Source organism: Populus trichocarpa, chromosome 3, assembly GCF_000002775.5.
Source record: "Populus trichocarpa isolate Nisqually-1 chromosome 3, P.trichocarpa_v4.1, whole genome shotgun sequence".
NCBI lineage: Eukaryota > Viridiplantae > Streptophyta > Magnoliopsida > Malpighiales > Salicaceae > Populus > Populus trichocarpa.
In genome coordinates, this window is record NC_037287.2 from 3,615,214 (window position 1) to 3,677,503 (window position 62,290).

General features: G+C 31.0%; 7 protein-coding genes across 8 annotated transcripts; 4 read left to right on the top strand and 3 right to left on the bottom strand.

Moving 5' to 3' along the window:
* Positions 1–10,738: 10,738 nt before the first annotated feature.
* On the top strand, positions 10,739–14,188 carry LOC18096705 (phosphatidylcholine:diacylglycerol cholinephosphotransferase 1). The gene is made up of 3 exons (XM_006385245.3): positions 10,739–11,221; positions 13,310–13,447; positions 13,692–14,188. The coding sequence occupies exons 1-3, from the start codon at positions 10,823–10,825 to the stop codon at positions 14,013–14,015; spliced, it is 861 nt and encodes a 286-aa protein (XP_006385307.1). The 5' UTR covers positions 10,739–10,822; the 3' UTR covers positions 14,016–14,188.
* A 1,765-nt stretch (positions 14,189–15,953) lies between these two features.
* LOC18096706 (ethylene receptor) lies at positions 15,954–20,472 on the top strand. The gene is made up of 7 exons (XM_006385248.3): positions 15,954–16,155; positions 16,294–17,259; positions 17,691–18,059; positions 18,180–18,446; positions 18,546–18,673; positions 18,834–19,025; positions 19,783–20,472. Exons 2-7 carry the CDS (start codon positions 16,354–16,356, stop codon positions 20,132–20,134), a joined length of 2,214 nt encoding a protein of 737 aa, XP_006385310.2. The 5' UTR covers positions 15,954–16,155; positions 16,294–16,353; the 3' UTR covers positions 20,135–20,472.
* A 2,936-nt stretch (positions 20,473–23,408) lies between these two features.
* Positions 23,409–24,692, top strand: LOC18096707 (pseudo histidine-containing phosphotransfer protein 6). Its single transcript, XM_006385250.3, has 5 exons — positions 23,409–23,692; positions 23,867–23,997; positions 24,109–24,252; positions 24,333–24,405; positions 24,520–24,692. The coding sequence occupies exons 1-5, from the start codon at positions 23,624–23,626 to the stop codon at positions 24,571–24,573; spliced, it is 471 nt and encodes a 156-aa protein (XP_006385312.3). The 5' UTR covers positions 23,409–23,623; the 3' UTR covers positions 24,574–24,692.
* A 9,141-nt stretch (positions 24,693–33,833) lies between these two features.
* On the top strand, positions 33,834–35,581 carry LOC18096708 (protein LURP-one-related 5). The gene is made up of 2 exons (XM_006385251.3): positions 33,834–34,290; positions 34,946–35,581. Exons 1-2 carry the CDS (start codon positions 34,066–34,068, stop codon positions 35,336–35,338), a joined length of 618 nt encoding a protein of 205 aa, XP_006385313.2. The 5' UTR covers positions 33,834–34,065; the 3' UTR covers positions 35,339–35,581.
* A 4,049-nt stretch (positions 35,582–39,630) lies between these two features.
* Positions 39,631–42,097, bottom strand: LOC18096709 (glucan endo-1,3-beta-glucosidase 14). The gene is made up of 3 exons (XM_024597169.2): positions 41,914–42,097; positions 40,070–41,103; positions 39,631–39,899 (listed from the first exon to the last, which is right to left on the bottom strand). The coding sequence occupies exons 1-3, from the start codon at positions 41,972–41,974 to the stop codon at positions 39,825–39,827; spliced, it is 1,170 nt and encodes a 389-aa protein (XP_024452937.1). The 5' UTR covers positions 41,975–42,097; the 3' UTR covers positions 39,631–39,824.
* Positions 42,098–42,447: 350 nt separating this feature from the next.
* LOC127905055 (methyl-CpG-binding domain-containing protein 11-like) lies at positions 42,448–44,225 on the bottom strand. The gene is given in 2 exon segments (XM_052451204.1): positions 42,448–43,284; positions 43,286–44,225. Coding segments are annotated over 2 exon segments (462 nt in total). The 5' UTR covers positions 43,505–44,225; the 3' UTR covers positions 42,448–43,041.
* Positions 44,226–44,481: 256 nt separating this feature from the next.
* LOC18096711 (phospholipase D alpha 1) lies at positions 44,482–51,409 on the bottom strand. Of its 2 annotated transcripts, XM_024597373.2 has the most exons (5): positions 51,251–51,409; positions 51,084–51,138; positions 50,233–50,277; positions 45,634–47,533; positions 44,482–45,161 (listed from the first exon to the last, which is right to left on the bottom strand). In XM_024597373.2, the coding sequence occupies exons 2-5, from the start codon at positions 51,129–51,131 to the stop codon at positions 44,728–44,730; spliced, it is 2,427 nt and encodes an 808-aa protein (XP_024453141.2). In that variant the 5' UTR covers positions 51,132–51,138; positions 51,251–51,409; the 3' UTR covers positions 44,482–44,727. The 2 variants fall into 2 exon arrangements, with proteins under 2 accessions (XP_024453141.2, XP_006385316.3); XM_006385254.3 differs by lacking the exon at positions 50,233–50,277 and having other exon boundaries at positions 51,039–51,138; positions 51,251–51,408.
* Between the last annotated feature and the right edge of the window lie 10,881 nt (positions 51,410–62,290).

The window sequence follows — 62,290 nt, forward strand, 5'->3', positions numbered from 1 at the left end:
TCAAAATTTTCTTGCTCCTTTAAAAATGATATCATCATCTGAGTATTTTTTTATGTTAGAAAAAATTTGACCTGTCTTGCGGCATAACACAAACCTTCTATCTAGTATTTTTCTATAAAATGTACTATTAGTCTCGAATTGCTAAAAAAAATTTTGGTCCTATTATAAGTATAGGAAAAGTATCCTTTTGGTTGATTATTAGATAGTTGGGTCACGCGATCCTTTTTTTTAATGTAAAAACAAAATGTTCAAGCACTCTTAGTGTGGTTTTTGGTAGCAAGAAAAATCTTAATCATTATTTGAACTAAAAAAACGGTGTGATAATTTTAATTCGAGTGTAAAAAACATAAAAATAATACAAAGCTTCCATATTTTAGCAGGGGACTCTTCAGAAGTGCCATCAAATCTGGCTTTATTGGTTTATCTTGAAGCCTTCCAACCTCATAACTTGTCTAACTCGGGTTTCAAATCAAACCTCGTGGGTGTTAACTTGATATGACATGGTAAACTTGACGGGTTAAAAGACAACATAGAAAATCAATAAATTACACGCGTTGACTAAAAATAATCAAGACAACATCTTATTTTTGTAAATATGAAAGTAATGATATTTTGAATCGATTCAGGTCAATTTATTAGACTCACGACTCAGGACATATATCCGAATGAGTTTGATACGTTTGATTTTTCAAAATTAGTTTTTATTTAATTATTTGATAAAAAAAAGAGACAAGTATTTAAGATTATAGAAACTTTTTTTCAGAATATTAGCAATCTTTCTATCTACACAACCCATCATAATAATTTCTTTTTAAATAACATTTTGGTAGTTTTAACGTGAGCATATTAAAAATAATATAAGAACAACACACCACGTGTGCATTGTCATACAAAATTTCTTGTAATATGTTTTTGAAGACACGTGGATGAAAGACAACAATTACTTTTTTTTAAAAAATTAAATAATGAAGGGCTACACAAAAATATAGCTTGTTGAATAAGAAATGTTATAAAAAATAAAATAAAAAGCGAACAATGTGTAATAAAATAATATCATATATGTATATTTTAAATTATTTAATTTTAATGAATCTAAATTGAAAAGGAAAGAAATCAAAGGCCTTTGAAAAAAAAAAAAAAAAAGAGCCCAGACACTTAGGCCTGACCCATAAAAAAAAAAGAGCTAAATGCACATATGCCTTTAAGCATGTTGTTCAACCGTTTTTATTTATATATATAATAAAAAAAGAAATAAAAAAGACAACGTGTTGTGCATAATGAAAAACAACGTATCACTTTCTAGTATGATCACGAGTGACTAGAAAGCCGGGTATCTACCCATTTGATTTAAAAAAACTTTTCTACCATTTGCTCACTTAAAAACATCTAAGAAACCCAAAAGACCTCAATAAAATCGTTAATAACCTAAAATCAGCCTTTACTCACACACAAAAGAAAACGTAGTCCGATTCAAAAATATTCTAGGGCCTCGATCTACCTTTTCCACTAAGATGAAGGGTTAAAAATACTATAATGAAACTCTTCTTACTAAATGAAATTCAATGACATCAAGAAAAACTTTGTTGGTGGCTGAATCATGGGCAACTGACCCACATCCTTTCACCCCCCTCATTTCTCGGCGGCCCTCCCCCCTCTAAAACTCAAAAATTGAAATATAAATAAAATAAAGTTTTGAACTAAAATATAAAATACCTCAAGAAACATGGACAAAAATTAAAAATTAAAAAATTTAAGGACTAAGATAATAAGGGAAAACTAGATTGAGCATCTTCTAATTTAGTCATTATTAAACTTTACTTCTATTCTTTTATAAATTACACCTTACATCATTACATTGGCACACCAAAAAATATTGATTATAAAAAAAAACTTTCACCCATCCTCTCTCTTTCTTATTTTCAATTCTCTCATTGTGGCAGAAGTGTCACATTACTAAGATCCATGCTTATAATTTCACCTCCATCAATGTTCAGCCACAACTTTGACAAGCTCCTGCACTTTTTATCTCATAATAACATTAAAATCATATAATCGATCATTTCTTTATCTTTTTTATTTATTTAAATAGATAGTTAATTTCAAGATAGACTGTACTATTTATTGTTATTTATGTTTTTTTATACAAATATAATCTTTATATTGGTATTGTCATCTAAATAAATACTATATTTTTCTATACAAGCTTTATCTTTAAGTTTCATTATGCTACTCTTTTTTTTTTTTTTTCATAAATGGAAATAGCTTCATCTTAATTTGTTCAGGGACTCTGTATTTTGACCAATAATGTTGGGATCATGAAGAATTAATATTATGTTTTTGACCAATAATATTATATTTTTTTTATATAAATATAATGTTAGGAAGACATTAAAGAATATTTTTTTATTAACATGGATGTTCGAGCCAACTTGCGCACATCTCGACTAATCTCGTAAATTTTAAAATTAAAATTTTTAGTAATAATTATAATCACATGACATTTCAAAAAAAAAATTTATTTCTTTATCAAGAAAGTCATTGCACTTGAATTCCAATTCAAGCCGTCACTATCTGGAGATGTGGACTTGTAGAAAGTAATGGACGGTGATGAAAGTGGAAGGCAGTCCTCCACTTAAGTTTTGTTTTATTCCTTTTACTCTTTCAGCTTGTTTACTCTTTTAAATTTTTAATTCTTGATGATTTAATTAAAAGTATGAAAAAGATATATACTAGCTTGCATTTTAAAAAATATAAAAAAGGTGATCCAAAATTTATTTATTTATTAAAAAAAACAAACTTAAGTACTTTAAAATTAGAAAAATAGCTATAATATAGTTTATCCTAACATACACACCAACACACATTACTATGACGTTTCTATTATTCGATTTATTTAATTTAAATTATGTTCTTAATCATATTTTAAATTTAAATAGTACAACATTAACATTAGATTATCAATAGTACAACACAACCTTTTGATGTATTTAATTTTATAGCACACCACGCCACATCAAAAGCCGGGCAAGCTCTTTATTATACATGAATGGACAATAGTGTTTTATTTCATCCTAGATAATGGTGGAATTATCTAGGTTGATTTTATAGTCAAATTTTAAAATTATAATAATAAATAATAAATATTTATATTTTTATATTAATTTGGATCATTAGTTAACCTAACTCATGACTCGTGTTTTATTTCGAATGATTTCTGAATCGATTTTTAAAATTATAATAATAATTATTTTTATTTTTAAGTTGATCCAGGTCAATTAATAATCAACCTGATTTAGACCTTACCCTGATTTGCCTCCCGAGTTAGATTTTAAAACTATAATAATATTTTTTTTTATCTTTACATTAATTCAGGTTAATGATCAACTCGATCACTGACTCGGGTCTTGTCACGGATCGACTTTTAAATCAGGTTTTAAAACTATGTTAATAATTATTTTTATTTTTTCTTATTCAAATAAAAAAAATATTAGTTAAACCTTTTTTTTATGTCAATGATCAAATAGGCAGTCCTCACTTAAATATTATTTTTTAGGTAATGTTTAGTTATTATTTCAGAATAAAAAATATAAAAATAATAAGTATAAAATTATATTCAGTTAAAAAGATAAAGATAAAAAAAATATAAAATCTCTCACTTATTATTAATTTCTTTTTTCTGAGAGACATATAATAGAGTCATTAATTAATTTTCGTAAAACTTTCATTCCAGTACAAATACTTATATAGGACACAAGAAAAATAAATAATAAAAAAAAGACAAGCAAAAACAATTCTGACAATAAGCAAAATAATAGATTTGGATCAACACCATGAGTTGCTGAGCACCTTCCATCTAGAAATAACATACACCGACATGCCATGCCATGCCATGCCATGCCATAATGAAGTCGCATATTATGACATGGCCACCAATCCAACTTGACATCTACATCTTCCAACCAACAAGCACGGGTCACATTAAATCTAGCTTTTCTTGTGTTGTCAATGCATCATTGGTTCAATCCAAGTTGATGTATTTTTTTTAATTAAATAATGTTATTTTGTTTTGTTTTTTCAAAAAAGATATTTATTTTTAATTTGGATGGTTTTCAACGTTTCAATTGAGTTATAAATCAACTTCTTAGATTATCTAAATTTAATTAGTTAATATTAGAACCAGTTTAAATTGAAACTCATTATGATTTGGGTTCTAGATTGTGAGATTATTATGTTAATCTATCAGATAAGGTTGAGTTTAATAGCTATGATATTTATATAAATAAATTCTTTCTTTTTGACTATTAGGTAATGCTTGATTTTTACCTTAACAAAAGGAACTAAGACAATTAAAACAAGAACTTGTTTGATAGTGAAGGAAAAAAACAACTCCGGATAATTTTCAAGCTAATTTCAAGGTAATTATATTATCTTTTTATCCATAATTATTTTTATAGTGACTATACAATTTGTTTTTCATTAATAGGTGGAGAAGTTGCCTTTTTAAATGACTTAAACTAATTTTTAAGGAAAAAATTATTTTGAATTGTTGTTGTAAATATTTTATGCTTCATGGTAATATATATAAGGGTCAAATATACATTTTTATATTTTGTTTTCCCTTGAACGCCATTAATCAAACAAAATATATAAACAATCATTCTCTACTACACTCCAATATCAAACATGTTTTTATCTCCATATTGTATCTTATCTTATTTTTTCAATCCTAACCATCTTCATCTTTTACATATATGACAAGTAACCAGACACTATTAATCATTATAGAAAAACAGTATTCATACAGACTTAAGGTTATTGTTCACTGGAACAATATAATGATGATTATGTTATTCTCATATAAAACCTCATGAACACAACACACAATCAAGATTGAAATTTGATCCTGGAAAGTTGAAAGAGATATGATAGGAGTGTGACATAATAAAAATTGTCCCAAGACACCAACAATATTGGAATGAAATCGAATGACGTCATAAAGCCAATAAATCTTTGATAAGTCAGATTCAGTTTGTTCAAGAATCAAAGAATGGAAGAATCTCTCTCACATGTTAAACTGAAAAGTTCTAAAGTATCATTCATCAAAAGGTCCTGAAATTTAGGCTTGCATGTGTTTAAATAGTTATGAGAAATCAACCCTAATGGATCTACCATGTGGGCTGAATTGATCCATTTACAAAAATTAACCCAAAACTTTTACTAGTAAGTCCAAACTTTTATTCAAACAAGTTTTGGATCCTAGATAAAAACAAAGTATTAATTAAGTTCAAACAAGCCTTTAGTTATAGCTGAAATAATAAAAATAAAACTTATAAGTTAATCCCCTATGCTGTTGTGAGAAGAGAAGAAAAAAAATACAAGTCTTGTGATATCCCACATCGAAAGCGAGCGTCCAGAGCCAGAGCCTTATAAGTGCATGCTCACCTTGACTAGTAAGACGCGTTTTGGGGCCATGCGTAGCTACCAAGAACAAACCCGTGAGGAGGACTTTGGGTGGAAGCCCTGAAAGTGGGTGGACTGGGAGGCCCAAAGCGGACAATATCTTGCTAGTGGAGTGGGGTGTTACAGGTCTAATATATGTTTATTAATAGCCTACAATGCTGCCCAATGATCCTAAAAACCAATTTGTCATTAAATACTACTAGTTCTTCTTTCCTTGTGTAGCTAGGATGAATAAGGAATCTATGTAAGAAAATGATTTTGGAACATTAATGAATTCTAGTAGATCTAGGAAATCCCCAAAACAAGTTGCCACATCCTTGTAGAAAAAGGATCATTGCCATATAGAAAGCACACAAGTCAAAAGGAAGTAAATAACAAAATTTATATAACCTGTTCTAACCTATATTGCAAGGCATTTTTGAAATTCGATTCCCTTGAAATTTTACCCCAACATAGAAAAATACATCTAAAACCTTCTGATTAAGTTTCAGATCGATCCAACAGTTTGATTTGGAGTTATGCTCAATAGCGTAAAACTGGACGATAAGAAATTTTACGCCAAAAACCGAATTTGATATTGCTTGGATTGTATCAATTATTGAATTGGTAATTAGGGGCATTGAGGTATTTTTCAAAAGGTTCATTATTTATTACTAAATAGATCGAGGACAAATAAGTCTTTTAGCTTCTTAAAAGCACAATGAAACAACAAAAATATCTTTGAAAGAAATTGATATTTAGGGGTTTTTTAGTATTTCAATGGTTTTTCTGTTATTATTAAGTTAGTTGAAGGATGATTTGGTATTTTAATAAATATAAAATATTATTAAAAAAAAAAACGGCTGACACATGTCAGGCATAAGTTTTCACCATGTCATTGAAAGCGTCACGATGCCCTCTTATTTTGGGACAACATGTGGCGATATTAGGGTGGTAATGCGACGTCAATAACTTTTTTTCTTCTCTTCCCACTTTTCTCTTTTATCTCCTTAAAAATCATGCTGGCCATGCAAATTTTAAATTTGTCATTTGCTCTATGGAGATGTCAAATTCAGTTCTTATTCTTTTGATTTCTATTTTTTGTTTGTAACTCTTTTGTGAAATCTTCATTTGTTTTCAATTTCATCATTGAATCTCAATTTGTGATATATTATTTTTCTTTTTAATTTATCCCTCATTCTTTTGACTATTTTTTTGAGTTGTTTTATTAAATTGATTTTTCTTTTTAATTTCACCCTCCAATAAAAAATTAAATTTATTTTTTATTTCAATTTTGATCCTTATTTTTTAATTGCTATTTTTTGTTTTGGACCTTTTTGTGTAATTAAATTTTTGTTTTCAATTTCATCCTTCAAGATTTGATTAGTTGAAAATTTGGTTTTGAGTTTTTTTTAGACAGAGTGATTCCAATCTAATGACTTGGATCATATGTTTGAAAAGTTAATGTGGTCTGACATTGTTTTTTTTTTTTTTTTTTTTTTTACATATTTCTCTTCACCTTTCATAATTTTTTATTTGATTTTGTTCATTTTCTTTTTATCAGGTTATCTCAATCTCATGATCTAGACTGCGGGTTTGACAGATTAACTCGAGATGCTAACTAGGGTTAAAGCAAACCGGTTTGACTCGGTTTTTTTCCGGTTTTTTCCGATTCGGTTCGGTTTTTTCGGTTTCAGACTTATAAAACCGAAACCGAACCGGTCGGTTTTTTCAAAATTTTAATCAGTTTTTTTTTCACGGTTCAGTTTTTTCGGTTATTTTTTTTTTCAATTTTCTCAGTGTAATCGGTTTTTTTGCTCACCCCTACGTGGCGGCCATGCGAGACCCAAGAGCCTTAAGCCTAACCGTAATACCAGACCTAAGTTACTTGGGTTTGTTGGTGCGAGACCCAAATTCTTTGGGTCTAGCGCCCCTGCCAGACACTAGTTCATAGGGTGTGACCTTATTACTATTTTTTTTCAATAGTAATAATATTTTTTAAAAAATTATTAATAATTATATAAATAATATTAATAATAATGAATAATAATAATAATAAATGTTTTTTTAATAATAATTTTTAATTTTACCCTTAAAATTCAATTTATGGTTTTTTTTCAATAGTAATATTTTTTTTCAAATTTATTAATAATTATATTAATAATAATGAAAATAATAATATTTATAATATTAATAATAATATTAAACATGTATGAACCAAGTTCTTATAATTTTTAATTTTACCATTCAAATCAAATTTATGTTTTTTTTTAATAGTAATAACATTTTTTTTTCAAATTTAACAATAACAACAACAACAATAATGATAATAATAACCACGTTCCTGTGGTATGACTTCTCTTTCCAGACCTAAGTAACTTGAGTCTGGCGCCCTTGCCAGACCCTAGCTCCTGAGATTCAGTCGTGCTACATCCAAGTTCCTAGGGTGTGGCCGAGCCAGACTCAAAGTTTCTTGGGTATGACATCATATTCTATACCTAAGTAACTCGGGTCTGGTGCCCCTGCCAGAACCAAGTTACTAGGGTATATTGGCGCCAGACTCTAGTTCCTGGGATGTGGCCGTGCCAAACCTAGGTGTGATCTTATTACTATTTTTTTTTCAATAGTAATAATATTTTTTTAAAATTTATTAATAATTATATAAATAATACTAACAATAATGAAAATAATAATAATAGTTTTTAAAAATAATAATAATCTTTAATTTAACCTTTCAAATCAAATCTATGCTTTTTTTTCAATAGTAATATTTTTTTTCAAATTTATTAATAATTAAATTAATAATGATGAAAATAATTATATTTTTAATATTAATAATAATATTAAATATGCCTGACCCAAGTTCTTATTGTTTTTAATTTTGCCGTTCACATCAAATCTATGGTTTTTCTTCAATAGTAATAATATTTTTTTTCAAATTTAATATAATAATAATAATAATAATAATAATAATAACAACAACAACAACAACAACAACAACAACAATAATAATAAGACTCACGTTTTTTGGGTATTACATCCCCTTCCAGACTCAAGTAACTTGGGTCTACCGTCCCTGCCAGACCCTAGCTCCTGGGTTCGGCCGTGCCACATCCAAGTTCCTGGGATGTGGCCGAGCTAGACCCAAGTTCCTTGGGTATGGCATCACGTTCCAAGTAACTTGGGTCTGTTATCATCTGTCAGACCTAGGTGTGACCTTATTACTATTTTTTTCTAATAGTAATATTTTTTTTTCAAATTTATTATTAATTATATAAATTATATTAACAATAATGAAAAGAATAACAATAACAATAATAATAATATTTTTTTAAAAATAATCTTTAATTTTACCATTTAAATCAAATATATGGGTTTTTTTCAACAGTAATAATATTTTTAAAAACAAATTATTAATAATTGTATTAATAATATTTATAATAATAATATTAATAATATTAAACATGCCTGATCTAAGTTCTTATAGTTTTTAATTTTACCGTTCAAATCAAATCTATAGTTTTTCTTTAATAATAAAAATATATTTTTTTCAAATTTAATAGTAATAATAATAAGACCCACACTCCTTGGGTATGACATCATCTTCTAGACCCAAGTAACTTGGGTCTAACGCCCCTGTCAAATCCAAGTTTCTTGGGTATGACATAACTGACCTAAGTTTCGTGAGTTTGGTGGTGCCAGACCCAAGTTCTTTGGGTATGGCGCCCCTGCCGTTCCCTAGTTTCTAGAGTGTGGCCGTGCCAAATCCAGATGTGACCTTATTATTATTTTTTTCCAATAATAATAATAATATTTTTTAAAATTTATTAATAATTAAATAAATAATAACAATAATGAAAACAACAACAACAACAATTTTTAAATTTACAATTCAAATCAAATCTATGGGTTTTTTCAATAGTAATAATATTTTTTTTCAAATTTATTAATAATTATATTAATAATAATGAAAATAATATTTTTATAATATTAATAATAATATTAAACATGTCTACCCCAAATTCTTATTGTTTTTCATTTTACCATTCAAATCAAATCTATAATTTTTCTTCGATAGTAATAATATTTTTTTAAAATTTAATAATAATAAGAATAATATGACCTACATTCCTTGGGTATGATATCCCTTTCCAGACCCAATTAACTTGGGTCTGGCGCCCCTTCCAAACTTAAGTTTTTGGGGTCTGGTATCACTTTTTAGACTCAAGTTATTTGGGTAATTTTGCCAAACCCTAAGTTCTAGGGTCTAGGTAGCCGTGTCAAACCAAGTGTGACCTTATTACTATTGTCTTCCAATAGTACTAATATTTCTTTTTCAGATTTATTAATAATTATATAAATAATATTAAGAATAATGAAAATAATAATAATAATTTTTAATAATAATTTTTAATTTTACCCTTCAAATCAAATCTATGGTTTTTTTCAACAACAATAATAATTTTTCTTCAAATTTATTAATAATTACATTAATAATAATACTATAATATTAATAATAATATCAAACATACCTAATCCAAGTTTTAATAGTTTTTAATTTTACCTTTCAAATCAAATTTATGATTTTTCTTCAATATTGATATTTTTTTAATTTTTAATAATAATAATAATAATAAGACTCACGTTCCTTGGGTATGATATCTCCAAACCCTAGTAACTTGGATCTGGCGCCATTGCCAGACCCTAGCTCCTGGGGTTTGGCAACCATGCCATGCCCGAGACACGGGTCTGACAGCCTTGCCACGCCACAATGTTTGCTGCTAACCTAAGATGCTTAGATGAGACAACCACATGAAAATGACAAAACACCCTTATATGCATCATTGTTTTTATTGAAAATTCAAAAAAAGCCCCAACCTTTCTTTGTACTATATATTTTTTTTGAAAAGATAAAAGAAGTCTCCAACTCAAAGGTTAAAATTTTATATTTTGAAGGACTAATCAATATTTATACTGTAGTCTAAAAACCTCGAACAAATAATTTTATCTTTAATTATTTTTTTAATGCCAAATATATTTTATGAAAAAATTAATTACACCCTGTATGCTTAACAAGTTTTTTTGGGTAAGAAAAATTACATCATTTTTATACTATTCTAATTCACAAATGATTTATATCTTGATAAACAGTAAAAGAATAAATTTCAAACATTATTCTCCTATTATACTGTATAATCTTAACCTCTCCAAATTTCATAATTTGGACATCGACATGACCGACCCGGCCCCACCCATAAAAAAACACAAATAAATATCACTACTTTCCCACCCGCTATTTCCTTGTAATCTCCGCAACCATAGTCTCCATTCTTTCTTAAGTCATATACTTCCCTCCCATTTATATCATCACCCATCATTAGTCATGAAAACAATCTCCGAAGCCGGCGCCGCCGCAACTATCAGCCCCACGGTTCCCACCTCATATAAGCGCAAACAGATCAACGTTAATGGCGTCGACATGGAGAATAAAAATAAGCAAACTAATGGCATTACCACCGATGGAGCTGCCAACGGTTTCTATGGTGTTGACCCGTCTTTCTTGAAATGGACTTTGCGTGATGTGGTCAATGTGGCTAAGCACCATTGGCTCCCCTGCTTTTTGGGATTCGGGTTGTTGTTTTTCATGGCCGTGGAGTACACGCTCCGCATGGTGCCCTCATCGTCGCCGCCGTTTGACTTGGGGTTTGTTGTCACGCGCCGCCTCCATGGGTTGCTGTCCTCGTGGCCGGAGCTCAATACTTCGCTTGCTGGTCTGAATACGGTATGTATGTCATCGATTATGAACAACACATGCATCAATGAATGGGCCATGGTTGATTTTGAATTATTGTTAATTTTGTTTTTAAGATTTGATGTTTAATTGGTAAGCACATTCAAGGAATAATCCCCCCCCCTCAAATCTGGTGTTCTTGACTGAGTTTTATTTCTTGTTTTAACAAGAAGGGTATCCTATCCTAGGCAAGCCGCCAACATCCAAGGTCAGTTTGAGTGTGGATATAATTGTATTTGTAATGATAACTCATCAAGAAATGTTAGGTGAAAATAATTCGAAGTGGCAAGTAATTAATGCGAGGAAAATTAACAAAAACTAAAGCTAGTTTTAGTGGGTGAAATTATGCAGCAAGTTTTACTGTTCGCGGGTTGTAATATTGTATTTTTTTTTTTAAATCTTCATTTTGTTTCTTAAACTTCTTTTTTTTTTCATGATTGGGCTATTTTGAGTCTAGATTGAAATCCAATTACTTGTTTTTTTTTTTTTAAAGGTTGAATTGTCCGGCCACATCAGTGGCTGGATTCCGGGAGTTTCAGACTATGCGTAATTTTTTTGACAATTAGTGCGGATGAAATGTCGTCTGCCTCGTTGAATTAAAAGAATAAAATAAAGGCCTGCACACCGGCCTTTTCTTGATCGGCCATGCATTTGTCCTGGTTTATCACGCTCAACAATGCCTGATCTCATTTGTTTTTGTTTTTAAATTTTATTTTTTTTAATTAATATCTTTTTTTATATTTAAAAAAAATTAATTTTTTGATTTATGTTTCAGTTAATATTTATTCTGTATGATTTTTTTTAATACTGATTATTTTTTAATTATATTGGGTGTGTTTAATTTTTTAGAATGTTAATATGATTTATTTTTTTTATATAGATTAAATATTTATTTTTTATAATAGTTTTAGCATGTGTAGTCTTGCACAATATTTTTTTCCTTTTATTTTATTCAATAAGTTTTATGTGTGTATCAATTTTTATTATAAATTGACTTTAATAAACATATTCATTGAACAGAACCAAATAAATGAATTGTGTTGCGATATTAAATATTTTGATTTTATATTTGTCTCGTAATTTTTCCAGTCATGTTTTTATTTATCATTAATGATTTTATTTATTTATTTTCACAATGGCTTGTAATTTATTTAATTAGATGGGTTTGTAAGTTTTTTGATATACTTTTTATGATTTTTTATGTAAAAAAACTCGTTTAACAATTCTACATGTTCAATTTTTTTTTTTTATCATGTATTGATGTTTTCAATTTGATCCTTACTCATATGATTTTTTATTTTCAATTTCACACTTCAATCCAAGTTGATAATTTATTATTTTTTTTTCATTTTTGTTCATTTCTTTTTTTTTTCTTAAGTTTTCATTTTTTTTATTAATGCTTTTTTAAAATAATTTATAAATTTATGCTTTAATTAATACTTCTTTGTTATTGTTTTTAGTCTTTTTAATATAACAATTATTTTTTAATTATATTGAGTATGTTTAATTTCTTAAGAGTTTAATATGATTTACTTGTAGATTTTTTTTATATTTTATATAGATTAAATATATATATTTTTTTATATTTATAATATGTGTAGCTTTGCATAATATTTTTTTCTTTTATTCTATTTAATAAATTTTATATGTGTATCGATTTTTATTATAAATTGATATTAATAAACAAATTCATTTATATTTATAACAATTATTTTTTAATTATATCGATTTTTTCGCTTGTAGATAAAGGTTTTTTTTTCCATATTATCTTGATTTTATATATATTTCTATTAGCTATATCTGTTATCTGCTATCATTGTCTTGCTTTTTTTAATATAATTAAGATGAAATTAGTTTATTTAGTTAATAATCCTAGTTATTAGATTTTATTTTAAAATGCGTTTATAACACCTAAATATTTTAATTTCGATACACAGCTTGGCTTTGGAGTTTTAAGCAGTCATATAATAGATAATATATAATATAACATGATGTGTGAAGAGAGGAACAAACCTAATAGCCAATTAGGGTAATAAAGTTTTTAAACCATTCACGATGTTAAGCTAAATACATTTTCAGGTATTTGTGGGTATGCAAACAGCATATATCCTATGGACGTGGCTAGTAGAAGGCAGACCAAGAGCAACAATCTCTGCGTTGTTTATGTTCACTTGCCGTGGGATTCTGGGTTTCTCCACTCAGCTTCCATTGCCGGAGGTTCGTATTGATCATCGACACAACCTCTCCCTCTCCCTCCCTCTCCCTCTCTCCCTTCCCCTCTCTCTCTCTCTCTCTCTAGCTAGTGTTTGGAATATTGACAAGAGAGACTTTAACACCCATGTTGTCGGCGTCCACGCATTCTGTCTCTATTAGCAGTGGGTGTCTTCCCCTATCTGTCACCATTGTTTTGTTCTGTGGAGTATCGCTGATGTGCCATGTTTTTGGATTCATTTGTTGACAGGAATTTCTGGGGTCAGGAGCGGACTTTCCAGTAGGAAATGTGTCGTTTTTCCTGTTTTTCTCAGGCCATGTTGCAGGGTCATTGATTGCATCGCTGGACATGAGAAGGATGCAGAGATGGGAATTGGCTCGGGCATTTGATTTGCTCAATGTTCTGCAAGTTATTAGGCTGCTTGGAACTAGGGGCCATTATACCATAGATTTAGCTGTTGGTGTAGGTGCTGGAGTTCTCTTCGATTCGCTAGCTGGAAAATATGTTGAGTGGAAACAGAGAAAACCAATTGCTAATACTGTCACTGTGAAGGACGGAAGGAGGCTTTTTTAGTTAGAGAATGGCAAAAGGAAATATGAGTGACTGGTACTGGGAGGTAGCCTATATAAAGATACATGACCTTTTCCTTGGAGTAATTTCCAACATCTCAATTCTATGCTATTCTGGGATAAATTAAACAATTAGCAACTCAAATATAATTAAGCAATTAGCAATTATCAACATCATTTTCATTGTAAATAGGCACAGAATAATCAAATCTATGTTGATTAACAAAATGATAATGATTATCAAACATAGTATCATCTATTGTTTGTAACAAATCACTCGATAATAAATTATTTTTACATCAACCAACTGAATTTCAAAGACCACCGGAAGTTAGGACACATACAGGTTTTGATTGACTACTCACATGCAATATCGTCATTTTCAAATCGTTTTGAATGAAAGAATTAATCATTGTCTTAAAATTATCATCACACATAATTAATACATAATAATATTGTTGTTCACTAATTTGGCACCTCTAAGTTATTTCAATATCATTATAATTCCATTCAAGTACATGACAAATAGTTTCTTTCATTTCTGAATATGACATGCTTAAATTACCAGTTAACAACAAATTGCTCACGCCATTGTATGTGGTACTACTGTTCACTCCAAGAACAATATTGTTACCGTAATGACATAACATAAATATGTTATTAGATTTTTGTACAAAAAAATCAGATTTCAGTTAATTTAACATAATTTTAACTAAATTGCGTTACCTCAACCCTAATTGGCAAAATTCATAGCTAATTCTCAAAATTTAATGTTAAAGCAAACTTAATAAAAAATTAAACATAATTCATGATACATTATCAATTAATATTGTTCATGCTCAATTGCATAAATCAAACTCAAATTCATAGCAAATTAATTTAATTTAAAGAAAATACTAAATCCATCAACTTATCAATAATTCAATGAAACATGTAATTTATCATAATCCAACTATATTTATGCTCTATTGCATGAACGTGTGTGCATATTTAACTATATTATTAGCTGATTCTAACAATATACAAACAAATCTCTAATTCAAAAACTTAACCTAAATTAAACGCAACACATAATTAATTGAAATAATTAATTCATCATTAATTCAACTTAATTTTATATTCAATTATATCAAATAAACTCTAATTGAATGTATTTTTAACTAATTTATTATTGATTCAATAAACCCTAAATTCACCATAAATCCTAAATTCAACCTAAATAATCATTGATTTCAACCAAATCAAATAAAAAAAAACCCGGTATATTCAATGAGATCATTGAAAGACGCACAGAATCTAGCATGAGATTTGATGAACCTATGTAAAAGAGCATGAACAAAGAGTTAGAGTTCAAATAAGGAAAAAGATAAAATAAAACGAGGACATCCATTTTTTGTAAGAATAAAAATAAAAATTCGTAGTAATGCACCATGGCCACACTAATTAAACTTGAACTAAGTCATGCACTTGCAATTGTTTAAGCAATTCGGGCAATACTCTATCTATTAAAAATAAAAAAATTAATTTAAAATATTAGGGATTTTTTTTAAATTTCAAGATGTTAATAATAAGATTTGAATATTAATATTATTTCATTAACTAAAAAAATTTTGTTAACTCATCATCGATTGAGATAAACAAAATAAATTATAGTATTGTGGTGTAAAATAATTTTTAAAAGAGTTTTTTATTTAAAAATATATTAAAATAATTTTTTATTTTTAATACTAACACATTAAAATTATCAAAAAATAATTAAAAATATTAATTTAATAATTTTTCAAATAAAACTAACTATTAAAAACACAAAAAAAACATGCTACTAGGATGTCAAAAGAGAACCAAATCCCTTCCGAAATACTCTATCTATTGTCGAGAAAAGCCGGAAACGACGTCGCTCCATTGCAAGTTCCAAGATGCCAAAAATTTCCACTCAAGTCTCAGAAAGTCCACAATTACTTGACACCCACCCACCCATCGCACCACACCACCTTTCCCAAAGAGACCCAAATCCCTCTCACCACTGAAAAGGAAGCGAAGTCGTCGACGATATTCGCGGCAGCGGCGGCCGAAAGCAGAGGCCAAAGCAGCTCTCCCAGCGTCGTACGTAACATTAGAACTTGGATTTCTCAGACTCTGTTCTGGTCAGTTACCCTCAACTTCTGTTCCTTCTAAAAGTTTCGAAGTTAGGGTTTCAGTGTTAAGAAATGGAATCTGAGTTTTGCAATTAGGATTTCAATTATTGTTTTCTTTTGTGTGATTGAGAATTTGCATCATTTCAGGGATGTGAAAAGAGGATTTTTTGCAGTCGAGGGTTCGATTGTTGAATTAAAAAGAGAAAGATGGAGTCTTGCAATTGCATTGAACCGCAATGGCCAGCTGAAGAGCTGTTGATGAAGTATCAATATATATCAGATTTCTTTATTGCACTGGCCTATTTCTCTATTCCTTTAGAGCTCATCTACTTTGTTAAGAAATCTGCCGTGTTTCCGTATAGATGGGTGCTTGTCCAGTTTGGTGCTTTTATAGTTCTTTGTGGTGCAACTCATCTTATTAGCCTTTGGACTTTTAGTATGCATTCACGAACTGTGGCTGTTGTGATGACTATTTCCAAAGTCTTGACTGCGGTTGTGTCTTGTGCCACTGCGCTTATGCTTGTGCATATTATTCCAGATCTTTTGAGTGTTAAGACTAGAGAGTTGTTTCTGAAGAATAAAGCTGCGGAACTAGATAGAGAGATGGGTTTGATACGTACACAAGAGGAGACGGGTAGGCATGTGAGGATGTTGACTCATGAAATCAGAAGCACTCTTGACAGACATACTATATTGAAGACTACTCTTGTTGAGTTGGGTAGGACATTGGTGTTGGAAGAATGTGCATTGTGGATGCCAACTCGTACTGGGTTGGAGCTTCAACTTTCATACACTCTTCGTCAGCAGAACCCAGTTGGATATACTGTACCTATCCAACTTCCGGTGATCAATCAAGTATTCAGTAGTAACCGTGCTATGAAAATTTCACCAAATTCTCCGGTGGCTAGAATACGGCCTTTTGCTGGAAAATACATGCCTGGAGAGGTGGTTGCTGTTCGTGTCCCTCTCCTTCATCTCTCTAATTTCCAAATTAATGACTGGCCTGAACTTTCTACCAGGCGCTATGCTTTGATGGTTTTAATGCTTCCGTCAGATAGTGCAAGGCAGTGGCATGTTCATGAGTTGGAGCTTGTTGAAGTAGTTGCTGATCAGGTTTTAAATTACTTTATTTGTCTAATTTTTCATGGTTACATAATGACTTTTCCATTTTTCTAGGAAATTGCTAAATGAGACCTCAACATCGACATATCCACTTGCATCCACTTTCACTTTTTTATTTTTATTATAGCTGTAGAGGTTTGCATAGATTGAGTTTCCATTTGATGGGTGCTCTCCAAGAAGGATTTTATCGAATATCATTTTAAACTAAGAAGAAATATGCTACATCAGATCAACTTCGCTAACAAGTTTTCCATTAAATGCTGCAAAAGCTTTCACAGCTTGTCATTGAGTGCTTAATTTAAAGAAAGTTGATGAAAAAGACATGCAATGCATGTGCTTGTAATTTTAAGTTTGCTCCATACCATTTAAAGAATGACAGCCTCAATCTGTTTCTGACCTACAAAATTTTGTGGTCAAACCAGGTAGCTGTTGCTCTGTCACATGCTGCTATTCTAGAAGAGTCAATGAGGGCAAGGGACCTTCTTATGGACCAGAATGTTGCGCTTGATCATGCCAGGAGAGAAGCAGAAACAGCAATTCGTGCTCGCAATGATTTCTTGGCTGTTATGAACCATGAGATGAGAACTCCTATGCATGCAATTATTGCACTTTCCTCCTTGCTGCAGGAAACTGAGCTGACACCTGAGCAGCGTCTAATGGTTGAGACAATTCTTAAAAGTAGTAACCTTTTGGCCACTCTTATAAATGATGTATTGGATCTTTCAAGGCTTGAAGATGGCAGCCTTCAACTTGACTTGGGAACTTTTAATCTTCATGCCTTGTTCAGGGAGGTAAGATTTCTTTCATCTTGCCAAGTTGTTTATATTGCACTGCAAATATAGTTATGTAGAATTTGTAAAGCTTTTGTTGGATGTGGGTTGGTGGATGTGATGCTTGTTTCTCCATTGCAGGTTCTTAATTTAATCAAGCCAATCGCATCTGTTAAAAAGTTGCATGTAACCTTAAATTTGGCTCCGGATTTACCAGAATGTGTCGTTGGTGATGAAAAACGACTAATGCAAACTATTTTAAATGTTGTTGGTAATGCTCTGAAGTTTTCCAAAGAGGGAAGCATCTCAATCACTGCATTTGTTGCAAAATCAGAATCTTTAAGAGATAGTCGAGCTCCTGACTTTTTTCCAGTGCCAAGTGATGATCACTTTTATTTGCGTGTACAGGTTAATTTCTCTGATGCGCAATTAATGATCTTTTTCCTAGTGATGATGAGTTTTCTGTTCCAGGGGTTGGTGATGAATATCTTTTATCTTCTGGTGCAGGTAAAAGATGCCGGACAAGGAGTTAATCCTCAGGAAATTCCCAAGTTGTTTACAAAATTTGCACAAACTCAAACTTTGGCAACCAGAAATTCCAGTGGCAGTGGACTTGGCCTTGCAATTTGTAAGAGGTAATTCAATTTGTTGTTTTTATAATGCAATTTTGTATTAGCTCACCGGCACACAGTGATTTTAAATTCCAACTATTTCTTTGGAATATGGTTTGATTTTCTCAGTTCTACTGACATTGAAATTGATTATTACATCTACATCTTGCATGTTTGTGATCAGATTTGTAAATCTTATGGAGGGACATATTTGGATTGAAAGTGAAGGTTTAGGCAAAGGATGTACAGTTATCTTCATTGTAAAGCTTTGCATTCCTGGGCGCTCAAATGAATCTAAGAGTCCATTCCTACCTAAAGCAAATCATGGGCAGGCAGGTTTTCCAGGACTCAAAGTTCTTGTCTTGGATTATAATGGGTCAGTCAAATTTCATTCTCATCATTCTTTATATATCAATTGCATTTGGTACGGGGTTGAAAATTTGAAAGGAAAATGTCAAGGGAGTAAGATTTAAAGATGTAGTGTTAAAGGTGTAAAAATATTCAGGGATGTAGTGTTAAAAGATGTTTGTTAGGAGTTGAAACAAATAGGGGTAAAAGGGGGTCTCAGTATAAACCAAACCAAATTTTAAGCTTAATGAAATTATATAAAAAAAAATTAAATATTACTATACTCGTGGATTAAAATGAGAAGATGATGACAACTTAGTCAGGTGGGACTAGTAGCGGTGTCTAAAATGAGACATCTATATTTTGACTGGAGCCTTTGGAGGATTAATATGATAGCCCCAATTACTTGTACATGGAGCAAGTACATGAAAAGCAGCCTTTTATGCTCTAATGTTTTAGGGCTTGTGTGCTCTTGTTTAACAAGTCTCCATAGCTGCTTTGGCCTGTAATCACGTGGTTGAAATGCTAACTTCTCACATATCTTGTAAAGCATAGAAAGTTTATAATTTCTTTGGTGGATGTAAAATGGCTAATTTTCCCTGGCGCATCAACATAGACATAGGTCAAAATGAAACATTGAAATCCAAGAGTCAATTTGAATTTAAACAAAAATCAACATGAATTTTATGTCTTCATATCTTTTTTTGGACATGGCATTGAGAGTTTAGCAGCACAGACCATGTTTGAAGTATGTAAAGATTGTCAAACTTGTTTGTGGTTTCCAGTGTTAGCAGGATGGTGACCAAAGGACTTCTTGTTCATCTAGGGTGCGACGTGACAACTGTAAGCTCAATTGATGAGTGCCTACATGTGGTATCTCAAGAACACAAGGTGTTGTTTATGGATGTGTGCATGCCTGATGGTTTTGAAGCTGCTGTCCGTTTACATGAAAAATTTACAAAACATCATGAAAGGCCGCTAATAGTGGCACTTACTGGAAACACAGACAAAGTGACCAAGGAGAACTGCATGAGGGTCGGTATGGACGGTGTTATACTGAAACCTGTATCTGTTGACAAGATGAGGAGTGTTTTATCGGACCTCCTCGAACATCGGGTCCTGTTTGAAGCCATGTAAGTGGTAGTGATAGGAAAAGCACTAATTGGAGGGAAGCAAAAACTGCAAGTCATCTTCTGCGCTTTTTTGCCTGTAAATACCGTACAGTATTGGATCAGTACAGTGAAGTGGAGCACTGGAAAGAACAATACGTCCTTGCTTAAAGCTAGTTCTTGTATTGTTTTGTGCAGCTACATGTAAAACCCCAGGCAGCAAAAACAGTCCCGAATTCGGGGAAATCTGTGTCTTTGAAAATTATTATATATATTTTTTGGGGTCATGGAGTGATTTGTAAAACAAGCTGCTGCTATCATATCATAAAATGAACTTCATTCTGAATGCAGAAATATCATTTGATATGTTTGTTCACTTATTTTTTTGGTAAATTGTGTAAATGTTTAAGGCAAAAATATAGGAAAATAACAAACCTATAAATTATTTTATGCAAAATTCTGGTCAGTTAAAAATTGTAGACTGGGTTTGGCTGCACTCTATTTGCTTGGAAGAACAGTCAAACACAGGATATAAATAAAATGAACAGAATTTCTCCAAAAAAAAAAAAAAAGAGGAAAAAGGAAAAATAAAATGAGTACGAAAAGAATGGATGCAAATTAATCTTCCCTTCTCATTTTCTTCAACGACTGTTTTGCCATGGAGGAAAGGCAAACTTTTCTTGTTTGTAATTTTCATGAAAAAGAAACAAGTATAACTGGAGAAACTTCATGCCTTTTCAAGTAATTTTATAATGATTTTGATACATCATATTAAAACTACTAAAAAACACTTACAAGAGCATCGGAAAAAGCATTAACTTAAATGTTTTTTAAATAAAAAATGTTTAAAATATATATAAAAAAATACATATTTTAAATACCAACTAGTCTATTGGCCCTTGTTTTGCTGTGATTAAATTAATTTTTTTTTTGAAATGTAAAAAGAATGTTTAGAGCACGAATAGTTTTTTGACAGTGTCATTAAATATACTCAAGTGAGTCGATCATAAAACCTATTGTCCCAGCTTTAGTTTTCCATTAACATGTATGAGAGTCCATTAACATGTACGAGAGCTGACTCGATTTAAATCGGTTGATTTTATGGATTTTAAGATAACCTGAATGATCAGTAAAAACATAATTTAACTTTTAAAAAAACTTTAATATAATAAGTTTTTTAAAAAATATCAAGACAACGATACATTGGATTAACTCTGGTCCCCCCATGACCCGGGTCATGAATTCTATTGAATTTAAGAACCTGTTTCATAATTTTTTTATTTAATCATATAATAAAAATAGATGCTCACAAAATTGAACATTAATCCTAAAATAAATTGACAACTTTATAGAAAAAAAAAAAACATGCAGTCTATCTCCTAACCAATTCAATATTGAAAAATAAAATAAAATAAAGGAATAATTAAAAAAAATAAAAGACAAAAAACAAAAAAAATATATAATTGGTGGGTAAACCTGCCAAACCTGTGAATCAAATAACTTAGACTAGTATGTCAAACCCGTAAACCAGATTATAGGCTCCACTGAGATTATAATTTATAATGTCTGTAAACCAGATTATGAGCTGCACTGGGACTATAATTTATAATTTCAAACTCGTAAACCAGATTATGGGCTCCATAAAAAAAACTAAATATGTTTATTTTGTGGTTTTTGGTTCGTTAATTGTTTTTAATAATTTTTTTTGATTTTATTATTTAATATTGAATTGGTTGAGAAATAAACTGCATGATTTATTTATTTTTACTTTCTTTCGGGTTATCACTGTCTCCAATAAGTTTTTTTTAAGTCGGTGCTCAATTTTGTGACTATATATTTTTATTATATAATTAAAAAAATTATAAGAAAAAAATATTAAACTCAATGGAGCCCTTGACACTATTTGCTTGGGGACTAAAATCAATCTAATCTATCATTATCTTAATAATTTTTGTGAAAAAAATTACAATCTTAAAGTTTTTTTAAAAGTTAAAACCATGTTTAAAATCAATTAATTTAATTTGTGTCAACACCTGCATTGCATGATTTAGTTTGAAATCCAAGTTAAACAAATAGATAAATTATAAGATTTCAAAATTCATTCATTAAACTAAATTTAATAACTCAATTAAAAAATTCTTCATATTTTTAATAATTTTTTTTATATATTTTAAAAAATTTATCCAACTCATGGTAGCAAGCGATGAACTCATTTTAAAACACACCATACCCTCACTATCCTGCATCCCAGTCAACAGTGTAAATAACCATAATCACTTGAGCTTTTGAAAAGCATATACACATCATTTTATTGAGCCATTAGCATGAACAAGACAAAAAAATCCTTGCGCCCCCTTTCGTCATCATTATTAATATAGCATGTATAGATATAAAATCCCGACGACAACTCATTTTAAAACTCGTTGGAGGATAATCCTGATCATGTTAAGTTCTGGTTTTCTTCACTGATCAAACTCTCTATGTAAGCCAGGTGCTATGATTATGCTATATTGTCCACCTGCAAAGCTAGAGCCTTGTTTACCGGGCTCTCCTTTTCATTTTTATCAGAAAGGAAATGCCAGAGAAAAAGTGAAAAGGTTTGCCCAAGAGTGCATGTAAAGAAATAGCTGTAGATTCTCTGCTTCCTTGTTCATTATTTTATCTTTTGTATAATTTAAGTCTCTGATGAGAGTGTGTGCGTCGAGGTGACTGACAAGCAACCGGCGCAGGCAGGAGGGAGGGCTTAAAGCCGCGCTAGGCTGCTTTGAGAGACAGCCCGCGAAGTAACTGGGAACGGGGACAACAGGTCACCACCTCCCCTCCCTCCACCCATTTTCTACCTGTAGTTTGCTGGCCGGTGATCTGGTCCGGTTGATACCCCCACATTCACCTCGATAAGGACCACACTGCCTTCACTTTCCACCACCAAGGGCTTCAAAAGCTCAAGCTCGTCCCTGGGGTTGGAAAATGGAAATTGAGATTGAAACTTTATTAATTAGTAAATTATAATATAAATCTTACACATATATGAATACTGTAAAAGTTTTCTATTTTATAACTCCTTAAACAAGTTTAACAATCAACCTATTTACTAATTGCTTTATGATTTGAAAAGGGGATCATTAATTACTTACACTTCTGATTCAAATACTGATGAGCAGAAGGGAAAATGAGTGCGCAATGAGTTAACTGTTAATTTATATTTTTATGGAGTCCTTTATATATATATATATAAAAACACATGCGCCTCGAGTTGATCACAATCAATTAATTTACGTGTAAATTTATAGGAATTCATTTACGGTAGCATGTGTTGGGGTCCAAGGCAGCAGCGCCCTTTAAATAGTTGTCGTCCAGCTGGTCCTCAAGAAAACTCTACAAGAAGTGGCAGACAAAACCCTAGCTAGTACGTTCTCCGAATACTCCAACAAAACTGTTCTCAGGAAACTTCCCATCAAGATCTTGGTGCCTTTTTGGATCAACCAAGTAATTAGCCAAAACGGGTCTTCCTCTGTGGATGCTTGGGTGGGGTGTGGATCGGTTACGTGCCGATATGAACCGTTTGCTGGCAATGCTATTCCACCAGGTATGTATATTCAGAATCTCAGAAACATGAAGATTAATTAAGGTGTTCATATGTTTCGGATAATTTTTACTAGTTTTTCTTCAGGTTTGTTCGCATTTCGCATTGCATAGATGGCATGTGCAAGTTATTAATTAAGTAGAATTTATGAGATTAAAATTTGGGTTTGCTGTCTAGGGAGTGCTAGATGAGCAATTCTTGCAGCTCCAGCAACTTGAGGATGAAAGCTCTCCAAACTTCGTATCAGAAGTGGTCAATATCTACTTCCATGAATCCGAGAAACTTTTACGGAATCTCAGAGGCCTCTTGTAGTCATATCTTCCTCTCCTAATACCCATTTTTCTTCTTCTAGCTAGTTCTGATCATGGCTATGTATGGATGCATGCGTAGTGTTGATGAGTGCAATTGCATAATTGCAGGATGGATAGAGAGTTCTCGGACTACAAGAAAATGGGAACCCATTTGAATCAGCTCATTGGAAGCAGCTCCAGCATTGGTGCCAAAAGAGTCAGAAATGTGTGCGTTTCCTTTCGAGCCGCTTCTGAGCAAAACAGCCGCGCTGGGTTAGCCCGCCCACCCCCATCTGTCTCCCCCTCTTCATTCATGCATGCTAACAAGAGATGTTTTGAGTTTCTTAATTCAGGTGCTTGAGAGCTTTGGAGCTGCTAGAGCACGAGTACTGCTACCTCAAGAACAAGTTGCACGAACTGTTCCACGTGCGTACAATGCTCACTTTCCCAACACCTTTCAGAATTCAGACCTCTTTGCTTCTCGCTTTGGCATCTCTCTCGTATACATTGTAACATCAGATGTTAAACTCCGATGTGCAGATGGATCAACTGAGAGTACTGGCAGCTGGAGTGACGTATCCACCGCAGCATTGAAAGCAAAGATCATGAAGGCTTCCATTGGGCATGCACTCGTAATCTTTTCGTTTCAGGGTTTTTGCTAAAAACCAAGCTAGTCCAACAGATCCATTGCTCTCCTTAAATTTGATGCTACTTTTATATATATATATATATGGAAAAGATTTAAAAGGGGCTGTGGATATTCTTAATTACCTGTCTTTAAAATTTGAATCTGTGTGGTTCCATGCTTGAATCAGTTCTTCTTTTTTCTGCAGTATTTTGTACGTTCTGATATGAGTATTAATTTTGGGGCCAGCCTTCATACCTACAGCCATACAATCGGCGGTTCTTTCTAGAACTGTCACATTTTACAGCTACGATTTGTGACAATGGAATCAGTATAAAAAAATAAAAATAAATAACAGACACTTTTTCAGTGTTTTTAAGATTTTGATGTTTTCAGTGTTTTTTTTATTTAAAAATATATTAAAATATTTTTTATTTTTAATAATAATATTTGAAATAATATTTTATAAATTTTTTTCATTTAACAACACTTTAAATATTTTTTTTAATTTTTGATAACAACACTTTAATTTTTGTATAATTTATCAAAATCAGCCAAAAGCTTTGACTGTCTAGTCAGTGAACAGCTTATTGACTGAGGTTGGACGCTCAAGTACTCTTGAGAGGAAGGTGTAGGTGCTGGTGGTCAAAAGGGCAGTGTAGGTTCAGAATTAGGCCATGTTTGTTTCTTGAATTTCACTTTCTGGGAAATTACTTTCCAAACTTTTCTGTGTTTGTTTGCTATTAGGAAAGTTGGTCAACGAAAAACACTTTCCGGTCAACGGAAAACACTTTTCGGTCAACGGAAAACACTTTCCAGTCAAAGAAAAATTTGGTTTGATTTTCAGGAAAGTGTTTTCCCTTTTGGCTGTGTTTGTTTTCCGGAAAGTGGTTTCCGGGAAACCACTTTCCAAACTTTCCTGTGTTTGTTTGCCATTAGAAAAGTTGGTCAACGGAAAACACTTTCCAGTCAAAGGAAAATTTGGCTTGGTTTTCAGGAAAGTGTTTTCCTGGAAAATTTGGGCGGAAAACACTTTCCAGAAGTTGTGAAAAATTTAGAAATGTCATTATTTGCTGATTATATCAAATTTGATCCTCAAACTTTTGATTGCTATATATAATTTGTTTTGAATATTTATTTTTCAATTCCATCTCTTAAAATTTAATTTTTATATTAATTTTGGTTCTTATTTTTATAATTGATATTTGCTTTTTTCTTATCATTTTTTTATTGAAATTTTTTATCTATCAAATTTGATCCTCATTCTTTTGATTGTTACTTATTTTATTTGAAATAATTTATGAAATGTTAATTATTATTATTTTAATTTCTTCACCTTTTATTTTTTTTTAATTTTTTAGATTTGATCTCTATTATTTTGATTATTATTTATTTTATTTGAGATAATTTATGAAATTATATTTTTTTTCAATTTCATTCTCATTCAACTTTTTAATTTGTAAGATTTGTTCCTCATTATTTTAATAAACTTGAGAAAAATAAAACATTAATAAGTTATTTTCCAGCTCATTTTCCATGACATAACCAAACACTGGAAAATGTTTTCCAACTTATTTTCCATTACACTACCAAACATCGGAAAATACTTTCCCGGAATTCACTTTCCCGGAATTCACTTTCCAAAAGGAAACTACTTTCCAGCAAACAAACAGGGCCTTAGATTCTTCAATTTTGAAATTGTCAGTGAGTTTTTTTTTTTAAAAAATAGCATTTTATAAAATGTTTTTTTTTTTTACCAGTGAGAACACAAGAAATATTTGAAAAAAAAAAAGGCATAAACTCATAAATTGCGATGTTGCTGCACCCAACAATGCAATCCATAATTGAGCTATAAATTTAGATTCCAAGAGGTGAAAATCTCAACGAAATTTATTTTTTTAAAAAAAGATGAATAAAACAATTTATATAATGTCTAAAGTTTTTCCAATAAAAAAATACTAAAAAATATATTAAACATAAAATACTAAAACTTGCACTCGACATTTAAATAAAGGATTTGTGAAAATAGTGATGTCATACAGTTTTCTTTTTTAGAGATGAAAGTTAAAAAATAGAATATAATGAAACGCATTAAAGCTTTTGCCATACCTGAAATTTGAGCAGCAAAACTGATGAAGTTGTGATAACTTTAGGATTTGACTGGGATTTTAATGACTGTGTCTTGGGCTAATAGAGTGACTTGGCTTGCCTTGTTGATGAGTTAATGAGATGATGGACTTGGCCACTGCTTAAAGTGATTGACTTGACCATTGGTCCAGCGGGTTGATGAGGTGACTTTCATGAGCTTTCTTGCAAAAACAAGTTTTATATTGTAACATGTGACTTTTTTATGTTAAGTTAATAAATGAAAAGGAATAAGAATATGTTGACAAAGGAAGTAAGCAATGGAGGAGATGAGCGGAGTTGTAGGTGAGTATATTGTTTTTTTGTTGTGTTGTTGTTTATAATAACTTACATGGTGACAAGAGATATTTATAGATCTTATTCATGTCAGTTTAACTCATAAAAAGTGGTATTACAGGTACCTCGTTGTGAGTTGTTGGTCGTTGTACCATTGATGGAGATGTTAATGCTCGTCGTTGGCTAAGGTGCCTTATTGTGTCAATGGTAGAGGGTTGGTGATTGACAGGTGCCCTCAAGTTACAAGTGGTAGCAAATAACCATTGATGAGAGAAATAAGGCGACTCTGCTCTGCATATAAAATTTAGTATGCGTTATTGTGTAGTGCACGATGCCGTTTTGACTTCTCAAAATTAAAAAAAAAAAATACATTCAAGTATGTATCAAGAGGTCAGGTTTAGGTTAAGGGCTAAAATACCATAGCAAACAATCCATTTGGACTTGGTGAGATTGAGTCGTTTGGGCGTGACCTGAATGAACAAGATGGCTAGCTATAGACTTGGCCTCAATGAACATGTTTTTATTTTTAAATTTTAGTTCACCATCACTTTCCCCTTCTAATGCGATCCTGGCTACAATATCAAATGATTTATTAGGAGTATCTATTGATTATATTCTAAGGCTTAAAATAAAGTGGATCCAAAAGGAGTTCAATATGCTAAGTCAAGAGGCTTGGGTTAAAAATGTATAAATCTGCTCTAGATCTTTGTATACCTTTTGGATCATATATGAAGCTTCAAAATAAGTCTGGATGCAATTTCAATTGGGTTGGAAACTAGACATCTGAATATTTCAACCGATATATGGTAGGCCTGCTAATTCATCCTAACAAGAGAGAACGACATGCTTAAAGTTAAGCCTAGAATCTGCTAGCAAAGTGTGAAAACAAAAATACATTGTTTCTTTAAGAGTTATGGATTCTATTCACTACAAGGAGTCCTTAATGCTATTGAGAACTTATGTGGCAGCCTTTGACTTACTTATTTTACAAGTATTCCATATCAAACAAGAAGAATTATTTCTTTCAAAAACTAATTTTTATTTTACAAGGCATTAGACTTTTGTTAAACAAGGTTTCTTCAACAATTATTTCGCTTGGGTATTTTTCACTATCATATGTGGAAAATGGTGAAAAAAATATTAGACTATTGTTTTATTTATTTTTATTATTTTAAAACTAATTTTAATTAGTTTAAGATTTATTTAAATTCGGTGAATGTTTGACCCATTAGTTTTAGGGTTTACATATAAATACTCTTATGTAAGAAATTTTATTCAATTGATGAATTTTTATCTAAGTTTGCTGCATATTGTATGCCGTTTTTTTTTTGTGTGGTTGAGTGATTCTCATACTAAGCTCTTGATTGAACTTGTAAAATCTTCAAAGAATTGATCAACTTCGTTGTGATTTATTATATTTCTCGTTCACATCTTATTATAAGCGTGGATTGGGGGTGATCAATTACATATAACCTTGGTTTTCAAGGCAAAGTTCTTGTTAGGTCAAAAGACATATCTTGGTCTGTCCAAAGGAACATTCATATGTACTTTTCCATTTAAGTGTATCTTGAATTTAGGTCCCCATTTATCAACCATATATGAGATGTTAGAGAATAGAGAGGAAAAAAAAAAGAAGTTTATTTCTAAGGACCATGTATTTCGTGTATACAAATATGGACTAGTAAGATAAAATAGTATTTTAACATTCTAAGATATAGTATGAGATGAAAATGGATGATAATAATGTATTGCATATATGATTCATTATGATTTGATTTAATTGTGTTAAAGATGACTATAAAAGAGCTCATACTTGACTTGAGATATAGTAGAAAGAGACAAAGGTTATGCTTTCAAAATGAAGATATTGTTTTTCATACTTGACTTAGAGGAAAACTTATATTGTCGCAGGTGTGTGGTATTATAAAGATCATCCTTTTAGATCAAGATTTTTTTAGTGTGAAAATAACAAAGAATTCTTGTCCTTTTGTGGTTTAAAAAGTTTGGAGTTGCCACCTAACATTCTGGTCACATAGAACCCAAAATGATCTTCAGAATCTGGATAAAAGAACTGGTTGTGTATAAGACGGATAATACAACCTATAGTACACCCTTTTTAAGGTAAACTACATACATTGTTTGTTTGTTTGATTATTACTAAGGCTGTGTTATGTTTTTCCATCCATTGGTCAAAACAAATTCAACAGGTGAATGATGACTTTATGAATCAAAACTAACCTTTTTAAAGTTAAAATATTTTTTTTGTTTATATTAATTTCAGAAATATATCTTACGTATAAATTTATAATCTTTGATATTAAAAATAAACAAATTGATTTTTTTAGTGTTTTTGACATTTAGATCAAGTCCTCATGGTTTTAATAAACTTGTTATTAAATTCATAATGCATGTAAAATATAAAAACTATTTATTTTTTTGGTATTCTAAATCATGCTATATTTTTTTTGTAATGAAAATATGATTTTGTTTTAGAAACTTGGCCTTATACAATTTAAAATATAAATCTATTTTTTAAAAAAAAAAGATGTTTTTTTTTCAATAAAGTTCAAATTTAAAAACCTAAACAAATGTACAACACGTGAGAAACATGCAAGATAAAACATGAATAAGCCTAAAAATAAAAAAAGAAGGAACAAAAGTTAGATGCAAGTAGGTTGGGGTGATTATTTTCTGTTCGGTTCGATTTTTATTAAAAAAATATCCAAACCGGAATTTTTTTCTTTTAAAAAAACCGAAACTGATTCAAACTGGTTTGACTCGGTTTTGGCTTGGTTTTTTCCAGTTTGGCTTGGTTTTTTCAGTTTGGCTCGGTTTTGGCTCGATTTTTTTCTGGCTTTTATTGGTTTGGGTTCGATTTGGTTTTTTCAGTTTCAGGCTTATAAAACCGAAACCGAATCAAACCAGTCGACTTTTTTAAAATTTGAATCGGTTTAATCGGTTTTTTTTCACAGTTCGATTTTTTCTGTTATTTTTTCTGATTTTCTCGGTTTTTCGGTTTTTTTGATCACCCCTATAAGTAGGGTAATAATTTTCGGTTCGGTTTGGTTTTTATCAAGAAAAGTAACCAAACCGGTTTTTTATAAAAAACCGAAACCGGTTCAAACCAACCGATTTGGGTTCGGTTTGGTTTTTATCAAAAAAAGTAACCAAACCGGTTTTTTCGGTTATTTTTTTCTCCAGTTTAATCAGTTTTTTAATTTTTTTACTCACTCCTAAATACAACCTGCTACATACAAAGTCAGCCCAAAGGTGACAGCTCATATAAGCACAACCCCAAACCACCCCTAGACCCTTGAAACAAACACAACCCGTTAAACATTATGATCCCAAATAGAAAAAACCGGGTTAAACCGGTTTAAATGATTACCCTACCCCCAACCCGCCCCTAGACCCGCATCTTATCCAACAAAAAAGAAAAAGAAAAAAGGCGAACAGCAAGCACAAAACAAGGATTATCCTACGAAGATCAAAGACATGGTGCCCATTACAGAACTCATGCAAGGCTAAAGAAAACAGTTTACAAAATCCCATGCATTCCAGACAAACCGACCCTCCGAAGATATCCTTCACTGACATTCGCTATTCTGATCCACTTTGTATATTGTTTGAGATTTGTTTTATCATGATTGAACTCTTCTCGTCAAGATATTTATAATAATATGACACATCAAAACTTCAGTATATCTTTCAAGTTTATTTTATATATATATATATTTTATTTTTTTTATTTTTTTCTCTCCCATCTCTTTTTACAAATTACAATGAGAAGAGAGAAGATAAAAAAAATAAAAAAGTAAACAAAATGATCCTAAAAGCACACCGAAACTTCAATAACGACATCATCAGTATTATGGAAAAGATTTCGACGAGACAAGTCCATCAACACCGAAAAAGGTTACAAACAGTAAACGAAGTGGGCCAAATGAACCGTCTAATGGTGTCGGGGCTCACTTGCCATTATTGTTATTGAATTCATCTTGTTGAAATTTTTTTAATAGTACCGGTGGTGTTATCATCAAAATTTCATGTATCTATAGGTTTTTTTTTCTCCCTCTCCTGTCTACTTGTTAAATCCTTTGATTTTCAAATTGTACAATTTAAAAAAGTCATATATGACACTTAAGTTCATGAATCAAATTCCTTTTATTAGTCTAAACAATAGAGTTTATTAGCTGTTTTGTTTTTTTTGGGAAAAGGAAAAATATAGAACCCGTGAATGTGGTTTGAATTATTGGTCCGTTGGGGCATTCAAAATAAAAAAGGACCCACCCGAATATTTCCAAAACGTACTTGCTCCTATCCGCCCGCCCGAGTTCACACTTGAATCACTACTAACCCGGTTGCTCGGATTCTTTCCTGATTAAAAATATTTGATTAAAAAACTAGAGATTTTTTCCTGATGGATAGATGTAAAAATAAATATATTATTAAAATAATTTTAAGATGAGTTTTTATATTTTTAAAATATAAAATATAAATATTTCCAGAAACAATGTTTACTATTTTTTTATTCATAAACTATAGTTAAAACTAATCTTGAGTCATAATTCTTTAAGAAATATATATTTAATCCCTATAGATATATTTTTAAATATTTAAAACTAAAGATAGAAATCATTTTAAAATAGAAGGAAGAGATATTTTTTTATGAATGTATTTTTAAAACTAAAAATTAATTTTTTATGTTAAAGAATATTTAACATATATTTCTTTTTAATGAATTTAATAATGCATTATCCACATCATTTTGATGCATACAAGATGACATGCCTGCGAGCTGTCGTGAGCTTATAAAACAAATGTACTTGATAGTGTTATAATTGTGAAACAGCGCTAGATAAGTAATAGAAACTAAAAGTATGATAGAGCCAATATTTCATTACGGAAAAAAAAATTGTGTTGGTGATCAAAAACTTAAAGACTGAACAAAATAATTTGTAGCAATCCACAGTGTTTTGTGAGAAAAGATACAGTGTTTTTCACCACATGATTTAGCTTTTCTGTTAATAAAAAGCAAAAAAAATTACAAAGCTAAATTTTCTACCAACTTAATATTAAAAAAAATCGACAAAGATAATTTTGGAAGGAAAAAAACCCATGAGGAAAAACAATGTAGTAATTGACAATGTTTTGTAAGGAAAACTACAATGTTTTCCACATTACAATCGACAAAGATAATTTTAGAAACAATCATAAAAAAAACCTTTTAGAAAAATATTGTAGCAATCTACAGTGTTTTGTGAGCAAAACAACAACGCTTTCCCCATATGATTTAGTTTTATTGTAATTATAATGTTTAACCTACTCAATATTAAAAAAAAAATCAACAAAGATAATTTTAGAAAAAATCATAAAAAATATATGTGGGAAAACACTGCAACAATTCACAGTGTTTTAAAGAAAAAAATTATAAAGCTAAATTCTCAATTAGCTCAATATTAAAAAAATAAAATCGACAGAGATAATTTTTGAAAAAATAAAATAAAATAAAACAAGGACAAAAAAACCTTGCTGAAAACACTGTAGCAATTCACAGTGTTTTGTGATGAAAGCTACAGTGCTTCCCCATATGATTTAGCCTTATTTGTAATGAATTATAATTGTAATTCTCAACCAGCTCAATATTAAAAAAATAAAATTGACAAAGATAATTTTAAAAAAATCATAAGAAAAAATAATTATGTGGAGAGATACTATAGCAATCTGTAGTGTTTTATGAGGAAAGCTACAATGCTTTCCCCACATGATTAAGTTTTATTACAAAGTTAAATTCTAACCAGTTCAATATTAAAAAAAATAACATGGACAAAGATAATTTTGAAAAAAAATATTACAAAAAAAGAAAACACAAAAGAAACTAGAAACAAATCATGTGAGGAAAAACTGTATCAATCCATAGTGTTTTGTAAGGAAAGTTACAATGTTTTTCCCACATGATTTAGCCTTACTTGTATTTACTTGTAATTGTAATTCTTAACCAGCTTAATATTAAAAAAATAAAATTGACAAAGATAATTTTATAAAAAAACATAAAAAACAAAAAAAAATTATGTGAGAAAAAATACTGTAGCAATCCACAGTAATTTACGAGGAAAGCTATAGTGTTTCTCTCACATATTGTAATTTTAATTCTTAACTAGCTCAATATTAAAAAATAAAATAAAAAAAGATAATTTTGGAGAAAATCATAAAAAAAACAAAAAAAACCATGTGGAGAAACATTGTAGCAATCAACAATGTTTTTTTTTAAATTATAAAATTAAATTCTCAAACAGTTCAATATTAAAAAAATAAAATCGACAAATATAATTTTGAAAAATCAAAAAATAAAATAAAAAAACCATATAGAAAAACACTATAGCAATCCACAGTATTTCAAAGGAAAAAAATTACAAAGAGAAATTTTTAATCAGCTTAATATTAAAAAAATAAAATTGACAAGATAATTTTGGGGAAAAAAATAAAAAAAAATGAAAAAGTGACAACAAAAAAAGATAAAAAAGATAAAAAAAAATTAATTAACAGTAATTAGATATAGATGAACAATTAAATTCACGACACCCGTTAGCTTATTACTTAATAAATAAATTCTCATATTCAATCTTTGATGTTAGAAACTAATAAATTAAAACGGAGCACAATCGACTCTAGTAATCAGTAAAGGATCTTATTAACAAATGTTGATAAAACAAGGACTATTTAGTTACTCTGAATAAATTTCTCAGGGACCAAATTATATTTAAACTCTTCCGTAGACGGGACCCCATGCCTCGCAATAGGGAGCATAGTATTCACACTTCACAGCGAGATATTTGGCTCATGTGCTTGTCGTCTCCTTCCTCTCGCTTTCCTTTGCCTTCAGCGTTTGTATTTTTGTAACGGTTGGTATACATCTATTATGGGACTCTCTTGATTTCCTCAGAATCTTACTGACTAGTCTCTGGAAGTTGAGGATAAAGTGTTTTACTGAGACAATCATCCTCACTTGAGGATTGAATTGAAGAGCCCAGAAGAGAAAAATGAAGGGAGGGTTAGTCGTGGATGATGGGTTTGTCTATGAAGAAGAAAAGCATCTCACAGTGTTTAAAACATGTTTGTTCTTCGCTAATGATGGCTTCACTGTCTATGATTGCAAAGGTGAGTTGGTGTTCCGTGTTGACTCGTATGGGCCTGGCTCTCGTGACAAGGGTGAACACGTTCTCATGGACGCCCATGGCCGCTGTCTGCTCACCGTCAGAAGAAAGGTATTACCCTCCCTCCCTCGCTCTCTCTCTCTCTCTCTCTCTCTCTCTATATATATATATATATATATATATATATATATATATATATATATTTGGATTAACGATTTGACTCAGCCGGTCCTCTCTTGTTTACTGAATTGAGCTATCGGGGTTTTCAGATCTAGCTGAACATTTTCTTTTCTTTGTTTTTCTTTCAAAAAAAAAAAATATTCCAAAATGGAGAGTGCCTAATTGGATCGTGTCCATTTTTGGGGATTTTAATTAATTAATGGGATTCTATTTGATTTTAGATTTAAATGAAATATTTGATTTCTTACCTGAATGATATCGAGTCAACCCGGTGAGTCAACATGAAATTAAATATGCGGTTATAATCTTGTGCCTAAATTTCCTGATATAGGAGGTGGCGTAGGGATTTTTCATCAATGACGATTAAAGGTTTTTTTTTTTTTAATGATTTTAAAGATATATTTTGGATATTATCATAATATATTATCCGGAATAGGTTTTTATTTGAAATAATTATACTGAACACCCTATAATTTACTAATTTTTTTTAATTTTTTTATAGAAAAACATATAATATATTCTCAAAATCATCTATGTATATATTATTATTATTATTATTATTGAATCAATTAATTTGTACGCACAGAGGCCGAGTCTGCATCAAAGGTGGGAGGGCTACATAGGGGAAGGAACAGACGGGAGCAATCCGATATTTAGTGTGCGGAGAACATCCATGATCGGACGGTGTACCGTGACGGTGGAAGTGTGTGGGAATCCAGGTGAGGAGTACCAGATAGAAGGATCTTTTGCGACCAGATCGTGCACGATATTGAATACAGTGAAGGAAGCGGTGGCTGAGATTAGACGCAAAGTAGATGCCTCCACTGATGTCGTGCTTGGCAAGGACGTCCTCTCTCTGTGCCTTAAGCCTGGTTTTGACGGGGCATTTGCCATGGGGCTGGTCTTGATTCTGGATCAAATCAACGGCTACGATTCTGTTGAGAATGAAGTTAAGGAGAGCCCCACTACAGAGGATTAGAGAGTTGATGCCTGTGGTCATTGTAATAAACTAATGTATAAGAAGAAATGGACTAATTGTCTGTTAAAGATCTCTAAGATCATATATTATAAGAACACTTTGCTAGATAATTTAAAACATTGAGAGAGACATGGAGATTTGGTGGCATGAGAGTGTGACCAAGTGAAATGCTGTGTGATATTATAAGCTCCCCCTTGTCCCCATCATATCTATCTAATTTATAATATGAATTGCATTAGGATATTGGAATTGTAGCATTTCATAGGTCCTATATAGATTAGATGAGGTGATCTCAATCTCGTGACTATATGGTCGTGCAATTTAATTATTTAAATCAAAGTAACAACAATATTGGAATGAATCTATTTTCAACGGATAATAATTCATGAACAATAAGTACAAGGATGATAGTTATAAAGTTAGTTATATTTTGATAAATATGATTGTTCTTTGTTTTAAATAAAGAGAAAAGTATTGCAAAACATCATGGATGAAAAGCCAAAACCTAGATATAACCTAGATATAAGTTAAACAATTCTATTTATAATAAGTTAAAACAACTTAAATGCTTCTTGAAAAATAAAAAAAAAATCTAAATAAAAAAAAAGAGTCATAAATCAATTAAAAAACTAATATAAATCATACACAATAGATTTTGGAATTTATAGCAAGGCTTTCCTGATATAGAATTAATCTGAGATTTTAAGCCGAAATAAAACAGGACCTCTAGAAATGTCTGGCTAAATTTTAATCCGATCCAACAGTTGAATAAAAAAATATGGTTTTTAACATAAAACTGTGCAATAGGAAAAATCAGCTAAAAAATCCTAGTAAGAAAAAGATTTTGGAGCATTAAATGAATCTTTGTCACATTTGAAAACTATGTTATTGTCTATTAAAGATCTTTGACTCTTTGTAGAGCCAAGAAAAGTCCTAAAATTAGCTGCTGAATATCCTTGTATTGTTAGGAAAAGAATCATCTCTAAATAGAAAATTCACAAGTTAAAAGGCAACAAATAACAAAATTCATATTGCATCTACTGACCTGTATCGTGATATCTTTCAGAGCTTTGATTGATTTGAAATTATAACTCAATGTATAACAACATGTATGGAGACGTTTGGTAAAATTTCAGTTTGATCCAATGGTTAAATTGAAAGTTATGCTTGATAGCGTAAAGTTAGATAATACACATAATAACACTAGAATCTAGGTAATGTTTTTTAACATTTTCTTATATCATATAATTCCCTCAATTTTTATAATGACTCATTTTTGAATCACCAATAGATACAGTAAACCTCTTGTTTATTTTCACACAAATAGTTGACATGAAGGAATAAGGGCTGATTATAAATCAAGTGCCAACACATCCCAAGAAAAACTTGACATTCAATCCCGACAGAAATAACAGAGAAAATCATGAAGTGATGCCCTGAACGAGCAGAAACAAAAGGTAAATGAGGAACCCAAACCAAAACAGTGCCTTATAACAAAGCCTATAAGCTGAAGTTTTAGCCATCCAAATCCTTCTATTGATCACAATAGTAGGGATTATCATTTTCAGTTCGGTTTAATTTTTATAAAAAAATTATAACTAAATCAATTTTTTTTTTTAAAAAACCGAAATCAAACCGAAACCGGTTCAAACTGACCGGTTTCGGTTCGGTTTTTTAGGACAAAAACCGGTTCAAACCGGTTTGGCTCGGTTTTTTTTGGTTTGACTCGGTTTTTTTCTGTTTTTTTGGTTTGGGTTCGGTTCGTTTTTTTCGATTTTAGGCTTATAAAACCGAACCAAAACCGAGCAGAAACAAAAGGTAAATGATAATTTGTTTTTTTTTTTTTTAAATGAAGATGTTTCTACTTTTCTTTGTTTATCACAAATGACTGAACCATACCTTTATAAATTGGCGAGCATTTCTTTTTGGCACCAATAAAATTTTTTCATTTCTTATCCAACAATTAATCTTGATGAAATTAATTAAATATTTTAAAATGATTTTCTTATCAAACTTTAATATTTATATCATATTATAATATATACTAAAAGGGATCAGTGTTTTATTGTGGACTGCACAGTGCAGTCCACAGTAAAACAATGATGCTTTAGGTTTTTTTTTTAAGTTGTCTTATTTTTTTTAGCTGTTTTTTTATGCCTTTCGGGATTTTTTTGCTTCTTTCTTTGTTTTTTTCTTTTAACAATTTTTTTTATTTAATTTAGTTTATTAATGTTTAATTTTTTTTATTTAGTTATCAGACTTTCATGACACGTTTTCCGGATTTAACGAGTTAACCTGGTTTGACAAGTTAATCCAAAATTTTTTTTTTGCTTTTTAATTAATTTTTTTCGTTTAGTTTAGTTTGTTAATGTTATTTTTTTTTCTATTTAGTTATCAGACTTTCATGACACATATCCCGAGTTTCACGTGTTAACCTGGTTTCACAGGTCAACCCAGTTTAATTATGGGTTGACCCGTCAATTTTTTTTTATTTTCATAAATTTTTTTGTTTAATTTAGTTTGTTAATGTTTAATTTTTTTTATTTAGTTATCAGACTTTCATGACACATATCCTGGGTTTAACGGGTTAACACGGTTTGACGAGTTAACCCGAATTTTTTTTTCTTTTTAATTAATTTTTTTTGTTTAGTTCAGTTTGTTAATTTGAAATTTTTTTTTATTTAGTTACCAGACATTCATGACACAGATCCCAGGTTTAACGAGTTAACCTAATTTGACGAGTTAACCTGTAATTTTTATTTTTTTTGTTTTTTTTTCTTTTTAATTATTTTTTTTCGTTTAGTTTAGTTTGTTAATGTTAAATTTCTTTCTATTTAGTTTTTTTTCTTCTTAGTGGTTTTTTTTCTTTTTAATTAATTTAGTTTATTACTATTAGTTCTCGGCTGATGCCTTTAGTTTTTCTTTTTCTTTTTTTGTTGTTTTTATGCCTTTGACTGTGGACTGCACAGTGCAGTCTACAGTGAAAAGACTGATGCCTTTTGTTTTTTTTTCTTTTTAATTAATTTTTTTTGTTTAATTTAAATTGTTAATGTTAAATTTTTTTTCTATTTAGTTAACAAACTTTCATGACACGGATTCCGGATTTGACAGGCTAACCTGGTTTGACGAGTTAGCCCAGTTAATTCTGGGTTAACCCATTAATTTGTTTTTTCTTTTTTAATTATCAAACTTTTACGATGCGAATTCAAGGTATGATGGGTTAACCTGGTTTGAAGGGTTAACTCAGTTAATTCATATTTTTTTTCTTTTTCTTCATTAGTTTTTTTTCTTCCTGTTGTTTTTTTTTCTTTGTTTTTTTCTTTTTAACTAATCTATTTAATTATCACACTTTTATAACACGACCTTGCAGCCAGACTCACGTCCAATGATATTGAATCTGATATTGCAGTCCAGACACTTTTATACTAAGGGTTAACCCAAGTTTAATGTTATTATTAATATTATAAATATTACTCTTGGGTCAAACGTTGCAACCAAACCTAAGACTCTTGGGTATAACTTTGCAAAAAAACCTAACACTTTTAGATCTTGGTTTTTTTTGAAATGCAAAAAATAATTGACCCGCGGCATCGCGCGGGCATGTAACTAGTAATAACTATATGAACATCATTACATCTCACCAAGTTAGTTGAAGAAAACCTTAAAAAATCAAGTCATGGTAATAAACTCTTTGTGTGAGAGTGTGGTTACAGTTGCTTTTCAAAGTGTTTTTTATTTGAAAATATATTAAAATAATTTTTTTTTATTTTTTTTAAATTATTTTTTATATCGATGCATCAAAATAATCTGAAATTATTTTTGATATTGTTGTTGTTTTGCTTAGGAATTGAGTGATGCTAATTAATATGTAAAGAACCTGAGTTCTTTTACTCTCCCTTCTCCTTCTTTGTGCTTTGTACCTGCGATTGTGTTCTGACTGCTATTGTTCATGATGGCATCTACAATCTGCATATTGAGCAGGTTCTGTTGTTTACGATGAGAGCTAAGAAGACTTTGATTATTACAAAAAATGAAGACCTGATTGTTTGTTATCCAGGTTGAATTTTCTTTGATCTGTGATATGTGGACCAAACTCCTTGCAGGCCAAGAAGATAGTGTAGCTCTTAACAAGCCTCTGGTTTCTACTGTATTGAGTCGTCTAAAGCAATTTTCTGTGATGAACAAGCTCAAGAGAATGGTCATTAGAGCAAGTCTTTGGATATAAGATTACTGGGAAGTGCTTAGTATCTGGAATTGGAATAACTCTTTTCAGATGTTGCAACGTTCAGGAATTTAAACCATAAGAGTCTTAAATTATTACTGCTAAAATAAACTTATCAGTTGATTCAAGAATTGCTGTCAGCTTATCATGAAACGATAGAAAATGAATCAAGTGTACATGGATATGTTACAGCTTAGTACATCAGTAAATTCTAGAGCCTGGAATCAACCATATCCCTTCAGAAGCTCTAAGCCATTCCCCTTTTCAAGAAGCTGAAATTAGTAGCAGAAGTGTGATACAAGTAGTAAGAAGCAATGTGCAGGATGACCCTCCAATACCCTGTAAGATGGAAAGAAAGTTGTTCAGAAAAATAAGCAATGAAGCGACATTGCAACAGCCTGCTTGCAGATCAATTGCAAGATACGTATTCAATATAGCATACAAGAGGGAATTTATGCAGCAAATCAAGAGACAAGAACGCAGAAGGTGCATGATCAGGGATTCCGTACCTTGAAAGGGATAAGAGATGAAGCTGAGGAATCTTTAAGCCCAGTGAAACCGATATCGTATGCAATGCTTCCATCAGGTTTAAACAATCCAAAGTTCCTCTCAGAAGTTGGCCCAGGCTTCAAGTTTTCATTGAACAAGGCAAAAATATAAGCTCTTGCCACAAACTTCGGTCTGTATGGGGTTCCCTTCTTTTTCATTAGCCGTTTACGCAGATTACGATTGTAAGTCCTCGCATTTTCTAAAGAGGCACCTGCTTCATCTGCATCCCCTCGAGAAGCCCAACCTGTTTCGGAAACGATGACTTCCATCTTGGGAAACCCAGCCTTTTCTAATGCAGCATAAGCTGCATCAACCTGAGCCTCAAACATGTTATCATAATGCAGATTAGTCTTTGAATCAAGAATTCCCTGATTCGATTTGAAAAGAGCATAGTTAATGTCAATATGCTCAGGATCACTCTTGTAGGCTAGAAAAGGGTAGGCATTGATGTAGAAAGGAGAACCAATCTTTGAGAAGAACTGCAGCAATGGCTTCATGTATACAAGAACATCGTCCTTGAAAACGCATGCCGATGGCGGGAAGGAATTGGTAAAGACGGCCTCTGAGTGTGGGCTTGAAACCTCGACAACCTTCGTCAAACCCAGCCTTCCAAGCGCACCGTAAACATTTTTAACCGAGGGCAGTAAAACCTCCCATAATTCATGGTCACCGCCCCCCAAGATCTCATTTCCCACTGCGATTCCAACTATCTTTGTTCCAGGGAGGAATGGCTGCACATTTTCCTTTATCCAATCCATGGCACGATCCTCCCCCACACTCATTTCTTTCAGAAACTCATTGCCAAGTCCGATTACGATTTCAATACCAGAGCCCTTGAAGGCCTTGAGGACCTCATGATCAGCGTCGTAGATTCTGGTGTTCTTTATCTTGGCTGCTTTCAGCAGCGTCACCACGCTGCTTGGTGAAGGTAAATTGTCCGCTATCTTACCATAGTTTACTCCGTATGTTCCCTTGAATGCGTACACCGTCAAAACTGCACCATACAGCAAATTAATAAAGCCCAGATATACAAGACACCAATTTGAGAGTCTTTCATAACTGTTACCATTTTTCATCTTGAAAAAAAAAAAAAAAAAACTGTGTAATTAGGTACAAGATACTGACATTATCACATGAATCAGAATCCAAGTCGATATCCATATATGATAAAGAGCCACCAGCCAGATATTAAATAATATATTTATTTATAAATGGTCATAAATCTAAAATTGGATCGTTCACTACCATGCACAGAACTGCAGCTGGTGTCATTTTGAGAATAAAAAATTATGGAAAAATCATTGGTTGTTCTTGGGTGGTGGCAAAATAGAAAAGAAAAGAAAAGAAGCAAATTCAAGCTGCTCTCCACCATTTTACAGGTGTACTGTGCATGTAATGTATATTACAACGTACTCTTTCACATAGCAAGAAGAAGAGAGCAGCATTCCAAATCTCAGTAATATATCTTGTATGTTCTATGAAAAATGATTATAACTTATAATAAAATCATGTTAAATTTGAAATATATTCAATAAAAATGACTTAAAAACAACTTTTTTTAAAAAAAAAAAATTGTAGTTTAAGTAGAATTTACAAGTTAAAAGTTAAAAATTTGAACTTTATATAAGTTAAAAATTATTTCTAACTTTTGAGTCAAAAAACAAAATTTAATCGATTTGCAAAATTCATATCAAATGGAACCTAATTCAAAAATAAGATAAAACAAATGATTTATAAATTCTGAAATCTAAATATCATGACGACAACTCAATACGAATCGGGGAAAAAGGTAGGGAGTACGTGCCATTGGAAGAAATAGCAGAGAAGACGAGGAGGAGCCAGAGAAAGAAAGAAGAGGAAGCCATGATTCTTGTGGAAAGATGACCAAGGAAAGTGCACTCAATTTGCAGAAAAGAAGTGGGTTTGGCACAACCTTTTGTAGCTCAAAAGTGTCAAAAAGATAAACCCTTTGGATGAAAATGCAATTCTTGTTCTTGAGGTATGCCATAATTAAGACCCCCAAGGAACTATAAAAAGATTCTTAACCTAACTTGGAAAGAAGATTCTTAACCTTGGTTCAAAGATGAAAGAGATTTCTCAGAGGGTTGGTATTGATTCTTAACTTTACTCTCAAAGTATACCTGATTCTCTCCTCGTGTTTTTTGTTTTCTTTTACCAAGTTTCGGTACTATACTCTTCCTCAAGAAAGAACGAAACATAAACTCGTCTTCTATATATACTTTTCTTGAGAGAGATGGAATGTTTTTTTTTAGCTAGTTTAGAGAGGGGAGGTGGGAAGAGCAGGAAGGTAAACAGAGATAGTCACAACTCAGAAGCTTGAGACTGAGATATGGAATGTTTTGGGCAGTGATTGGAATCCCTCTGGAGAATCCAATGATAGATCTTTCGAGGGATCTTTCAGCTTTCCCTTTCAAATGGCTAGGATCCATTTATTTAGAACTTTTTGGAGACAAAACTAGAATAAATTCAGCAATGCTACTGGCCGCTCTTCTAAAGAGGGAAACAAAGAAAGTTTAAGCAAAATGCAGACATTTAGCCATTCAGACATTGGGGGTGGATGCTGGGGGGCATCGGTCAGTCCCATTAGTATTCTCTTTTTGTGCTCCATCATTTGCTTTCATCAGAAAACTATCTGGGATGTCCTTGTGGCCTGGGGCATTCTCTTTCTCTGCCTCAGTTCGTGGCACCTTTTCTGCCAAGTCTTCAACCTTATCGGCTCTATCTTCAGCCACTTCACTGGAACCAGCTTCTTCAGCAGCTTTGTCCTTCACTGCTTCCCCTGCGTTTTCTTTCTCTTTAACTTCCAATGCTTGCTGGAATCCCTTAGCATTTCCTTCACTGCCATTCTTGTTACCTCAGCATCATCTCGGGTCTTTATCTGATCAGCTTCTCCTAGTTTCTCATCTTCTTTCTAGTTCTGATTTTCCTTGATACCATTATTTTCTTTGTCTGCCTTACCCTTTTCAGTTACCTCTTCATCTTGCATTTGAACCTCATTCTCACCCTCATTTTCTTCGGTAATAGTTCCCGTTTCATCTTTCTTTGAACCAGATGATTTTCGGCCTCGCTTCTTTGGGTGCTCCTTCTCAGGAGGAGTTGCCTTGGCCTTCTCGCTGATTCTTGCAGATCTTCTTGGGGTCTCACCAGTGCCCCTAATCAAACTCAGATACTGCAGGATTGCCAGGGTGTGACTTCAGGTACTGCTCCACTTGCTTCCTGTTGTTAGTCTCTTCCCCAGTTGGAGCTATGAGCAGGATTTCATTCTTCCTTGGTGTGTCTATACTCTTGGGAAAATACTGCAAGGAACCAAGACAGTAAGCCATACAAAAAGAAGGAATTGTAATCGAGGAATTTAAAACCTGTCTGTGCTCCATGATATTGGCCTGATATTAAATTGAAATAATTCATTAGAATCATACGACTCAGCAACCATTGATGGTGACATTAGCTGAGTCATATTGTGTTCTCAGTTGTCTCACATAAATAAATTTAAATATCAGTAAAGATAAAATGGCATGACTGCATAACCATTCTCTGCCTGGAGACCAGTCAAAAGAGATCATCTACCTACTTCATAACCATCAGCAAATTATTGCATGTCACCCTTAACATCTTCTGCAGTCATGGAATGGATAATCCAACAACAAGTTTTCTCAAGGAATCCCAACTGCCCCAGTGCTCTCTCCTGGGAAAAGCAAACCAATCTTGGTTTAATCAATGCTTAATTTTTCATCAACTTTCACTTGACTGTGCAATCATGCTTCCTTTAATGTTAGGAACAATCCTACTTCTGATTTGACCAGTATGCACAATCTAACAAATCTTCTCAAGTATTTATAGCAGTGGGACAACTCAATTTTCAAGTTAAATAGACAATGATTTCACCTTTTATGATGCAACCGCTGATCTAAGGCTAGTTAAGGCAGCGATTCAGCTGTTGTTGTGGTGGTTCTATATTGGTGTGGAGTGCAGATGACAGGAGAAATGATAGCGAGGTTTTGTGATGATTTTGTTGAAGGAAGAAAGGAGTTGGCATGTAAATTATAATTTTTACATTTAGGATACCATAATATTTTGTAAAATGATTACTTTTCAGCCATTTTAATTAGAAAATAGACATGATGGATGTGAATGCTCTAATACATTTATCATTGTTTCTTATTAATTGGTTGATTTGTCATATGAAATGTAGAAAATAGCTAGCTCACCATAATATATTAAAAATTTTATATTAGTTATTTTTTAATTTATTTAAAAAAATAAATAAGTATAAATAGAAAAGAGAAATAGAACTTATAATTCACTAAAAATAAAATATAATAAAAATATTTAAAAAAACAACAGCTAAAAATGATATGCAAAACATATCTAACATGCATCAAACTGATAAATTAAGTTTATAAGTTCAAAACAGTCAGCATCAACATCACACCACAGCATTGCATCTCTGCAGATCCTGATATGGACATTCTGCCAGGAAAAAAAAAAAAAACCAACCCCAGCAGGCTGGCACATAACATGGTTTATTATTCTGCTACTAGTAACATAAAATCAGAGGATGGGCAGGTTTTTATTGCTAGAGAATCGCAACAAGTTCCTAAGTTGTAAGGATAGGAGGCATGTAATCAGATTTGGCACCGAGAACACGAGCCTTTGTGTCAGGGAAGAACTCAGTTCCGGGCAGTTCTGTCACATTTCCTTCGCTGGAAACCCCAATAGGGTAACGGAGCAAATGACCAGGTAGATCATGCTCAAGTGTCTCACTGGAATACAAATCCCAATATTTGTCAGTAATCTGGTTCACCTTCGTCACGCATTCTTCGCTTTCTGGATGAAGGAAGGTGTCATCCAGCATGCCAAGGTGTTCATACCATAATCCCAAGCGGAATCCATGGATCTGGCCTCGTGCAGGCTGCCTGGTTGCCAAGTGATATGGTTGGTATCCTCCCATGGCTATCTCAGAGTCCCTGGCACCATCCATGGATCTTTGATTTATGTTGGCCGACCCAATAATGATGTATTCGTCATCAACTGCAAAGTCATGTGTAAAATCCATGAGGCATCCACATAATAAAATAACAGCGAGGCAAGAAACGTAACCAAAATTATCGAAAAGAGCACCGTGTATGATTAAAATTGAAGTTTGCAGTCATAAAGCAAACTTATTTCCATGTCGTCTATTAGGTGCATATTTTCTTCCCTTCATTTGTATGCTTATAGTAGCCATGCATTTGTGAGCATCCTCAACATCAATAGACATTCAGCAAAAAGCCATTGCTTCCTGCTAAAAAGTCTTAGTTCCAGAATACTTACCTCTCTTCGTGCCTATTAATCCGAAACTAAAAATATCAGTCCCTGTGTGTGATGTGAAACTAGACAAGCAACAATATGAATGCCAAATATGAAAGTGAAGATCTAGAATACGTGGAAGTTAAATTATTGGTGGTGGGGATTAAATATTCAGTGAGTTTACAAGGACGACTTAAAGAAAATTCTGGCTTACCAATCATCATCTTTGCATGAACATAAATCATGAAGCGCCTGGCCTCCTGGGCCCTAATGTAATCTGAATCAGGCTCTGGTTTTTCTGAAGGTTCATATTCTCCACTTTTCTTCACCTCACGATTCCCAAGGCAGAAAAATGTCAGGTAGTTCCGAGGATCTTCTTCAAGCCCCTTGGCTCTGAGAGCCTCGATGACATCTTTATACATCATCTCCAATGTCCTCCTCTGCCAATCTAATATTGCCTGAACTGATCCACTCTCTGGTATTCCCTCTGGCCACATTGGGACAACAACATAAACAGTGAACCTTTCCCCTGCCTCAATCTTGCTAACTATCTTAAGTGAAAGCTCCTTTGGAATTAGATGCAAAGCATTAATGTCCTCCGGCTTAATATCATCAGCACTCCAGCTAAAAGAACTCCCAAGAAAATACTGGTTCTCAATATAGATGAAATTCTTTGCACGTCGAATGGCATTGACATAAGCATCCTGAATGCTTCGGTCGATGATATTATCCTTTCCACTGACAAGCCCGGCTTTGGCAGCATCTTCAGGTGTCTCTGGGAAACCAAATGCTGCTCCTCCATCAATGGATCTAAATAACTGCACATTCCACGTCTCATGATCATCAGGAAACATAGCTGGAGATGGTGGAATGATGACATCTTCCAGTTCTCTCAGTTGAACAAGTAAATCTTTACCGCCTTGCTTCTTCCATCTCTGTTCAAAATTAAACAAGACATCCCAAGCAATAGGCCCCTCAAGCCGGGAATGGATGTCATGCCAAGGTTCTCTGGGACCACCTTTTTGAATCGAAGCACCAGTAAAGTTGGGCTGATGGAAATCATCATGGTGTGCAGTGTCCAATGTTCTAAAAAGGGAATGGAAGGGGGTATCATATCTCCCATCACAAAGATCAATCCCCCCAACATAACTAACAATTCTCCTCCTCTGGGAATCTCCATTAGGCATTGCACTGTCCACTACAACAATCTTTTGGTGGTGAGTGAACATGGTAGAGATTTGCAGATCTTGAACAATGCTTCCACCATCATCAGGATTTCTGGGACACAAGACACAGTGCACATCAGTATTTTGGAAGTAGTTCTCAGTTTCTTCATCATGAGTGGCCATCAGCCCATCCTTTTTCAGCAAATCAACCGAGGTTCTGTCATCCCAAATGAGTATAAGAACCCTAACACCTTCGCTTGCCTTCTTCTTAAGCAGCTCACCCAAAGTGATGTCCCCACCAGGCTTTGGCCTCCTGGAATCCCTTACCAGACTGATTTCAGTATAAACAGACCAGCCAGTGATGTAGATGAAGTGTTTTGCATTTGTGATTGAATCAAAAACATCTTCCCAACATCTGTGGGGATTATAGTCCTCTCCTGAAGCAAGAGGGATTTTGGGGATAAATTTGTCTGGTACATGAGCATCTTGGTACAGGGAAACCTTACACCCTTGTCTCTGAGGGTAGAATGTATAAGGTACCCCAGGATATTTTGCACTTCTGATGCCACCGCCCCAGTTACGGTCTTTTGTAACATCAAAGTATTGTAGCTTCACATGGATTTTGGAACTTGACTGAATCGGGTTTTTGTCTTCATCCAACATCTCAACCCATCTATCTATTTCTTCCCCATCTACGATCTCTTGAACAGGGATATATGCTCTTCCAATCAAGGTTGCCCCAATTGGATTATCATCCTTCACAGTGAAAACAATATTTGAAGCCATATGAGCACAGTAAATATGAAAAGACTCATTCCACCTGGGGTTGGTTGCTTCTTTTTCAAGGATTCTGGTCCTCCCAACTCTAGCCCTTTCCAGATCAATAGTTGCATAGAGTTTGCTAATTCCGTCACCAATACCAACCTTCTCCCCAATGTTCTCCACAAGCTACAAGAAGAAACTTTCAATCAGAAACCTGGGAAGAAAGATTGAGCGACCACATAATTCTACGATGAAGAAATGTGAGTTAAAAACAAGGACTTGTGAATTGATCTCTCGAACAGGGGAAATTCCAAATTTGGATTCCTCCTTTAGAGCAGTTAGAATAAATCAATAAACTCTTCAGCATGGGAAAACAGTAAATTCTTAGAAATGCAAGGGCGGAATGAGAACCAAATAGCAATATACATCACTATTAGAAGAAAGGAAAGGGTTGCTAAAATGTTACACACTGCTGTAACTATATTTTCTAACATAAAAAGGATGGAATGGATTTCTTTTACAAAAGTTCAGATTCATGGAGATTTATCCCTGTTTGATTTTGTATTTTAATTTTGTATTTTAAAAATATTTCTGAAAAAATTTAATTTTTTTTTAATTTTTTTCTTTACTTCAAATTAATATTTTTTTGGTATTTTTACATCATTTTGATGCGCTGATATCAAAAATAATTTTTAAAAAATAAAAAAAATATTATTTTGATATATTTCCGAGTAAAAAATACTTAGAAAAGCAAACACAACTACGCTCCAAAACTCGTTATATATATATATATATATATATATGACATAGCATAAATCACATATAAAATATGTTACAGCAAGACAAAGGAATTTACCACAGTAAAGAGTAGTATTGTACAGGTTCAGTAAATCATATCATTAAATTGCATGATTTTTTTTTTTAATTTGTGATATTAAAAAATATTAAAAAACAGTAATAAATACAAAACCAAACACAAACACATAAATAACACAAGATGATTAATTCAAAACCAACATAGAAGCAGTTATGCGGCAATGGTTGTTATTTAAGAAAATTATGTGTTTGAGATTGTGGTAGCAATATGATTTAAAATGTTTTTTATTTAGAAATATATTAAAATAAAAAAAATATTATTTTTAATATTAACATAACAAAATAATTTAAAAAAATATATATAAAAATTTATTTTAAATAAAAAAAACATGATTTCAACATAATTTCCCGACGCATTAAAAAAAACAGCAACACCATCTAGAAATAAAGTAATAAATGCAAAACCGCGACAAGTTGATTCAATAAGACATAAGAAGGCAAACAAAAGATGAGTTGGCAGTGATGCGTGCGTGCATCTTGGAGTCAAGCATAGAGGCAAGCCCTTCATGAAGACATGTATAACATTTGATCCAAGCAGAAACTTCCATTGAACAACAGTATAACTTACCCAAGTACTGTTTCCCTCATGAATACTCAAAATCAAGTTATAAAATTTATAAAACAAAATTTGATGGCAATGTTAGTGATAACTGTCTAATTTTACATTTTTTTCTATTAATTTCCCTACTATTCTTTGTTAGTTTCTTTGATTTTTATTATTCTTTAGTGTTTTGTAGGTGTTTTTGAGGGAAATAAACAAAAAAAAAAGAGTTTTGAGCTCCAAATTGGTATAACTTACCCAAGTACTGTTTCCCTCATGAATACTCAAAATCAAGTTATAAAATTTATAAAACAAAATTTGTGTTCTTGAGATGGTAATATGGCAATGTTAGTGATAACTGTCTAATTTTACATTTTTTTCTATTAATTTCCCTGCGATTCTTTGTTAGTTTCTTTGATTTTTATTATTCTTTAGTGTTTTGGAGGTGTTTTGGAGGGAAATAAACAAAAAAAAGAGTTTTTAGCTCCAAATTGGTATAATGGTACCTGTTTGAAAGTGTGGTTATGATTGCTTTTTAAAGCGCTTTTCACTTGAAAATACATTAAAATAATGTTTTTTTTGTTTTTTTAAATTATTTTTGATATTAGCACATTAAAATGATTTGAAAACACCAAAAAAATATTAATTTAAAGCAAAAAAAAAAGTTTTTTCAAAAGTGCTTTTGAAACGCAAAAACAAATTAGGAGCATGATTAATGTTGCATTTTAAAGTGTTTTTCTCTCAGAAATATATCAAAATAATATTTTTTTTATTTTTTAAAAATTATTTTTGACATCAACGCATTAAAATGGTCTAAAAACACCAAAAATATATTAATTTAAAATAAATAAATAAAATTTAAATTTTTTTAAAATATTTTTAAAACACAAAAATTATTTCTCAAATATGTTTTGGACTCAATTTATACTACTAGGTTTAGCGATTGTCTGTTGTAGAAAACACTCAAGTGTAACTTCTGCTTTTTGCCTAATCAAGAAAAAATAGATTGGTTAGCAAAATCTTGTCTTTTAATGGGCTAGGAAAAAATCAATTAAAAAGGCTGACAAATTACATGTCATGTCAACTCTTTGTTCATCAAGTTATTTAATTCACATGAAATTATTTTTAATAACATGGTTTAATTAAAAGATAAAAGGGCTGAAAAGATATAAACATGATTATTAGTTTAATCAACTTATTTCATGGAGATAAACTTGAAAACCACTATAAATTCAATGATGAAAAAAATTCTGAAATTTATTGATAGAAAATAAACATGCCAAGAGTTTTGAAATGAAAAATTAAACCACATAAATTGAACTCAAAACTCATTTAAAACACAATCAGGATCCAAATAATGCACTCAAGAGTGTTTTCCAACCTATTTGAAGCCCAAAATTATTATTATTTTTTTGTTTATTTCCCTTCAAAACGCAACAAAACATAAAAGAGATAAAGAAAAGAAAACCTTGTGGAGGAAGCCATCCCCACCACCATCGCCAAGCTTATCCACCTCAAAGATCGTGACATGTATGGTCCCGTGCAATAAAATTTGTGTTCTTGAGATGGTAATATGGCAATGTTAATTAGTGATAACTTTCTAATTTTACATTTTTTTCTATTAATTTCCCTACGATTCTTTGTTAGTTTCTTTGATTTTTATTATTCTCCTGTGTGTTGGAGGGAAATAAACAACAACAAAAAAAGAGTTTTGAGCTTCAAATTGGTATAAAAAAGAGCTTGGTTTATTATTTTTTGAGTTATATTCCACATGCAATCAATTGAAAATCTCTAATAATTTATAATTACAATTTGTAATTTTGCTTCGAATTATTGACAAAAAAAAAGAAAGTAGAATATAAACAAATTCAACTTTGTTTCAAATTATTGACAAAACAAATAAGTAGAATATAAACAAATTCAATTGATGAAAAAAATTCTGAAATTTATCGATAGAAAATAAACATGCCAAGAGTTTTGAAATAAAAAATTAAACCACATAAATTGAACTCAAAACTCATTTAAAACACAATCAGGATCCAAATAATGGACGTGTTTTCCAAACGATTTGAAGCCCAAAATCATTTCTTTTTGTTTATTTCCCTTCAAAACGCAACAAAACATAAAAGAAAAAAGCAGTAGTATCAGCTTTGCACTAGAAAACTTGGCTAACTCCCCATCAAGAAAAAAGCAATCAGATTAAGCAACAGCGTACTCAGCCAATACTTGCAAGGCCTGATCCAGAACACAAAAAAGAGATAAAGAAAAGAAAACCTTGTGGAGGAAGCCATGCCCGCCACCATCGCCAAGCTTATCCACCTCAAAGATCGTGACATGTAAGGTCCCGTGCAACAAAACCTGCGCCATTTCTCACCTACACATCACACACAAACAACAATGAATCCAATCTTGAGAACAGATTAACGAAAGATCACGTCTTTTTTCAACGAAAAAAAAAAGTAGAATCTGGAGCTGCTGCTGCTTACGACGGGTGATTGTTCAAAAAGCGAGCTGATCTGGTGAAAAAGAAAGAAAAGAGAGAGTGAATCGAAGAGGGTCAATGGGAGTTTGGGATCTGATGCCGAATTACATGTGCTTGCTTTTATTGTATGTCAATGCTATCTTTACGCGGAGAAAGCGAGGGAGACAAGATCTTAAAAGGCGCATGGTAGACAACGGTTCGTTTGTTACTGTTACCAAAAGTGTTTTTTTAACGTAAAAATAGAATACGATAAAAATAGTTGTCAGCATGTTTTTTTAATATAAGAAAAATGTTAATTTTAAACTCAAGATTTTATATATATTATATATATATACATGCATTAATAAATATTAAAAAAAATTGTTAATAATAACTAAAAATCAAATCAGGAAGATAAAAAATAAATATAGATTAAAATATTTAATTTTGTAGCATGAGAAGCCCTTCAATTTTTTATTTAATTATATAAAAATATTTTTTTTTATAAAAAGAGTAATTATTTAAATTCCAAATAATTTTCTAGTATAACTTCTCTTTTTTTTTTTTATAAATATCCTTTATTTTTACAAAAACAAAATATAACTTTTTTACTCCATGTTATTTATTTAATGAAAATTAAAAGCATCAAAACATATGTAGAAAAAAGAAAAAAGAAAAATATCTATAAAATTAAAATATTTTTATCTTATTAACACACTCATTTTTTTATCTTGATAATTTTTTAGACAACACCCTATTATAATAATAAAAAGTATGTAGAAAAAAAAAAAAGAAAAATATCTATAAAATTAAAATATTTTTATCTTATTAACACACTCATTTTTTTATCTTGATAATTTTTTAGACAACACCCTATTATAATAAAAAAAGATGTTGAAGATATCTTTTTATGCCATAATTTAACACACACACACACATATATATATACACACATATATGTGTGTGTGGACACGCGCGTGAGTAAATGCATAAGGTTAATGAATTATAAGTGTTAGCATGATGTTAGTTTACAAAGTATTTATCAAGTTTTGTGATTGTTTTGATTTTTTTTTGTTGGATCATTTTGTTATTCTAGTATGTTTTGGGTCATAATAAGCATAAGTTCATGTAGTTGTAACTTGGATTATATAAAATATTAATGTAATTGACTTGTTAGATTTATAAATGTGTTTGTTAGTGTCCTTGAGCATGGTACTATTGCATTGAATTTTTTGGGTTTTGTTGATGTTTGTAGAAGTATACATAAGTATGTGTAAGTCAGGGCTATTAGGCCTAGGGTGTATTGTTGGATTTTTATGTTTTTTATTTTTCAGGTTTAAGCTTGCTGCTATTTTCTCAAGGTTTTATGTTGATTTTTTGGGTTTTGCTTTGAATTTTCTTTAACTCAGATTTTCTCATGTCTTTATGTCTTAGCCTTTCTGGTGAATTTAGATCGAAGATATAGCTCATACATGATCATTTTACATCTTAATTTGATTCTTTTAAAGCTTACTTTGGATCAATCAGTCCTTCAAAGTTTTCAAATGCTAGGTTTATGATTTTTTTTTTACTATCAGGGTCGATTTGTCCATGTTAGATCTCATTTGTCATTGTTTGATGCATGATTATATCTTAGTTTCTGACATCTCTCTTTGCCTTTTGTTTGATGTAATTTGGGTTGTAGTTGCACTTTAGTTTAAGGATTTTTTATTGGTGTTTTTCAGCAAGATTTAATCACTTTTTTTTTATCTTTGTTATTTTATTTTTTATTTTAGGTCATGTTTTTGGGCTTGGATTTTGGGTTAGGAAGCATAGCCCATGTGGCTGAGATGAGTCTATTAACATTAAGGTTGCATTTGGTTGGTCAAATTTTTATAAAGAAAAAATGTATTTTTTTTATCCTTCCTAACAAATTTTTTGATAGTTTTCTTTGTTGAATTTTTTTTTTGTTTTGCCAAACAAATCTCAAATAATTTCTGAAAATTCTAAAAAACATTCAAGGATCATTTTAAAATTATTTGTAGGTTCCTCACATGTTTTTCAAACCATTTCATTTAATATTTGGGTTGTAAACTTACACTATAAGATACTGTTTTTCTTCAAAAAATTTAGATAAATAAAAAAAAATACAAAAATATGTTTTTATTTATGTGTATATGACCAAATTCTAAAATTTCTCATGCATATTTTATAAAAGATAAATTGTGGTTTTATCATATTTTGAAAAACACAAAAATTAGCTAATATGTATCATAATAAGTTTGTGATTATCTATTAGGATTTGACAAAAAATTCAAAAACACCACAGAAAACAATTTGTTTAATTAATATTTGGGGTATGAATTTTACAATGTAATGCATATTACCGATATTAACTTTATAAATTGAAAAAAATAAAATGTTAGGAATTAATTGTAGAGTTTAATATTTGTAGGTATAAAATTACATTGTAAAGTATATCCATGTGTATTAAAGATACAAAATAGAAATAAATATACCATTAAAATATGGGTCTTAGAATGATTAAATTTTATTCTAATAAGGCAGGGATCTCCTTATTGAGGAGGATCTACCTCAAATCCATAAGATAAAGACCTCTCTTGGACCTTAAACAAACTAACGAATAGAAATCATTCAATAATGCAGCTTATTATAGGTAGAGTATACTAGGGAGTGATTCGCCTTTCCATGTATAAACTAGTTTTCTTATCCAAACTCTTGCAGACTAGTAGGTTTTCTAGTGACCATAATATTAGGTGACGACAACTCAACCATTCAAATCATAATTTTATGATTAATCTTAATATATCTAAAACCTTATCGTTCCAAGAGGAAGACCCATCATTTAGTGTTGTGCATGCCACGACAATGACAAAAAAAAAAAGAGAAGTAAATTATGTTTTAATAGGAAAAATTCTCTTTCTTATTTTTGTATTTGGATTTAGCATTTGGTGGTTTTTAATAACACTAAAATAACAATAAAAATGTGAACTTTTTACTCTCTCTCTCTCTTTCTCTCTCTAATTTTTGTGAATGATGGCAAATTATGTTTTAAGTGGGAAATTTCTCCTTATTTTTGTATTTGGGTTTAGGATTTTTTGGCTTCTTAATAAACTAAAATAACAATAAAAATGATAATTTTTAATTTTTAATTTTTTCTTTCATTCTCAAATCTACATTTTCTTTTTATTTTCTAATTTTATGAATGGTTGATCTCATGATAAAGATGACACATGTCTATTTATCATATAGGTTATCAATAACTTAATAAATTCTATAGAGACACTTAAATATAAATAAAATAGTAAAAACATTTAGTTGAAAGTGAAATACAAATGTTCAAATAAAAATAGTTACAATTGGTTAAAAAATTCATATAATTACATTTTGTCATTACCTCGCCATCAGACCCATGAGATTTCTCATTTTAATTCATTTATTCAATAAATGTATTTGCTTCAATGATTTTTTTGTGTAATTTTATAAAGGTTTTTTTTCGTAGTAATTATTTGGTTTTTAAGGTCAATGTTGTAACTTCATAAATAAATAAAAATTTCTGACGCATGCAATTAACTTTGGTAGTGAAAATTTTTCTTTAGTCATTTCATTGGATAAGTAATAAGTAGTTTGTTTTTTAATAAGTAGATTGTTTTTTATAATATATTTTTTTTATCTCTTGAAATTCATGCTAATTATTTAAAAATTCAAAATAATTCTTTTAGTTACACATATTTGAATGTCAATCATTATTTTTTTATTTGTAATTTTTATCCTCAACTCTTTTATAAGTTTTTAAATTATTTTTTAATTTCAACATTTAATTTAAATTTATCATATTTTTTTTTAATTTTGATCCTCATCCTTTTTATCTCTTTTTTTTCTTGCAGCTTGTACTTTCAATTATTTTTAACTTTATCTTTTGATAAAAAAAATTAATTTGTTATTTTTTATTTAGCTCTCATTATTTTGGTGGCTTCTTCTTTTAATTATTTCGTGAAATTGATTTTTCTTTTCAATTTAGCACTTCAATACAAAATTATCCATCCTCTAATTTTTTTTTAATTTGATTCTTATTTTTTTAATTGTTACTTTTACTTTTGAACTTTTTGTACAATTAATTTTTTTAATTTCATCATTTAACATTTGATTTATTAAAAATTAAGCTTCATAATTTTTCAAAATTTAGTGTTTCTAGTCAAATGATCCAGGTCATGGATTTTATAAGCTAACATGAGTAGACATTATTTGTTTTACTTATTTTCTTTTTCAATCTCTTTAATCGATATTTTTTTTTCTTACAAAATAAACTATGTGGTTTTTTTTTTATTAGGTTATCATGTATTTTTAAAAAATACTATATCATCCGGTATGTCATATTTCAAATATTTTAAAAGCATTTTGATCATTATACATCAATTTTTTTACTTCTTAATATCTTAATATTTTTTTAGGCTGAAAAAAAAAAGAAGCAACCCGTAGAGCGTGTGGGCCAAAAAGCTAGCCGTGGTCTAAAATCAATCCACAACTTGCTTTGACACGTGTATACTGCCTTTGTCTGACAGGCTAATAACCCAAGTTTGCCGACAACTTTGATTGAGGAGAAGTCCCATCGTGGCCATTTATTATATCCAATGAAAGGATAAGAATGCCCCACGTCCCCCGCAACTAATATATAATGCATCTTTTCCAACCACTAGCTAGATACCAAGAAAAATCTAATCTAGGAATGAGGCTCTAAATTATTTTAAGGTTTCAAATTGGTCAAAGTAATGCAAATTGAATACTACAGTTGAGGAGGTGGGTGACTCACTTATAAAAACAAATGTTACCCATTTTAGATATTTTTTATAATATTATTTAGTGTTGTTGGGTTTGTTTTATTTATATTTTTTTAATATTATTAATTATATCATAATCAGAGTTTTAATATGCTTTTAAATCTTTTTTTTTCTCTCTCTTTTTATTATAATTTGTATAAGTTCATTTCACAATTTCTTTGACATTTTGTGTTTCTAACTAGCAATAAATTTAAATATTGTGTTATGTAAAATTAAGTTATTCCACTAAAACTTTTTTAAAATATATTATTTTGTTAATTTTTTTTTATATAGTGGTGATAAACAAAAATACCATTCATGACTGCAATTGGATGTTAAAAAGAAAAAAAAAACAAAGGATTGGGCGAGTGAGTAAATTAATTGAATTATCTAGAATATTCATAAGAAAATAAAATTAAATTAAAAATTAATGCCTACGGATTTTTCACTGTAGATTCTGTTTTAAAACATTATGGGCTACTTTTTTTTTCAATTTAATACTTTTATATTTAATTAATTTAAGGTTAGGATTAATGATTCGGCTAGATTAACTTTGCAAGGGTTTCTCATAATGTTTTAAAAAGGTTTTATCATTAAATTAATATTCAATTTGAAAAAATCAAATTCAATTTCATTAATCAAATATAATTTAAACCATAAGAACCAAAATTGATATTGGTGTGCATTCCCGCCACAAGCCCATGTGCCTGAGTTTTTTTTTTTTTTGTTATTTTAAGGTTGAGGCACGTTGTGCCACTCAGACTCGTGCACCTAGTTTGACCTTTTTTTTGTGCTTCTATTTTTTTTGTTATTTTTTTAATTTCATCCTTTTCTATTTAGTTAATTTATGGTTAGGGTTGATAATTTGTCAAGGTTAATTTCATGAAAGTTTCTTGAAAGGTTTTAAAAAGATTTTTTTTCTTTATTTTTTTTCAATTTTATTATTCAATATTGAGTTTTTTTTATTGATTTTTTTCAATTTCATCTTTCAACATTTAGTTGATTGAGAATTAAACTTTATAACTTGTTTCGTTTTTCTTTCTATGGGGTTATCATAGTCTCCAACAAACATCGTAATATTAGGTTGATGTTCGATTTTATGAGTGTTTATTTTTATTATCATATGATTAAATTAAATATTTTAAAAAATTTATTAAAGATCTAGTAGAGTCCATGACATAAGTTATGTATTTGACGGGTGACTCCAAGTTGACTTAGATCGATCTAATATGTCGATATTTAAAAATTAAAAAAACAAAAACCATTGCGTTTTAAAATTTTTTCTTAACATTTTTTCTACTAGAAAACATGTTAACAACTCATGCACATTTCTTTTTCTATGTCAACTATTGTCATGACAAAACTTCTCTTGCGCATTAAAAAGTAATTCACGGTGTAGCGAGGGCAACTTATCAATTAATTTGTTACGACTCGATCCCTGGATCCATGACCGGGCACATAGACATACAAACATTTTCTTTAATTAAAGTTTTACACAACCTTTGATATCATAATTAATTCCGTAATATAAATCAATTATCTTGATACAATTCAATAAATGTGAAGCATTAACTAGACATGACAAAATAACATCAATTACAATCAAAAGAGTAGGTTCTGAAAGTCCAATAAAAGCGACATGCTAACAAACAAGCTATAAGCCTAAAAAAGATAAATAATGAGAGGGTGAGTTCAACAACTCGGTGAATAAATAACATTTAATATACACCTACGATGTAATACATCAATGAGAAATATATACAAGTTTGGCTTCATGCTTTTAGGTGAGTTTCACAAGCAGACCATAACAAAAAACATCATGAGGTAAGGCTCTTCAGAAAATCAATATGCAGTCAGCATGACACTCTATACTGTGAGATTATTAGTTACTATAGGTTGGTGACTCTCTCGGCCAACTAGGATTTAGAACTACAATATGTACAAAGACTAACACTACCCTACTAGTATAAGTATTCTGATTGACATACCATTATATCATAATTAAACAAATAAAATGATTTTTTTAAGGTTTAACTGATACAATTAGTCAAATGAGGAGTTATCAATTTAGATGTACATAATATCTCATATCAAGAAATCAACAAGCAATCATGCTTTATCATAAACAAAAGATAATGAGCAATACATATTTTATCAAGAAACATGATCCATCACATATTAACAATTCAAATATCTATACTATTTCTCTTATATATGAAATATTATTCACTCATCCGACTTAAAAGAAGAAGAAACACATAAGTAAATATCAAAAGAATCATATTGATGCTTAGTAGGCGAAATATCATGAGTATCTGAATACCAAAAAAGTCATACTTAAAATGACTTGAAACAAATAACATAAGAGATTAACACTCTAAGATTAGAGACCAAAACATAATTATAAAACTGAAACAAATACACTCGATCGTTCTCGAATATATCCCAAATTGACGGAACTTAAAAGAACCAATTAACCCCGCACTGCTCAGTTAACTTGTAGATTAAAATTGACCAACCGGTCATCCGAAGCCATTAGGCCAACTGATTGACTAATTTAGAGAAACCAATTGACCGGTTGAACAGGATTTCAGATTTTCAATCCACCAGTCCCCCTAAAATCACAAATATTTTAGATTTCAACTTATAGCTCAAAACCCCATAATGATTAATCCATAACATTTAAATTAATCCATCAACTAAACTAAAAAAACTCAAACTTCAAATCCCTAAATCTCAATAAATTTGAAATCATAATTAATAACAATAATTACACATATCAAAGTAAAATTTCACCTTAAAAACCTATTTTCTCCAACTCTTTTCTCTTTCCCTCTCTCCTCTTCTTTTTTTTTCTCTCTCTCTCTTTTGGTTTTCTCTCTTTTAATTTCTAATCTTTTTTTCTCATCCTATTTATATTTATTAACTTTATACAATTACCAAAGTGTCCCTTATTTATACCTAATGTACTCCTCCAAGGGTATTGTTGCCCTTTCCTATTAAAATCTTTTCTTTTCTTTCAAAATTTTACATTCCACCCACCTTACAAAATTTTTGTCCTTGAAACTTGATAGAAACACTTGAAGTCTTATCAAATTTTAAAAAAGGTAAGGATAGTCCTCGTGAATTTTGTCCTTAAGCTCTTATATCTCTTCCTCATATAAATTATCTTTTTTATTCTCTTTCACTTAAGCTATTTTCTGTGATCTAAGTTTCCTTACTTGTCGATGCACTATAGTTTCCGGTTGCACCTTATAAGTCATATCATCTCTTAGATCAGCCGTCTGAACTTTTAATACATGAGATGGATCTAGCATATACTTCTGTAGCATCAAAACATGGAATACTGGCTGAATAGATGACAAGTCTGGTGGTAGTACTAACCTATATGCAACTACTCCAACTCTATCTAGAATCTCATATGGTCCAACTTCTATTCTAGCTATCGGTGTAAAGGTTTTTTGATAATCTATATCTTATTCTTGATTATAACATTTATCAACTAGTTTAGCTTTGTTTCTAACTATTGTTCCATGTTGATCAACTTTGTTCCTAAACACCTATTTTGTTCCAATTATTAATTGATTATTAGGGCTAGGGATTAGTTCTTAAACATCATTTCTTTCAAATTGATTCAGCTCATCATGATGCACAACTAAAATAATTTTTTCATCCTTTTCAGCTTCTAGAAATGATTTTGATTCTATTTGAGAAACAAATGCAAAGTGACCACTAATATTTTTAAGTGAAGCTCTAGTCTTAGTTCCTTTAAAAGGATTATCAATAATTAATTTGGAAGGGTGAAAACTTACATACCTTAGCTTATTTAGGGGTAAAAATGATTTACTTACCATCTCATGTTGATTGCTTGAACTTGGTTAGTCTTTATCCATGCCTTCATTATTTACCTCTACATGAGTCTTATCATTAAGACTCAAATATTATACACTTTCATTTATGTCATCTAGAATCTTAACAATTTTAACATTTTGAGTTTCATCAAAGGTAATATGCATGGATTCCTCAAGACAAGTATTTTATTGTTATAAATTATATATGTTTTGCTAAATGAGGAATAGCTAAGAAAAATTTCAAATCGGATTTTGAATCAAATTTATCTAAAATATCTTTAGTATTGAGAATAAAACATTTTGAACCAAAAACTTTAAAATATAAGATGTTGGGTTTCCTTCCTATCCAAAGCTCACAATGAGTCATTTTCAACTCTGGTTTCAAAGTAACATGGTTTAAAACATAACAAGAAGTGTTTTACAACTTCCGCCCAAAAACCTTTAGGTGCGTCAAATTCATTTAACATAGTTCTTACTATTTCTGAAGAGACTAATTTTTTCTTTCCACAATCCTATTTTGTCAGGGAGTTCTAAGAGTTGAGAAGTTGTGGTGGTATCCTTTATATATATATATATAAAACATCTTAAACAAATCACTTATAAATTCACCACCATGGTCACTCCTTATATTTATTATGGAAAACCCTTTTTATTTTTAACTTTCTATAAAAACTTTAAAAATACATAAATTTTTTCATCTTTAGAGTTCAAAAACAAAACCCAAGTATATCTTGTAAAGTTATCAATAATTACAAACACTCTTGTAAAGTCATCAATAATTATAAACACATATCTATTACCACTTATGTTTCTAGTTCTAGTGGGTCCAAAAAGATCTATGTGTAATCATTCTAAAGGTTTGTGATTAGTACTTAAAAGTGCATTTTTATCAAGATTTTATATCATCATTTTGCACTTGAAGTATCAATAACTCCTTAACTAAAGCATGTTTTATAATAACATATCTAATAATATAAGATACCTTTAATTTATGGTAAATGTTCATCTTAAATGAAGGCTATCACATAAATAAAAGAATTGATTGATGAGTTGAAGTACTGAAATTGAAAGGACAAAGAGATGACCAAACTTAGAAAAGAGATGTTGGTGCAGTCCAAACTGGAACATTGTTCGGTAATCGGGTCATATCTGGAGCTGTAGATCTCGGATTTAGGTCTACTTTATATGGATGGAAAGGTAAGACATAGGCCTACAACTTTCATGGGAGTCCAAGATTTAACAAGGCCGTTTTCAAGTCCAAATTGTAGCAACAACAAAGAAGTCCGAATCTGTCCTGCAGCCCAGACACTATTCAGTGTTCAGCCCATATCTCGAGTTTTAGAAGTCCAAATGATCTCAAATGTTTACCTTGGAAAGATGAGACAATTTTTTAGAAATTTAATGATTTAAGTCTATTCAAATTATGATGTTATCAATGACCTTTTTGGCAGACAAGAAGATAAGAATTGTCACCAAGTCAAGATGTGGCCACCCATTCATCAATTAGTCAACAAATCAATAGTTCCGAATTTTGGCCTATAAAAGGAGGCATTTGCCATGTATTTAGGCATCTTGGTGTTCAGATCAAGATCATGCTCTTGCTCTCTCTTTTGTAATACTTAAGTTTTGTTTATATTAATCTTTTGTTTATGCCTTTCATTTCCTTTTCTTTACTTAGTTAACTTCTTTCTCATTTATGTTCTTATCTTGTTTATTTATGTTTTTTTCTTTCATTATGTGTAGCTAAGTTAATTATGTCAAGGTGAAAAAGGTACACTAATGGTGTAAGAATAAGTATAATATAAACTTAACATGGACCTTAATGTTGGATACTAACATGCTTTATATTTGTTATCTTGTTCACTTTTAATACTTTGCTTGTTAAATGGTTAATCTAGATTTATGTTGTATAACACTTGGCACAACAAATACTTGGCACTTTCATAGCCCATACTGTATGGTATAACCGACACCTGAGCTATGAAAGGAACTTGATTTGTTGTTAACATAAGTTATAATCATGAATGTCAGACAACATTTACAAGTATTATCATTATTCAAATAAGATAACTAATGTAATCATGTTTGTCGCACCCTCGCGAGCGGAGCGTGGCGACCCTCGATTGGTTTCGGGGTCTTTTGTTTTGTGTAAAGGAGTCGCCACCTAGTATTATGGTCACTAGGAAACCTAACTGGTCTTTCAGAGATTCGAAGGCAAGGGACTGGTTGCGTAAAGGGAAGGTATTAGCATCCCTAGTACGCCCTACCTAATGTAAGCTGCTTGGTGTTTGGTTTGTCTTATAATTGCTATGGTGTTGGTGTTTTCTAATCCCATCAGTTTTCTAGGTTTTGATTCAAACTAAAATTATTAGGATAGAAATCCAAGGAAGTTCCATG

Excerpts from the sequence above, each read along its gene's own strand:
- LOC18096705 (XM_006385245.3), top strand. The coding sequence starts at position 10,823 with ATGAAAACAATCTCCGAAGCCGGCGCCGCCGCAACTATCAGCCCCACG. Across the intron at positions 11,222-13,309 it reads CGCTTGCTGGTCTGAATACG|GTATTTGTGGGTATGCAAAC; the intron begins GTATGTATGTCA and ends ATACATTTTCAG. Across the intron at positions 13,448-13,691 it reads CTCAGCTTCCATTGCCGGAG|GAATTTCTGGGGTCAGGAGC; the intron begins GTTCGTATTGAT and ends ATTTGTTGACAG.
- LOC18096706 (XM_006385248.3), top strand. The coding sequence starts at position 16,354 with ATGGAGTCTTGCAATTGCATTGAACCGCAATGGCCAGCTGAAGAGCTG. Across the intron at positions 18,060-18,179 it reads TTCATGCCTTGTTCAGGGAG|GTTCTTAATTTAATCAAGCC; the intron begins GTAAGATTTCTT and ends TCTCCATTGCAG. Across the intron at positions 18,447-18,545 it reads ACTTTTATTTGCGTGTACAG|GTAAAAGATGCCGGACAAGG; the intron begins GTTAATTTCTCT and ends CTTCTGGTGCAG.
- LOC18096707 (XM_006385250.3), top strand. The coding sequence starts at position 23,624 with ATGCTTGGGTGGGGTGTGGATCGGTTACGTGCCGATATGAACCGTTTG. Across the intron at positions 23,693-23,866 it reads TGGCAATGCTATTCCACCAG|GGAGTGCTAGATGAGCAATT; the intron begins GTATGTATATTC and ends TTTGCTGTCTAG. Across the intron at positions 24,253-24,332 it reads GAGCAAAACAGCCGCGCTGG|GTGCTTGAGAGCTTTGGAGC; the intron begins GTTAGCCCGCCC and ends TTCTTAATTCAG.
- LOC18096708 (XM_006385251.3), top strand. The coding sequence starts at position 34,066 with ATGAAGGGAGGGTTAGTCGTGGATGATGGGTTTGTCTATGAAGAAGAA. Across the intron at positions 34,291-34,945 it reads TGCTCACCGTCAGAAGAAAG|AGGCCGAGTCTGCATCAAAG; the intron begins GTATTACCCTCC and ends TTGTACGCACAG.
- LOC18096709 (XM_024597169.2), bottom strand. The coding sequence starts at position 41,974 with ATGGCTTCCTCTTCTTTCTTTCTCTGGCTCCTCCTCGTCTTCTCTGCT. Across the intron at positions 41,104-41,913 it reads CTCTGCTATTTCTTCCAATG|TTTTGACGGTGTACGCATTC; the intron begins GCACGTACTCCC and ends TGTATGGTGCAG. Across the intron at positions 39,900-40,069 it reads CATCTCTTATCCCTTTCAAG|GGTATTGGAGGGTCATCCTG; the intron begins GTACGGAATCCC and ends TCCATCTTACAG.
- LOC18096711 (XM_024597373.2), bottom strand. The coding sequence starts at position 51,131 with ATGGCGCAGGTTTTGTTGCACGGGACCTTACATGTCACGATCTTTGAG. Across the intron at positions 50,278-51,083 it reads TACATGTCACGATCTTTGAG|GTGGATAAGCTTGGCGATGG; the intron begins GTGGATAAGCTT and ends ACGATCTTTGAG. Across the intron at positions 47,534-50,232 it reads GGGATGGCTTCCTCCACAAG|CTTGTGGAGAACATTGGGGA; the intron begins GTTTTCTTTTCT and ends TTCTTCTTGTAG.